The sequence below is a fragment of the Papaver somniferum genome, chromosome 6 (assembly GCF_003573695.1).
Source record: "Papaver somniferum cultivar HN1 chromosome 6, ASM357369v1, whole genome shotgun sequence".
NCBI lineage: Eukaryota > Viridiplantae > Streptophyta > Magnoliopsida > Ranunculales > Papaveraceae > Papaver > Papaver somniferum.
Window position 1 is genome coordinate 82,296,448 of NC_039363.1, and position 71,349 is coordinate 82,367,796.

The window sequence follows — 71,349 nt, forward strand, 5'->3', positions numbered from 1 at the left end:
CACATTTCATTGAGAGCCTCATACCTTTTAACGAATCCGTCAAAGAAGGTATCACTGATTTCCTTTACTCTGTTGACGTAGAAACACCATGTTCGTGAGTTATAACACTAACTTTACCATCAACACCCGAGAAATCTGTCTAGCCTTGACACAGACCATGCTGAGCTTCTTTTGATTCTGTATCAGAGTATTCTGATTAGCAAGGATTCTGGCCTGACCATCTAAGAGTTGGTTTATTTGCAGTTGAAGATTCGCAAACTCGACCTTTAAATTGTTCTGAAAACGAGTTAAATCCTTGACAGAATCATCAATCCAGGAGTTGTGATCCTTTCTTTCAAGCATCTTCTTTGGAACCAGCTCTTGAATTGACTCACATCCTTGAGTGTCTTCCTCCATATCAAGATGTACTATCTCTTGAGATTTTGCAGAGTTCTCCATATATATTTTTTTGATAGGGGTGGAATAACACAATAAAGAGTATATATGTGTTTGTAAACAGGAGAAGGAAACTCTTGTTTTTGGAAACCCTATTGTTGATGGTGGTTTTTCGAATAAGGCTAAAATTGTAAAACCCCGTATTGAAAGGGTATAAAACCATTTAAGAAGTTATGAGTGCAAAAAACCTCTTCACTCATTGAGCAATTCAATATGTATGGAATTCATTCAGAATGGTGCAACAATCCCGAATATTCTATGAATTTTCTTAGTAGCATTATCAATTTAATGCATTGTATGCCTTGTATTTTCCTACGCCATGTTCCGCAAGAGAACCCTCAATGTTGGCATGACATGACGATTAATTTTCACTCTCAGCAGAGTAGTATGAATCTCCCGAAGTGTCAGTATTGAAGTCTGCATGAAAGTACTCACACAGGCTGCATCACTCTCTGACAAAGAGAATCTCGTATCGACACACTTTTAAGTTGGATCGATCACGCTTGAATTCCTTAAGGAAAATATAGACTGTTAATATCAGTCTCAAAAACAATCACGGCCACACAATTTGACCGCATGTTTTAGCAAACCCAGACTACTCCTGGCAGAACTAGGTAATCACCGCATTGACCGCCGGTGGGACTACTAGTGTCCCAACCAATTGGACTTTATTTAAACACATTCCAGCATTGTCCAACGCCAACCCTAAACAGGGTGATCACGCTGTTAAAAGAAGCTCGAACGAGCTAGACTGTCCAAAACAGTCTCAGAAGCATCACAAACGTCCAACTTTGCCAGCCTGGTTGGACGGCTTGGATATTCCTACGAACGGTTAAGGAAGTGCTAACATGATCATTGGCGATCCCCCCTAGTCGATCGACTTGCATGCGGAAAACATATAGAGTGCTCAATCGCTTAGCCAAACATGGGCGTTCACGCTGCGTAAAATAACTCAAACGAATTGAGACCGGCAAAGACGGTCTCAAAATGCATCACGTCTATCCAACTTAGACGGCCTAGTTTGACGGCTTAGATCGCATCTTGAGCGATCAAAGAAGAGCGGGCGTGTCTACCGGTAGCCCAGCTTTTCCCTCACTCGATCGTTTTGCCCACGGCAAGACAATAGATCAGTACAACGTTTTCCCAAACTATGGCAGGCGTGATGCTTCTAAACCCTAAATTTGGGTCGAAGTACACTAGCGTCTTAAATCGATCACGACCATCCAACTTAGATAGCCTATTTGGATGGCTTAGATCACATTTAGGACCATCAGGAAGGTGCACATGCTTTCACCGTCAGCCCAACATGGTCCCCACTTGATCGATCTCCCAAGAGGAGGATCACGACGTGCCAAACCGCTTGGCCAAAGTCACGTGTGAATGACTAATTCAAACCCCTAATTAGGGTTTGCGACAATGCACATATGTCGTAGTTCGATCATGACCATCCATCTTCGCCAGCCTAAACGGAGGGTTTAGATATAGAGTCAAGAGGTCCCAAGGATGTCAATGTGATCACCATGGGCCCACCGTTGTATGTGATCGGGCGGCCTATGCAGAATAGGGCCCGGCGCCTCGAAACACACGCCCAAAGGTGGTATGCCACGCGACTTTTAAACCTTTGCGGCAATGTATTTCTGTCGCAAATCGATCACGACCGCTCATCTTTGCCGGTAAAATTGAGTGGCCTAGATCGAATCTTTGTGGGACCGAGAGGTGTAGACATGCACGCCGGCGGGCTGTCTCCACGCATGCCTGGTCGGTCCCTCCAAAATGAGTTCCCATGCTTGGATTCGATCAAGCCAAAGAGGGGATGTTGCGCACCTCTAGAAAACCCTAAAATCCATCAACGACATCAAATATGTGTCGTAAATCATCTCGTCCGTACAACTTTGCCAGCTAGGTCGGACGGCTTGGATTAAAGTTAGGTGATCAATGAAGCGTCTCAATGATTACCGTTAGCCACTCTGCCACAGGGAGTGATCGACCAGATGCCCGCCCATGCGGCCTCCAAACGATCACTCTAAGATGGTTGGACGTGCTGCCATTTTAAGACGCTTAATCCGCGACTTGTTCAATCAAGCTTTAAAACAACGATGCTTCATACATATTGATTGTTTGACCTGCTTGCTTAAAAGCGATGCATTACATGCATCGAGCATACACGATATTTCATAAATATCAATTCCTTAAATAACTTAGTTATTTAACCTAATAGCACCGTATGATATTTCTTGCGGAAGGTCCCACGACGTGACCCACTCATTCGAGACATCAAACATGTCACAAACTGGGGGATACTTAATGGGGTATTGGTCTGACGGTTTACAGCGTGCGGCGTGCAACGCGCCCATTACGAGAACGTGTCAGGAAGCATGGACGGTTAACGATGATGAGGGAAGTGGGCAAAGGCGTGATCGTGTGACAATCACCTACACGACCCCACTACTCCATCACTCAACTTCCTCCACTTCCTACGAGATGAGGATTGCGTTCAGATGACTTGTATAAATAGGTTCTCCAACCTATTTCCAAACAACACGAGAAACCAAGTTGTTATTAATACTGTATCCAGAAACACCCAGAACTGATAGCTTACATCATGCAAGCTAGTTCAACATTCTGATACAAGTCATAAACAGCCAACACCTTCACAATCTCAACACCTTATTCGCTTCCCTAAGATCAACCCCATCTCATTCACTTTGTGATCGAAGCAAGTCTGGAACGTCCATTTCGTGGTTTAGGCCAGAAGAATCTAAAGTACTCCCGTGCAGTGCATTTGTTTAGGGATTAGGTTCGTTTCTCATCCACACACACCCAAATTTACCAAAACCAGCAAAAACAGTTTTCACCCATAAACACCTATGAACTCACAGGAGTAGGACACGGACGTTCACAGACCGTTCACAAGAGAGGGATGGATTTGGAGTAAATACATTAAGAAGAAAACACAATGTTTGTCAAATTTATTAACAAAAGAAAATGACACACAAAGACGTACAACAAATCTTGAGATTCCTATAATCATCATCCTTGTACCTCTCAAGATAGATTCAAGGATGAGATTACCTAAAGTAAGGTAAAGGAGTGAGAAGTGATCTCACTACCAACCATGGGAAGAGGGTTGTACAGGTTCTTTGACCGTTTTACTTGTATATTCCCCTTTTCCCATTGATCATAACGTATTCCAGAGGAATTAGTCATAAACCCTTTCAAAAGTCCATCTGAAGGATTTTTCTGAGGACTGAGTCTAGGACCTCTAGAAATAGGTTCTAGAAAAGGAAATTTGGAGGATTTCCATTTTCTTGATCTAGACTTACCAGACTTGTACTTATGAACACAGGAAAAGTCTTCATTAGTGGCACAAGAGTTTATGACGTAATGAGAAACATGCAACCTGTGATGATTTCTTGAAGAGAGATCATAAGATTTCTGGTTTTCTGTCGGAAAGAGATTCACTGCAGATGTCCTCAGACGATTTACTCCATTGACAGTAGAAAGAAGCAAATTATGGAGATTAGAAAATTTTTTCCTCCAAACAAAACAGTGAATAGCATAGTGATTCTTTCTCCCACAGAATGAACAACATTGTGAAATTGAGACATGATTGCCTTGATCCAAACCTTCATCCTTCACATGTACATTTTGCAAGTGATTCTCAGTAGGTACTTCCTTTAGGAATTTTTCTTTACACGAGGTAAAACCTTGTGAGTATCAGGAGAAGGTGTATAGGATGACTTAGTCGTCAAAGAAGACTTTTCCTTTTTCAAGGCGTTACACTGCTCTTGGGCAAGGTGCAGAGCTGCAACAAGATTCTTTTTTTCAACACGATAGTTGTTTATTTCTGATGAATGCGTCTCGATCAAACGTTTTTCTCTAATTGAATCTTCCTTGGAAATATACTCAAGAATACTAATCTTTTCACGCTGTAGAGAAGTTTCTTGAAGAAGTTTTTCTTTATTGTTAGAGAAGGACACTATGATATTATAGAGTTCACGCACTCGACCAAGAGACTTTTCAAATTCATCAATGCGCTGAGCATGATTCTGAAAATCAATAGTCTCAGTCGAATTTTTTGAGATTCTGGTGAGCTCCTTTTCAGCTTTTGCGATAGTGTCAACTGTCTCTTTAGAGGAACAAATATCAACATTTGATAGATCCTTTTTTACACCTCGGGATTCGGGAGAATCAGCAAAGGAGTAATCCTTTGAGGTGACTCAAAGACATATGACATAGTTAAAAGCTTTGGAAGGAATTTTGGTATGCGTATATGCCAGAGATGAGATTTTGTCCACTGACTCAGATTGCTATAAACACAGACTGATAAGGTCTTTAAACGTGTTTGCCTGCTCTGATACCAATTGAAAAAGCGGGGGTCTAACAACCACACCCAATATTTCGATTAGCAATCTGTATGGACAAACTCCAATATACTTTTAAGAGAATCAATTAGACAGTCAGAATCAATCTTAATAAAAGTATACCAAAGAGTTACATCTCTCTTTCTCGATTCAACACTTACTCAAGCAAATAGAAATCTGCGAGTCTAATTGAATACAAGAGAAATCACTTAAACGGTACCAAATACCAATGTTCAAGTATCAATAAATTTCAATCAACAACCAAAGTTTGGATTTCCCAATTGATTGATTCAACGCACAACCTGTGATATTTCAATTATATAATTGTTTATGGGGTAAAAACTGTTTCTGCTGTTTTTGGTAAATTTGGGTGTGTGTGGATGAGAAACGAATCTAAACCCTAAACAAATGTACTGCACGGGAGTACTTTAGATTCGAGAGATCAATCTGTACAATTCTGGTCTAAACCAAGAAATGGTCGTTCCATACTTGCTTCGGTCACAAATTGAAGAATATGGGGTTGATCTTAGGGAGGGAAGCGAAGAAGGTGTTGAGATTGTGAAGGTGTTGGTTGTTTATGATTTGTATCAGAATGTCGAACTGGCTTGCACAATGTAAGCTATCCGTTATAGGTGTTTTCTAGATACTGTGACAACACTTGGTTTCTCTGTCTGTGTTGTTTGGAAATAGGTTGGAGAACCTATTTATACAAGTCATTGAGTGCAACCCTCATCCCGTAGGAAGTGGAGGAAGTGAAGTGATGGAGTAGTGGGGTCGTGTAAGTGATTATCACACGATCACGTATTTTCCCACTTTCCTCATCATCATTAACCGTCCATGCTTCCTGACACGTTCTCGTAATGGGCGCGTTGCACGCCGCACGCTGTAAACCGCCAGACCAATACCCCAGTAAGTATCCCCCAGTTTGTGACATGTTTGATGTCTCGAATGAGTGGGTCAAGTCGTGGGACCCGTCGCAAAAAATAGCATACGTTGCTATTAGGTTGAGTAACTAAGTTATTTAATGATTCGATATTCATGAAATATCGTGTATTCTCGATGCATGTAATGCATCGTTTAAAGAAAGCATCTCAAAATAATCGATGTGCATGAAGCATCGCTGTTTTAAAGCTTGATTGAGTAAGTCGCGGATTAAGCGTCTTAAAATGGCAGCATGCCCAACCATCTTTGAGTGATCATTTGGAGGCCGCATGGGCGTGCCACCATCTGGTCGATCACTCCCTGTGGCAGAGTAGCGGACGGTGATCATTGAGATGCTTCATTGATCGTCTAACTTTTAATCCAAACCGTCCGACCAAGCTGGAAAAATTGGACGGACGAGATGATTTACGACACATGCTTACTGTCGTTGGATTTTACGATTTTTAGAGGTGTGCAAACATCTCCTCTTTGGCTTGATCGAATTCAAGCTTGGGCATTAGTTTTGGTGGGACCGACCAGGCATACGTGGAGACGGCTCGTTGGTGTGCATGCCTACACCTCTTGGTCCCGTGAAGTGGTCGTGATCGATTTGCGACAGAAACCCATTGCCGCAAAGGATTTATAGGTCGTGTGGCATGCCACCTTTTGGCGCACGTTTCGAGGTGCCGAGCCATAGTCTTCCTAGGTCGATCGGTCACACGCAAAGGTGGGCCCACGACGATCACGTCGACATCCTTGGGACCTCTTGAGTCTATATCTGCACCCTCCGTTTAGGCTGGAGAAGATGGATGGACGCGATCGAACTACGACAGATGTGCATCGCCGCAAACCCTAATTAAGGTTTTGAAACAGTCACGCACACGTGACTTTGGCCAAACGGTTTGGCAAGCCACGCTTCTCCTTTGGGGATATCGATCATGTGGGGCCCACATTGGATTGACGATGAATGCATGTGCACCTTCCTGATGGTCCTAAATACGATCTAAGTCATCCAAATAGGTTGGATAAGTTGGATGGTTGTGATCGATTTAACACATTAGTGGAATTTCGCGACCCTTAGAAGAATCACTCCTGCCATGGTTTGAGCAATCGTTTCATTGCTCCATGGCCTTGCCGTGAGAAAACCGATCGGTGGAGGGAGAAGTGGGCCCGCCAACGTGTGCGTTAACGCTTTCCTGATCATTCATGGGATGATCTAATCCGTCCCACCAGGCTGGCGAAGTTGGACGGTTGTGATGGTTTTAAGACTGCCTTGAACAGTCTATGCTCGTTGAGCTTCTACTAAAACATCACGGACTCTCTATTTTAGGGTTGGCGTTTGACGCGCTGGGAAGTATGGTGTGGTGTTCGACCGGCTAGGGCATAAGTGGGCCCGCCGGTGGTCATCACAACTATTGCCTATTTTTTTCAGGGTTTGGCTAGGCTTGTTAAATTGCGTGGCCAACTTGCTTGGCCGTGATCATTTCTGAGACTGATATTAATAGTCTAGATTTTCCTTAAGGAATTCAAGCGTGATCGAGCCAACTTAAAGTGCGTCGATACGAGATTCTCTTTGTCAGAGAGTGATGCAGCTTGTGTGAGTACTTTCATGCAAACTTCAATACTAACACTTCGGGAGATTCATGCTACTCTGCCGAGAGTGAACATTAATCGTCATGTCATGCCAACATTGAGGGCTATCTTGCGGAACATAGCGTAGGAAAATACAAGGCACATAATGCATCAAATGGATAATGCTACTAGGAAAATTCATAGAATATTCAGGATTATTGCACCATTCTGAATGCATCAAATGGATAATGATACTAGGAAAATTCATAGAATATTCAGGATTATTGCACCATTCTGAATGAATTCCATACGTATTTAGTGGCAGAGCTTATTGCTATTCTACGGTTGGTAACAATATAAGTTCAACAAGAAATAAATTTGCATTTAATTAGGCTTCAGTTCAGTGACGGCGAATGATTCCCTAACCATCTTTCTCCTTATTAATTTAGACCAATATTTATTATTTTCGTTTTATAAGTTACTTTTATTAAAATCTAAAAAAAAAAACTTTCAGTTACTTTTTAACAGCTAGAAACTCCCTGCTCTTCGTGGGAACGAACTCCTTGCCATTATATTACGAGTTAATTGTGTGGAAAGAAGTAATTAATTTGTTGCGTAAACGACACGCAACCAGCACACAATGCATTAAATGGATAACGCTACTAGGAAAATTCATAGAATATTCGGGATTGTTGCACCACTCTGAATGAATTCCATAAATATTGAATTGCTCAATGAGTGAAGAGGTTTTTTGCACTCATCACTTCTGAAATGGATTTATACCCTTGCAGGGATCAACGCATTAAATACAAGGTTTTGCAATTTTATCCCTATTCAAAAAACCAGCATCACCAATCACAAAATATAATGCGAAAAAGAAATAACACAAACACCAAAAGTTTTGTTAACGAGGAAACCACAAATGCAGAATAAGCCCGAGACCTAGTCCAGATTGAACACACACTGTATTAAGCCGCTACAGACACTAGCCTACTACAAACTAACTTCGTCTTGGACTGTAGTTGAACCCCGATCAATCTCACACTGATCCAAGGTACAGTTGCGCTTCTACGTCTTTAATCCCAGCAGGATACTACGCACTTGATTCCCTTAGATGATCTCACCCACAACTAAGAGTTGCTACGACCCAAAATCGAAGACTTTAATAAACAAATCTGTATCACACATAAAAGTCTACGGCAATAGATAAATCCCTCTCCCACAAAAATAACTACGAGTTTTTGTTCTGTCTTTTGATAAATCAAGGTGAACAAGAACCAATTGATAAACCAGACTTATATTACTGAAGAACAGCTCAGTATTATCAATCACCTCATAATAATCTTAATCGACTAGCGAAAGAAGATATTGTGGAATCACAAACGATGAGACGAAGATGTTTGTGACTTATTTTATATCTTTCCTATCGGAGAAACCAATCTCAATCCAATCTTACGATTCTCCCTTATATAGTCTTTCAAATCAGGGTTTGCAATCATTGTTAGCTTAGTAACAAAGCATTCAATATTCACTGTTAGATGAAAACCTGATTAGATTCAAGCTAATATCTTTCAACCGTTAGATCGAAACTTAGCTTGTTACACACAAATGAAATGCACGTTTATTTAGGTTTGTGTAACCGTACCCAAACATGTACATCTAGTTGGTTCAACAGTAGTTAACCAAATGGTTAGCCATATGAGCACTTTCATATCAACCATATTCTTCTTTACCATAACTAGTTCAAATGATTCAAATGAACTAGTTAGAGAGTTGTTCAATTGCTTAGATCTTATAGAGGTATACAAGACACATTCGAAGCAAAAACGGTTTGATTCACTCGAATCGATTCATGAACTTTATGGCCACGGTTTGCAAACTTGCATTCCTTAGTTTATATAAGTTTAAATTCACGAATAATCGTTTTTAGAAAATAACCAACTTAAGTACGCGGACTAGTATACGGACTTAAGTACCCGGAATAAGTTTGTAAACATTTCACAAACTCCAGCAGATTTTACCGGGAAGAGAACCTCCGACAGTACGCGGACTGGGTACGCGTACTTTAGTTCTGGTTTTCCTGAGCAGCAAAGTACGCATACTTTGGTTCTAGGAATTAGGACTTATGCATGGATGATTTACCACACAATGCTTATATCCAACAACTGTTATGTAATCTAAAGTCTCATTTCAATCATTGAAACATTCTTAGAGGACGTTATATAGTTGTTGTTCACACACTATTTTTCGTCAAAGCAATTTTCAAGTAATTGAAACTTAACATGACTTTCGTCACTAGTAAAAATGAACTTGGCCAAAGCCAAAGCTTACCAACGCATATTTAGAGAAATAGATAAGCGAGATAAACTCGGCTCGAAATAGCAAATGTGTATAATCAAAGTCTATATAGCAAAACGACTTTTGTCTCAAGATAGGAGATGGAGTAGATAGACTTTTAAGTGATAGATAATTTCAAGTCTCCACATACCTTTTAGTCGAAGAAATTCCACCAATTCCTTGAGTAGTTCTTTGTCTTTGTATGATGATCTCCATGGAGTCTTGAGCTCAACTACACTTTCTATCCTAGTCCGAGACTTAGCTATAAGTAGACTAGAAATCAAGACTTATAGTTCTGATCACTAACATTGACAAACATGCTTGAGATAGCAACGCATGCGAGTTCGACCGAGCAGTGCTCTAACAGCTAATACTTGGAGCATATATTCCCTTATAGCCCAATCCTCGTGTATCACGATGATTTTTACTTGATCCTAGCATAGTGGTTAACTTGCTTGAACTAGTATTGAAATTTTTCAAGTCATGTTCCAACATCTTGATTTTATCAAGAGCAACAGCTAAATCAGCCTCAAGACGTTTTTCTCGAGCGAGAAAAGCGCTTTCTCTGTCATCAAAACTAACTTGTTGAGAGTTAATACTTGCTTCAGATTCTGCAAGTTTTTCTTCTAACAAAAGTACTTTGAATAAAGATTATCACATTCAAGCGACTTCATGCGCAGGTTTTCCTCAGAATCCTTGAGAATCGATTCGTTAGAACGATTCCAAATATAAACACTTGCATAACATCTTCTCAATTGCTTGTTTTTCTGACAGAAAGGAGTCAGAAGAGGTGTGACATTAAAAGTTGTCATCTTCTTATTTTCCAACGAATTCAAAACCTTAACATACTCTGAGACTTCCTCATCAACGTATATATCAATATTTGAATCACCTTTATCAGAAAGTTCATCCAACTGTTCTTCTAGGAGTGTTTCCCAGTTATCAACAGTTTTTACATTAAGAGAATGTTTAGATATTGACTCAGATGTGACAGTTCTCTCAGGTGAATCCAAGCTTTGAAAAACATCTGGTAATTTATGACCTGGTATGTTATTAGAGATATACTCATCCATAATAATCAGATTGCTACAAACACAGACTTATGAGGTCTTTAACGTGTTTTCCTGCTCTGATACTAATTGAAAATGCGGGGGTCTAACAACCACACCCAACAATTCGTTTGGCAATATGAGAGGACTTACTCCAATATACTTTCTAGAGAATCAACTAGACAGTCAGACTCAATCTAGATTAAAGCATATCAAAGAGTTTAATATATGTAACTCTTAATTCAATCTGCAATCAACAAACAGAAATCTGCGAGCCCGATTGAATATAAGAGGAGTAACTTGAACGGTACCAAAGACCAATGTTCAAGTGTCAATCAATTTAAATCAACAACCAAAGGTTGGATATTCTAATTGATTGATCTAAACGCACAACCTGTGATATTTCAATTATATAATAAAATATAACGCGGAAAATAAATAACACAGACATCAGAAATTTTGTTAACGAGGAAACCGCAAATGCAGAAAACCCCCGGGACCTAGTCCAGGTTGAACACCACACTGTATTAAGCTACTACAGACTCTAGCCTACTACCAATTAACTTCGGACTGGACCGTAGTTGAACCCTAATCAATCTCACACTGATTCAAGGTAAGTTGCGTTCCTTACATCTCTGATCCCAACAGGATACTATGCACTTGATTCCCTTAGTTGATCTTACCCACAACCAAGAGTTTCTAAGACCCAAAGTCGAAGACTTGATAAACAAATATGTCTCACACAGAAAAGTCTATAGATTGAATAAATCTGTCTCCCACAGAAATACCCAAGAGTTTTTGTTCCATCTTTTGATAAATTAAGGTTAACAAGAACCAATTGATAAACCGGTCTTATAATCCCGAAGAACAACCTAGTATTACCAATCACCTCACAATAATCTTAATCGACTAGCGAAACAAGATATCTTGGAATCACAAACGATGAGACGAAGATGTTTGTGATTAGTTTTATCTTTCCTATCGGAGAAATTAATCCCGAGTCAATTATTTCAATTGTTCTCAATACGATAGATCGGGCAAGATCATAACATGCAACTACAAAGAAAATAGTTGGGTATGGCTTCACAATCCCAATGAAGTCTTTAAAGTCGTTAACCTACAGGGTCTCGATAGAAACCTACGGTTAAAGGAGAATCGACTCTAGTTATGCAACTAGTAACACACATGAGGTGTGGGGATTAGTTTTCCCAGTTGCTAGAGTTCTCCTTTAACCTTCAAGTATGCAACGGGTACGCATACTTGAAATACCCAGACTAAGATTGGGTTTCGCCAATACGCAAACGAGTACGCAAACTTTTATTCCCAACAAAAATTCTCGGATATGAACCTGTACGCCAGTACGCAAACGGGTACGCATACTTAGGTTCCCTGATTTCTCAAACCAACCGGTACGCAAATGAGTGCGCATACTATGGTTCCCGGACATGGATTACATATGTGCAAGAGTGCACAACATGACATATCCAATAATGGTTAAGTGTTCTAAACTCTTATTTCAATCATTGAAACTTTCTTAGAGGATGACAATAGCCGTTTTCACACATTATTAGCATCAAAGCAATTTTCAAGTTATTGAAATAATCATAACGAAACATTCCAAGACAAACACCAAATGATTGTATCACACAAACCATGTAAGATGTTACTCGACAAATTTTCTCATGATATACGATGAACTTGGTCGAAGCGAAAGCTTTCCAACACATATTTCAAGAAATATGTAAGCGAGATAAACTCAGCTAGAAATCTCAAATGTGTATATAGAAAACTATATCGTAACACGACTTATATCTCAATATAGGAGATAAAGTAGAAATAGACTTTCCAAGTGATAGATGAGTTTAAGTATCCACATGCCTTTTGTCGATGAAGTTCCACAAGCTCCCCTTAGTAGTTCTTCGTCTTTAAATGATGAACACCGTGAAGTCTAAGCTCAACGACACAATCTATGTCCTAGTCCGAGACATCTATAAATAGGCTAGAAATCAAGACTTATAGTTTTGATCATTAACATTAACAAACATGCTTGAGATAGCAACGCATGCGAGTTCGACCGAGCAGTGCTCTAACATATACTTTGCTAATATAGCAATAAGAGATATACTATCCTCTAGGATATGGAAAATATATAATTTCTAATATCTAAAAGATACTAGAATATTTTGGTTTTGGGATCTCGCCTTGAGTGTCAAGAAAAATACCTGAACATTAAGTAATAAGAGTTTAACACATGTTCGAAAAACTTTGTCAACATTGTCAACTTTCCTTTTTAACCAAGCTATATTTCGGTGGCTATTAAACCCTAAAGTAATAACAAACTGAAAATACAATATTGGTTAACTAAGGGTGGGTCCTACTAGAGATCCATATGATCGGTCCTAGTAGAGATCTTTGGTAAGGGGTCGGTCCTATTATAGATCCTTATGATCGATCCTAGTAAATATCCTCTGACTCCTTTTCAACTACGAAACAAGTTTTACAAGTCTACTTCCTTAAACCATGTAATCAATCATAGGTTTTCAAGGTACGAAATCAACCCTCAAAAGTTCAACACACTAAATAATAACAAATTATTACTAAATAGCGTTATGTCGAATCTATGAAGTTCAATAGATAAACTATACTTAAATCTATATACAAAAAATTGTATGAAACAATTAGTATATCATTTCTTGACACTTTGATCATGGTAAAATGATCAAGTCACCAATACTAGAAACACGTAAACAAACTTTGTATGTTATGCTTTCAATATAATGACTTAAAAGAAACATTTATATAAATGAAACAAGTCAAGTGTGTGCTACTAACCTTGAACGAAAGGATGTTGTGTTTGTTGATGCTAGTACGTCTTCAAGTTCTTCAGATTAACACGAGTGAGTACCAACATTTCTTTTGTTACTAGTCTGACCTAACGAAGTTGATTCTAGTAATCGAATCAAGCAGATTTTGAGTTTTGGAACCTAAATATGACAACCAAACTTGGCATACCAATGTTTGGTGGGTCTAACCAACAAACATTTCATTTTATGTCGTTTAGCCTTCCTCGCTTGTCTCATAGACAAAGAAGTATAAATAATGTAGGCCGGGAGCTTTGAAAAAGTAAAAAAATTCTGCAGCGGAATACAAATCAAACAAAAATGAAATTGGTAAAAATTAGTTGATCTTCAGAAAGATATTATAAAATATATGGGTTATCTAAACATCGATGATTACGTATGAAATCCTCGGATACAAATAAGAGTTGCTTATTCAGATTGCAGACATTCCTAATGACAAAATTGTTTTACTAATTAGAAAAAGTTTATAGATTTCAGTTTTGGACATCCTTATATAGATAACTCCTTCCAAACATACCCTGAACTTATCAGAACCTTTAGAACTTGTCTTCCAAGGCACCTACCATTTGTGTTAAAACTCTTAAAATAAATTAGACTCTTGTAAAATTATCCTAACTAATAAGTTCAAAAATTAATTATTTTCTACTAAAATATCGTTAACATATCTCTCTTCATAATGCACCCCGAGTGGTAGACGTGCATCATACTGATAACAAATTTTGGGTTGCACCTGACAAAGCTTTGCAATAAATCTGATTAATAGGTTACGACCATACAAATCGACGCTTGAAATATTAACCAAGGTACATCCAGGAACGAAATAATCTCGGATCATCGCATGGTAAAATTCTCGCCATTAAAACATTGATTTTCTGGTGAATACTTCTCTAGACTTTAGATGTTTAGATACTTTCCTGCATATAATTGCAACATAGTGATAGTCTTGGTTCTGTCTTGTTCTGACGATTCATCTAATTGTCTCAATATCTGCATAAATGTTTCTTGCTTTCATTAAATCAAGTTATTCCATCTCAGGGTAAATTTAAACTAGATCCATTAACTGCAATTGAGAGAAACGAGTAATATATTACCAAAATAGACAAAAAGTGATAAAAATTTAATTGTACGTCAAAAAAGTATGAAAATATGTGCATTATAAAGTTTATATACAATAATGAACGAATATACGTGCACAATTATTATTTGAACTTTTTCATCAATTCTACCATAATAACTTGATATCCGTATCCACTTTTCTAGTTTGTGTTTTCGGCAAATGATATTAAAATTGCACATAAAAACATAAAATATCATAGGTTAAGCTGGAGATTTCTAGAAGTAAAAAGATTCACTTTTATGAAGCAATATGTACTTGCTTCAGAGTTTTGGGATCGATTTCTCCTTCTGGTAACAAAGCATGCACACTAATATCGCACCAGGTCATGGTTTAACAGAATTCAATATCTCCTTAGCTATGAGCCTTGAGTCCGCCTTCTCGTATATGAAGTAGCCCGGCTCTCGTGCACACGATGAGTCATGTGGAATTGGTACACCCTTTAACGGCTTCTGTCAACGCCTGTTGCCAAACACTCCAGCAAAAAACGGCTTCTGTGAAAGTAGTAATTATAGCATTATCCACTCGGTCATTCCAAATCTTCCCTGAGAGAATGGAAGGAACTATTTCCCGCTATTATTCTTCTTCTTGCTTCTCATCAACCTTGAATTTATCTCGTTATGAGAAAACCAATTTTCAGTTCAACTCCAATTCTACTTTGATGGTTGACATTTGTTCTCTTCGAGCATCCATTAGTTTTTCAGAAAGAGATAAAGCTTCAACCTTCAGAACTTCGAAGTTCACCAAAAGATCAAATTCAGGAAACCCACGTCAAAAAGAAGCTCCAAATCTTGTTAAAAATAAACCCATACTGAATTCGGAGATATCTCCTCACCGAGCCGGTAATAAAATGCTTCCTTCTATTTAATTTTTGTTCTCTCAGTTGGTAGTTCGCATATTGATGGAAAGGTTGAATTTTGTCTCGTATTGTATAGTGGCTGCAGTGAGATTGATGAGGATAGAATTCGGTGGTGCTTTTGCTGATCTTCTTAACGAGAAAGGAAAAGGTTCTGGGGCTAATGAGATGGGATATGTTGAAAGAACATTAGGGTTTCATACTCGAAAATTGGAGGATAGAGATCTCAGACTAGTAAGGGATTGTTAATTTCGAAATTTAATGGTTTATGATTCAAATGTGGTGGTATTTACCTTACATTTTGGTCATATGTTGTTACTTATAGGTGACTGACATTGTTGGTGGTGCCATTCGGTGGAGACGGTACCTTGATCATCTTATAGTGTCATTATGTGACGATGAACGAACGTTTAGAAATATGGAGCCTCTTCTCTTGCAGGTATAATTTCTCCGCACACCAGAACAGTCTAGATAGTACAAATAATGAATCTGAGTGTAGACGTTCTTACATCTTCTTATAGATGGAGTGTTCTCGTTTCTGCATATCATTTCTCCTTATTGGGCTATCAGGCCTTTAAGAGCTGGAGCACACTTATTGGTTGGATTATATGATACCTTTCAGGCTTCTTCAAGATTTGAAAATTTGATTCCAGAAACAGTACTTTTTAATCTCAGGATGCTTATGTTTCTTTGTCTAGATTCTCCGAATTGGTTTCTATGAGATTGTCAAACTGGAAATGCCACCATATGCTGTCGTAGATGAGGTAAATAATCTGTATGCCCAGAATTTTTATTTGTGATTAATCTTGCTTAATTAGGAATTTCACATGCTGCATAATGTCATGCTGGAACAGTAGACCCCAAATAGTATTCTGTAAACAGGGCCATGTTTATTCCCTAAGTGTTCATCTTGGTGAAGGCAATTTCGTGATCATGGCTGTGCTTCTTTTCAATGCCAATCATCTTGGATTTCTTTTGACACTAACATGTTCATAAACCCAGAATGTCAGGCTTGCAAAAACTGCTCTTAGGCCTGGTGCAGGCAATTTGGTGAATGGGATACTGCGGAAGTTGGTATTGCTTAAGGTTCGGTGACATTTTCCAACATGCATCATGTAATGCTCACGTATTTCATAAGATTTTGTTATTTATCTGACATTCTATATTTCTTGGTCAGGAGAACGACACCCTTCCTTTACCCAAATCGGAGGGTGATGATCGCTCGCGAGCACGTGCACTTGCCACACTTTATTCCCATCCAGTTGTAAGTTTGTAATCCCACTTACTTTCTTAATGTTTTGGTTCATAACATGTACATTTGCATTTTTACTGTTAGTGGATGGTTAGGCGATGGGTTAAACATCTTGGGCAAGATGAAGCTGTGAAACTGATGATGTGGAATAACAGCGCTCCAAGTTTCAGCATCAGGTTTAGTGATACTTTGCACTTTTCCAAAAAATACGTGTCAAGATTGACCTACTGATTTAATGGCTGATGTGCAGCCACTGCTTCTAATTCTATTGTCAGGGCAAACTCTGCGAAAGGTTTTACAAGAGCTGACCTTGTGAAGCGACTCGAAGAGCTTGAGGTCTTTTTCTTTTTTTCTTTGAAATTTCAAAACAGAATCATGTTAATTTGATTTTTTTTATTAATTCTTTTTGAACTTGGTTTTGCTCTTGAAAAAATCGCCAGGTTCTTTCAAAATACCATGGCACAGATTAGAGCACAGGGGTTGAAAATTTCCTAATTTTTTCTCTTTATCTTTCTTGAACTTCAGGTTCCTCATGAGCTTTCTCAGCATTTGGACGATTTTGTTCGTATTACAACTGGGATGCAGGTAATTTTTTGAATATTTGGTTCTAAACAGTAATAAGGTTCGATGAAAGGAGGCATAATGGTTAAAAACGATTACTAATGTCAAGTGACAAACTTTTATTGGATATTTGGTTGCTTTACATCCAATTCTGGTTACTAAACCAAAGGCCTATTGTTCTACATCACTCTGGTAGATTGTCCTCCAAGCTGGATTACTGAAAGAAGGTCTATGCTCAGTTCAAGATGAGAGTGCAGGTAAGTTTTTCTTCTTGATTTCAGTTTGGAATGCTGTAGATTAAGTTTCCTATAATTCGTGCGTAAGCTTTTGAAAGCATCGTGATCTACAAAATATGTTGGAAATCAATCAACTGTTTGTACACAGGTATGGTGGTTTCTATTATGGACCCCCAACCAGGGGAGAATGTTATTGACTGTTGTGCTGCACCTGGAGGGAAGAGCCTTTTCATGGCATCACGTCTGAGTGGTAAAGGTATTTTTCGAACAGAATTATACAAAGTGGTTTATTCGTACCAGATGCTGCATGGAACGAATATATCACACAATTTGGGTTCTTCCTTGAGTTGCAGGTATGGTATCTGCAATTGACATAAATGAAGGTCGATTGAGAATTCTTAAAGAGACTGCCAAGTTGCTCGAAGTTGCGGATGTCATCACAACTGTTCACTCTGATCTCCGTGTCTTTGCTGTAAGTAACTATTAATATGGATCATAGCATTTGATGCCTTACATTTATATGAGATATCTTTTAACTCTCTTTCCCTTTCTCTCACTCTCACTCCTTTTAATCTGCAGGAGCAAAATACAGTGATGTTTGACAAAGTTTTGCTGGACGCTCCATGTTCTGGGTTGGGAGTTCTCTCAAAGGTATACTTACTCTGTAGTATAGTTGAGGATTGAAGGCTATGGTAGTTGAGGTAAATTTGTAGAGCATATGAAAGAGGTCTTACTAAGTTTTTCATTTCTTGTTACCCATTGTTGAAGAGAGCTGACTTACGTTGGAATAGGAGGTCCGAGGACATGGAACAACTTAAAAACTTACAGGATGAACTTCTTGATTCAGCTTCAACGTAAAAGCCCATAGTTTCTCCACTTATTTGAGCTATTAATTTACAATTCAGTTCAGTATATTGTATAATTAATAGCTATGGATTTTTCCTGTATGACACAGATTGACTAAGCTAGGGGGAATACTAGTATACAGTACTTGTTCTATTGATCCTGAAGAAAATGAAGAACGAGTGGCTTCATTTCTTCAACGGCATCCTGTAAGTAGTTTTCTCTGGTCTGTTGTTTATATTCCAATAGATAGACACCATAACAATCATTCCTTTTTTTTCCCAGGAATTTCGCATATATTCTGTCGACAAATATGTTCCACAAGCTTTTGTAACAAGAACTGGTTTCTATTTTTCGGATCCGGTGAAGCATTCTCTTGATGGGTCCTTTGCAGCTCGCCTTATTCGATACACCTGAACCTGATTGCCATTGGAAAGGTAATACCAAAGTGATTGGTCTAAAACTTTTTTAGTTGCTAAAATGTGTCTTCTGGTGGTCACAAATTTCAGGTCCTGTCTTATCACACAAAATACCTATTGTTGAGACATCATACAATATGAATTCATAAACAACCTAATATTTCAGGTAATTCACTTAAGAGGGCAGAGAGTTGAAGACTTTGATAATTGAGGAATTCGAGGATGATGAATTTAGGACATCAATTTTGACCTGATAGAGTATAATATAACTGTATAAGGTTAATCTCTGCATTGGGTATCTATAACAATTTTGAAGATTTCTACAAGACTTCAATGGTGCGTTGCAGCATCAAATTGATCATACATAGATGAGGTATCTGCCTGAAAAAGGAGCTAGCGGGTGTTGATGATGATTCTTCAGTAGTTCTGCCACGTGGCCTGCCAGCTGCTGTGGTTATGTACTTCGACTCGTCAGTTACAGATCTTTCTTGTTCTTTTGAAGACTGATTTTCTGCATCTGTTGTATACTTCCAACCAACTTAATTGTGTCTACTGAATAACTTTAGCTGTAAGTATGTGGAATTGGTTTGTGGCATAAAACTTCTGCACACAAAAGTCCAAGTTTCAGAAAATGTAACTGAAAAGGTGCTATTTTATATAAAGAAGAGGTTTTGGTTTCACCTTCATTGCCTTGTTATTTTCACCTTCAAGCTCTCGTACTAACTTTATTGTCATTCATGGCATCTTCATCACAGCAGCAGGAAATTCTCCTAGCCAGCTCTCCAAACACCCCCATCACAGCCTATGATATCTCAACTGGTGCAACCTTAGGTCACTTCATCGGCAGTCGTTCACCACGTAAAGGCCTAGCTCTAGCTGGGAATACCCTAATAGCAGCTTCTCACATCTCCCCCGACACCACCACCTCTGCCTCTATACATCTGTACAATTGGTGGTCTTCCATTCCCATTCACCACCTTGCAGTTCCTGAACCGGTTGCTCCCCTAGCCAGCACACATGATGGCTCATACCTCTTTTCTGGTGGTGTATCAGGATATATTCATGCCCTAACGCTTCCATCTGGTAAACTTCTTCGTTCATTTCCTGCACATTGCAAACCTGTCTCTTGCCTAACCATGAACAATGACGGTTCTCTTCTCATCTCCGGAGGTGATGATGGAACTATATCCGTGTTTCCAATTATTCATGTACTAGACAGTTCATCTGTTGATAGTTCAACCGAGTTTGCATTGTACAGCTTCCATGGACACACTTCTCCTGTAACTTGTATCACAGTAGCAGGCATCGGCGGATGTAATTCAACTATTATCTCTTGTTCAGCAGATGGAACATGTAAATTTTGGAGCTTAGCAAATGGTCACCATCTGCGCTCTGTCCGGTGTCCTTGTGTGATTTGGAGCCTAGTGGTGGACTCAACTGAGTCAAATTTCTACGCTGGTGGATCGGACGGTCGGATATATGTTGGAATTTTGAAGGTGAAAAGGAGGAATGAACTGGTTAGCAGTAATATTAATGAAGTAGTGGCTTGGGGATCGGGTGATCACAGTGGCGGAGCAGTGACAGCAGTGGCGATGGCGAATGAGGGAAGGAATTTGGTTTCAGCTTCTGAGGATGGGAGTATAAGAGTTTGGGAGGTGGAGAATGGTAGGACTGTTAGGATTTTAGGGGATCACGAGAGTGGGGGAAGTGTTAGTGAACTTGTGGTGGCAACAGGGATCAGAAATGGGAGGAGATCAAAATATGGAGGAGCCAGTGGTATAAATGATGAAACAGGTGGAGACAGGGAGTTGATGAGTTTGGGTTACAGTGGTAGGGAGATAATGAAGTCAGTAAGAGAGACAATTGAAATGGAAGAAATATTGAATGTTGTTGTTGACGACAGAAGAAGATCAATTGATGGCCTCGAAAAGGCTATAGGGACGTATGAGAGACTGTTAGGACTCATCCTTAAGGAAGCTAAAGCAGCAGATAATACCAACGTCTGAACCCGTTTCTTCTACTTGCCCTATTCTGGCTGATAAAAACAATTTCACAGCACTCACAAAAACTTGTATGATTTCTTTTTATTGTCTTATATTTGAGACCATTGCATACAATAACAGTACTTGAGATTCCTAATTGAAGATCGGTCGTAAAAACAATGACATCAAAAATAAATATTGGTTGAACTTAATAGATTCGGATAACGTTACAAGTGAAAGATATAGAAGAAGAGAGAAAAATTGTAAATGTTACTCAAAAAATGTTAATGTTAGCCAGTGGTTCATTATGGTGCAGTCATGGTGCAGTCTTGTATTGGTCTGGTCTGTCTTGTAAGCGTGTGAACTGTTCATGTGTTGTAACTGACAGTCACAGGTTATATGAACGTTGTAACCTCCTGTAACAGGTCAACTGATTTTCAAATCAGTTTATAAACACACACAATGTGTGTTGTGTCTGTAATGAAAGATTATCAAATTCAATCGATGATTCATGTTGAGAGAGTGTCCAACGACATTATCTCTTTTAATATGGTATCAGATACCTGAATCTAAACCCTAATTTCTTTTCAATCCTGTTTTTCTTTCATCCTTCATCAATGGCAGAATCACCTAAACATATATCTCTCACCTTTAAACCTCCTTCCAAATTATCAATCTCAAACTACAATCTCTGGAAATCTCAGGTCGTTCCACTACTTCGAAGTTATGATCTATTCAAATTTGTTGATGGTTCATTTGTTTGTCCAACCAAATATTATCGTCGAACATCTGTTGAAGGAATCAAAATTGTACAATCTTCAAATTTTGTTGATTCAGATCCAGAAAATGATTTTGTTCACAATCGTGTGTATGCTTACTGGATAAATCAGGATCAGGCTATTCTATCTTGGCTGTTTACTGCTTGCACTGAAGAAATCCACTCACAAGTCATTGATTGTACCTTTTCTCATCAAGTTTGGTCTCGGTTGGAGCAAAATTACAATGCTAGCACTAGATCGCGATTGATGCAATTGAAATATGATCTCATCTCACTGAAGAAAAGCTCAGATTCAATGATGATCTACTTCAATAGAACACGATCTATTTCTCACCAATTAGCTCAGATAAATCGTCCAATTTCAGATGAAGATTTGGTTCTCCATATTCTACAGGGCCTGCCTCCAGAATACAACTCATTCAAGACCTCAGTCTGCACTCAACAGCTTAAACATGATGATCCTATTACTTCATCTGAGTTACTTGGCTTACTGCTTTCAGAAGAGTCAAGAATGAATGTTGAATCCACTGTTGATCTCACTGCTGCGTCTGCTAATATCACTCAACACAATCAGGATCATTTGCCTTCTCCCTTTGGCAATCAAAACTCAGGTTCTTCTTACTCTACTCATCTACATTATCAACAATCTTATAATCATTCTCAACACTATAACTCTGCACCAAATTACTGGAACTCAAACTCTTATAGAGGTGGTTACAATCGAAATAATAATGCTAGAGGAGGTCGTTTTCATAGATCAAACAATAGAGGTGGTTTTAGAGGAGGTAGAAATTCTTTTGGTGGTGGAAGAACTGGTAGAGATTTCAATAACAATTTTAACTCCAATTTTTACCCTCCTACTATGAAACCTTCTTATGTCATTGAATGTCAAATTTGCAAGCAAGCAAATCATGAAGCCCCTACCTGCAAATACAGACATGTTCCCTCTAATACCAAATACATGGCTCAGGATTACAATACTTACTATAATGATGGCTATGCTGAGATTATGAGGAATATTACTGTCCAGAACCTGAAGCCTTTGCTGTTTATAATGAGGATACACCTTCTACTTCTCACTCTGGATGGATTCCATATTCTGGTGCTACACATCATTTAACATCTGATTTGTCCAATTTAAATCTGCATTCTGAATACCAAGGGACAGATCAAGTGAGAGTTGGCAATGGCTCAGGTTTGCACATAACTCATGTTGGTAGTTCTAAATTTTCTTCTACAAATACAACCTTTGTTTTGTCCAATGTGCTTCATGTGCCTTCCATTACAAAGAATTTAATCTCTATGCATCAATTTACCAAAGAAAATAATTGTTTCTTTGAATTCTTTCCCAATGAATTCTTTGTGAAGGATATGGTTACCCACAATGTTCTTCTTCATGGTCCTGTTAAAGATGGTCTTTATCACTTGGAGTTCACTGCTGATCAACTTAAACAAGCATTCCAGTCTGATGTCACTACCTCTTCCAACTGGAATTTCAAGCTTGGTCACCCAGCTTATCACACTTTGAAGCATGTATTAGCATCTGTAGACAATGTCATTCATGACCATTTATCCACTACTGTCTGTCATGATTGTCAAGTAGCTAAGAGCCATAGTTTACCTTTTCCTTCAAGCATAACTAGTGTTGTATTTGGTCCTTTAGAACTCATTCACTCTGATGTATGGGTATCCCCATTATGTTCTATTAATGGATACAAATACTATATTTCATTTATTGACTCTTATAGCAGATTTACATGGTTATATCCATTGGCTTATAAATCTGAAGTCTTGTCCACTTTTATTAAGTTTAAAGCTCATGTGGAAAAGCTACTTGGTGCTCAGATTAAATACCTTCAATCAGACTGGGGTGGTGAATATAGAAATGTTTCCTCTTACTTAACTTCTTGTGGCATAGGTCATAGAGTGTCTTGTCCTCATGCTCATGCTCAAAATGGAAAAGCTGAGAGGAAACATAGACATGTTGTGGAGACAGGATTAGCACTTCCTTCTCATGCTGGTTTACCAATGTCCTTCTGGTCCTATGCTTTTGAGACTTCAAATTTTCTTATCAATAGACTGCTTACACCAACTCTACAGAATGCATCTCCTTTAGAGACTTTGTTTCATCTGGAACCTGAGTATACTTTCTTGAAGACATTTGGTTGCACTTGTTATCCTTGCTTAAGACCTTTCAATAGTCACAAGTTACAACCAAGGTCTGTCAAATGTATTTTTCTAGGATACAGTCATCTTCACAAAGGTTATAGATATTGTAATCCTGAGACCAACAAGATTATAATATCTAGAGATGTTAAGTTTCATGAAACTGAGTTTCCATATGCACATTTGTTCAAGCCATCTAGCACCACATCTGCAACCTTGACCAGTGCTTCTATTGAGTCCTCTACTTCAGCTACTTTTTCTACTGCTTCAGCCATTTCTAATGATGTCACTATTCCACTACATGATCTGCATCAATCTCCTGAGTTGTCTACTTCAGTTTCTCCTACCATTTCAGCGCCTGCATTTACAGTGAATAATCATTCAATGACAACAAGAGGACAAATGGGAATCACTAAACCCAAAGTATATGCTTCTGAGGTGCAGTCTGTATGTGAAGATATTTCAGTTCCTACTTGCTATACTGAAGCTTGCAAGGATCCAAGATGGAGAGCAGCCATGGATGAAGAAATTAATGCTTTACTTCAAAATGGTACATGGAAACTTGTCACTAGTCATTCTGCTTACAATGTAATTGGTTGCAAGTGGATTTTCAAGATTAAGAGGAATGTTGATGGTACAATTGCCAGATACAAGGCAAGATTGGTTGCTAGAGGATACAACCAAGTTGAAGGCTTAGATTATCAGGACACATTCAGTCCAGTAGTCAAACCAACCACTGTCAGAATTATTCTTTCTATTTCCTTGTACAAAGGTTGGAAGGTGAGGCAACTTGATGTCAAGAATGCATTTCTGCATGGTTATCTCTCTGAAGATGTTTTCATGGTTCAACCTCCTGGTTATGCTGACAAAGTTCTTCCTCATCATGTTTGCAAACTGCAGAAAGCTCTCTATGGCCTTAAACAGGCTCCAAGAGCTTGGTTTGACAGGCTAAGTAAATTTCTGCTCCAGTGTGGTTTTCATTCTTCCAATACTGATACATCTTTATTCTATAGAGTAACCTCCACTGACACCATTTATTTGCTGATCTATGTTGATGACATATTAATTACTGGAAAGCTCTTCATCAACAGTTGATCATCTTATTCATAAACTGAGTTGTGAGTTTGCAATTACAGATTTGGGAGAACTCCATTTTTTCTTAGGCATTCAGGCAAAATATACTTCAGATGGCATTTTACTTACTCAGGAGCAATACATTGCCAATTTTTTGTCTAAAACAAAGATGAGTGTATCCAAGCCATATGCTACTTCATTTGCAGGTAACTCTCACAATCTCAACTCTCCACCATATGAAGATCTTGTTCTGTATAGGAGCACTGTTGGAGCTCTGCAATATGCTACAATAACTAGGCCAGATATTGCTTTTGCTGTTAACAAAGCTTTTCAATTTATGAAAGCTCCTACAGAAGAAAATTGGACTGATGTTAAGAGGATTCTCAGATATCTTCATGGTACCATCGATTTTGGTCTGCAATTTAGGAAGTCCTCTACTTTACAGCGTCAAGATTACTCAGATGCATATTGGGCTGGTGATGCACTTGATAGATGATCTACTGGTGGTCTAGCCATATTTTTGGGTCCTAATTTAATTTCATGGTGTTCAAGAAAGCAGAAGTTTGTCTCCAGATCCAGCACTGAAGCTGAATACAGGGTATTAGCTGATACAACATCTGAGTTGATTTGGGTACAATCTTTGCTCACTGAATTGCACTTTCCCAGCTCAAGAACTCCAATTCTGTGGTGTGACAATATGGGAGCTACTTATCTTACTGCTAACCCCATATTTCACAACAGAATGAAACATATTGAAATTGCATTTCATTATGTGCGTGAATTGGTTGCAGCCAAGGCATTGGAGGTGCTTTTCTATCCACTAGAGAGCAGATTGCAGATATTTTTACTAAAGGCCTCTCCACTATCAGGTTTTCTCAATTGCGGTCCAAGTTCAATGTCTCTGCTCTTGCATAGACTCTGGTCTTGCGGGGGGTGTTAGCCAGTGGTTTATTATGGTGCAGTCATGGTGCAGTCTTGTATTAGTCTGGTATGTCCTGTAAGCGTGTGAACTGTTCATGTGTTGTAACTGACAGTCACAGGTTATATGAACGTTGTAACCGCCTGTAACAGGTCAACTGATTTTCAAATCAGTTTATAAACACACTCAATGTGTGTTGTGTCTGTAATGAAAGATTATCAAATTCAATCAATGATTCATGTTGAGAGAGTGTCCAACGACATTATCTCTTTCATAAGTTAAAAGCAATTACATCCTAAAATTGATGAACCCTGAATGTCTAGAGTTGTCCTAGTCCTACTACTACATAAGAACATAGAGAAATACAACAACCATTCCCCAAACGCTAGCAGTGGTCGTGAAGTAGGATCCAATTACTGAAGATGACAAACTGAAAGTAGAATTGGGTACAGTGGGATGTCCCCATGGATGCTCACTAGAAGGCGACCCGACACCACTGGCTGACAATGGAGATGGTGAAGGTGCATGTTCCCGTGGCTTATTAAATTCTTCTGATGGGTGCACCATGACCCTTACAACAATCCTCTGGCCCAATTTGCAATGTCCAAGTTTGCCGCTGATGAAGTAGAAGAAACCATGACGATCGAACTGGAATATAGTGTTTCCATCTTCAAATTTTGCAACCGGATTCGAGATATTACAGTATATGTAGTCATTTCTGTTTACTACAAGAACCGAATCATTGTTATACTTGAAGTCTGTTGATAAAAAAATGACATAAGAAAAATTAGTGAAATATGAAACTATAAAGTAATTAAAAGGTACTAATTAGAAGCATATATACTTACAGACAGTATCACCGATATGAAACCTAGTTCTTGAAGCCCATTCAATGTAAGATTGAGTGTCATTCTCTGGTGGTATGATCCAACCACTGGGACCTCCTACTTCAAACTGATTGCCTGATGATAGTGAGACCATCATCATCATCATCATCATCATCATCATTATTATTACAGCAAAGATATTGAATGCACTACATTGAGAAGCCATTTTCGATCACTATTTGGTGAAAGTTTCTAAACACAATTACTAGGATTATACGAATTACTGTGAGTGAGTGAGTGAGAAAGAGAGAGAGTCAAATAAATAGAGGAATGAAGAAAGGAACTGAGTTTTATAAAGAGAAACGAATGCACGAAGGGGCGCGAAGAATTCTGTTAAGTTGGGTAGTTATAACTTATAACCGTTGGTACTCTGATAGGAAGTGGCAATACGGGGAACGGTTATCATTGATGAGACACGTTCCTTCGCCAATAGCTTCCACTGTTCCACATTTTTTTCAATGTTGACCAAAGACTGGGCCTAATGTACATGTACGCAAGTTTATTTCACTTTAGGCCATTTCCTGTCCTACTATGAAGTTCGTTACTTAACTTAACTACACCCCTTCGCTCTAAATGAATTCTATCCACATTCACACTTGAAGAATGAAAAGAAAATCATTTAAGACGTACTCATTGATTCTGTAATATTATATCACTATATTAAGGACACAACAGTAATAATAGGACCCTCGAACTTAAGTTGGGGTTGGTGTTGCTGGTCAGATAGAATATGAAAAAACATCATGAACATCAACCCCCCCTGGGCAGCAGAAGTAGCACTCCTGAAATGAGAAACAATCATTGGCCTTGGGATATTTAACATCCTGCTGGGGTACTCAAAGACTCCAACCTAGTATTTCATTCTTTCCTATATTTATCAAGTCGTTCCCTAGCTAATAAATGTCCATCTTCAATCATACCTCTCTGTGCCTTGGATTTTAGCATGGAATAAAACATTGTAAAAGTGACTAGTAATCGAGTATTACATTAAAAAAAAAAAAAAAAACACAATGGGGGAAAGAGAAGAAAAAGAAAAACATCTCTTTGGATTTCTATATCATCTCCTTTTCACCTTTTTCTTCTAGTTCCAGTTCTTGTTATCATATCACAACCCCAAACAATGCCTACAATTTCAACCCATAGCAGTAATGAGGGACTAATGCTTTTTAAAAAAATCAATTTTTTCTTTACAAATTGACATTTACATCTGAAAAATGAAATAATGACCCAGAATTACCCACTACAGACTACTGAAACTTTTGTCAAAACAACAAAAAGAAAACGACTACTGAAACTTTGATGCATTTCTTTTCTTTTCTTTCTGACACAGGTGCCATTTTTACATTTTCACTTGCTCATTTCATATGCTCTGCTTACAACTGAAAGCTACTAAGAGTAAGCAGCAGAGTAGGTCAAAATTCATGCTTGTAAACCCCTCCTTGAAAACCTTCATCTTTCGGCGAATCTGCTCAGATGTTCTTGTTATCTGTACAGTGAGGAATAAAATAACCTAAGTTTCTTTGCATTGGTTATCTGTAAAGTAAAGCACACAAGAAAACACTACCAAACCAGATAAAATATAAGAATGTTGGCTTCTATCCAGCATTATTACTCAAGTTATCAGATACTTCAGTAGAAGTTCAAACTAAAAAATATGTTAAAATTAGTAGTAGAATTTGGAAATGAAAGCAGCGAGTGATGAACTTATTACCTTATGCGATACTGATTTCAATCAAAGGGCTTACTTTCTCACTCCCATTGCATTCAGATGCAACTTGGCCGACACTTGAAGGCAGGCTGGAAGTAGCTCCATCACACTCATCGTCAGAAACAATGTCATCAAGGCTTAAAGGCAAGATAGAGCAGAATGATAAACTCGGCTTCACCTTAGGTATTTTTATAACCTCAGCTTCATCATTTAGGATTTGAAGTACTCTTCTCATTGTAGGTCTCTCAATACTCGAAGGGTTTGCGCAGCTCAGACCAACAAGCAACAATTTCTTCATCTGCTCTTCATTAAACTCTCCATTAAATCTTTTATCTGCTGCCTCAATGATTTGTCCTATGGAATGTAAACTCCAAACCCAATCCACCAAATTAACTGGATGCTTGTCATTTCCTTGTCTCTCAATAGGCCTTCTCCCACAAGCCACTTCAAGTAACACCACACCAAAGCTGAAAACATCTGTTTTCTCGGTTGCCTTGCCATACTGAAGATACTCAGGAGCTAAATACCCCATTGTTCCAGCTGTAAGAGTTGATACTGGGCTTTTATCGTGTTCCGTAAGTCGAGCTAAACCGAAATCTCCCAACCTAGCACTGAAGTTCTGATCTAGCATTACATTACTAGTCTTAATGTCTCTGTGGATCACTTGCTGCTCACATTCCCGGTGTAGATACGTCAACACAGAAGCTATCCCCACAGCAATATTATATCGGCGAGACCAATTCAGCAAAATCTCATCTTTGGATTCTTGGTAAAGAACACTATCAAGACTACCATTTGACATAAACTCATAAACAAGAAGTAATTCACCCTTATCAGTACACCATCCTTGAAGCTGAACCAGGTTCTTATGTCTCAGACAAGCTATAATAGAAAGTTCTGCAAGGAACTCAGATTTTCCTTCATGGGTCTGTTTCGTTCTTTTCACTGCAAAAGTCATTCCTGATTCAGGAAAAACTGCTTTGTAAACAGTTCCAAATGCTCCATGACCAACGATTCGACTAGGATGAAACCCTTTAGTAGAATGCTTAAGTTCGCTGTAACGAAATTGTCTGGGACTTTTGAAAAGTTCCAGCTTGAAACTCTTATCTGGTCTCTTCTCTTTAAATTTCTTAACAAAGATAAAACCAAATACAACTAGTCCTATGCAAAACAAGCCTGGACCAGCAATTGCAAGACCTAATCCGAGTTTCTTTCGATTGTTTTTACTACTAGAATTCAAAACAGTAGGAGTTATGGGTATTACCGGAATGGTGTGGTCAGACACATTATGAGGAATGGATGATTTTGGCCTCCTCACAGGATAGAATCCAGAAGTCTCGAAATTCCAATCTTTAATCATATGAATTTCTGTACTGCCTTCTGTAGATGCTGAAAACCCTACAAACATAAACTCCTTGAAATAAATAGAAAGATCGATTTCCACCACCAGTATTGGTTGTTCCGGCTTGAAACTTTTGTAACTCATCCAAACATTCATAATCTTTTGATCATTCTTGTAATCAACCCAGACTGTAATCAAATTCCCACTTTTCAAATCAAACCCTTTTGAAACAACATCTTGTGTTCTTATCGAAATCAAACTATCGATATCTAATCCGATATGGTTATCAGTAGGATCATTGAATATTGAATCTAAACGAGTATCGAATTCAATGGCGATGAATTTATTTGGGGTTAATAATTGAGATGAATTAACAAGACCCAAATATCTACCAGGACTACCAAGAGTAAGATTATCAGTTGAGATAAAGAAAGTAATTCCATCACCGAAAGAACCCGGATTTATATTTGTAATCAAGAAAGAAAATCTAGTAGAAAATGAAGCTGAAATTTCTGATTTCGGATCGAAGAAATTAATTGGAGAATTGAATAGAACAGAACCAGAACTTGAAGAAGGAACACCAAGTTCTTGGGTTAATCCAAGAATTCCGTTCCTGAGATAGGAATCACCAAGAAGAGTAAGGTTTTGTAAAGAGAATGAAGAGAAATTGAAACTTACATTCTCTGCTACTGTTGATGAAAAGAGTGAAAACCCCAAGTAAGTGAAGGACAAAACGAAAAGAGAAAGAAGATTTCTTGAAGATGAACTCATAATGAATCTGAACAAAAAAAGCTAGGATTTTTCAAGAAATTCAAGGGTTTTTAGAAAATAGAAAGCGCTTCTGAAACAGAGGAAAAGCTAGTATTTCTGAAGGAGTCTAGAGAAGGAGAGGTTGAACGGTTAGAAATGGGCGCGTGGAGAAGTGGAAAACTAGGTTTTGTTAACAACGGTTATGAAGAATTTTTTTGGCGCACTTGGTTAAGTAGTGGCGCAATAACTCTCACTGACGGCGACATTCTGTGTGGATCATGTAGAGAAACTTTGACTTGGTCTCACCGGAAAAAGACAGAGAAAAGAAAATATTGTTTAAGCTGTCGGTTCCAGGGATTTGACACAGACAACAAATGTGTTTGTCTTTGCATAGAAACCTGAAACCAATTGGTTTGTGGCTGGATTAGTAAACAGGACTGAAATACCATCTGCAGTCAACTGGAAATTGGTTTCAAAAAAATCAAAAATGATTGATACACCGTGAAAAATGAACCGAGTGAGAGGGTGGTGGGGCCCACTCATGCCCCACCCCTATCCCAATGCAAAGAGGGTGACATTTAGACCGTCAGATTCCTTCTCGGTGCATATCACGGGACATTTTCACGGTGTGTGTATCATTACTGCAAAAAAAAAATTCATTCCATTCGATAGATAAAAACTACCCTCCTTTTGTTTGTAGAGGAGTAGGGCAACATACTTGGAAGAAAATTTGGATATTTACATTAAATCACATGTATATGTCAGTGACCTACAAACAGATGGGTAGGGGGAAAAGGATCACTTCTTCCCCATTCAATAATCTCAGTCAAGCTCCAAGTGTCGTCATCTCACTCTTTTGCGCCATAAGGGCTCATTTCGGGAGACTTTTTACCTACAGAGTTGTGGCAATCAGATTAGAAATATGGGAGTGAAACCAATAAATGCAGCACTGTAAGGAAGTATATAATGTTCAGAGGCGTGCTAAACCTAAAACTCAAACATTACCTCTATTTATACACGAAACTATCCAGTGGAATGTTATTTAGAGAACTAACATGCAGGAAACCGAAGTTCCCAAGCCAAACTCGTAATTACTTGAAGCTCTTTCGAGATTTAAGAACTGCAAAACCATAGGAGATCAGCTTTTTAGACTATGGTACGGAAATGATCATGTTTACAATAGACTACTTGAGAGACTTACCTTGATTTATATTGCAAAAGCTTGATAGCTTGAAAATGTCTTTTGGTTGTTGGGAGCAAGAGTGTGGAGCCGGACAATACTGCCTGTTGTACACAAGCGTTTAGAACATATTAAGTAGAGATGGGTAGCAATCTTTATCAAGTTACTCTATAGTCGAAAGAAACTCGTGTATTTTCTCTGACAAACAATTGAATATGGAGCAGATTGATGCAGGGCCTGAGTGGACTCCTTCCCGACAAAGACTTAAAACGAGATAAATGGACATATAATAACACCCACCGGGGTTCAATGTACCCCGACATCATCTGAGCATCAGCACACATTATAACACCCTAACGCCAAAATAATATAATGCTGCCCCACCTCAAAACACAGGCAACAAAATCAAATGCACCAATCCAGCACAGGCCATTATAATAGAGGGCAGAGTTTAACTGTTACCTGGACCAAGAAGGAATAACCTTCCTAGAAGGAAGATCATCGTCCTCTTCTCCATCCGAGCTCTGGTATGGAGATATGTCATATGACTGCTCCAGAGTTCCGCCAGTAGCCAATGAACCAACTTCATTTACTTGACCGAAACAATTAACCGCCTACAAGATAAATGGAGAACCATAAATACAAAAAAAATAGAGAACTCACACAGACTTAGAAGAAGATATAGCCACTATTATGTATAAGACTTATAGGTGTAATGTGCAGACTCACATTCTCATTACTGTGAGACTCTTCCAAAGCCACAGAATGTTCATGAACACCACTGGCTTTCTTTGTTTGAGTCTGCCTCCCTTTTGCACACTCCTCTCTTCCCTTCACCTTTTCTGGGTTCTGATCCTTCATTTCCTCATCTTGAAACCCTTTTTTCTTTGATGCTTTGTCATCCTATAAAGTAGTATAAATCAGCACAGTTAGGGATATCAATAGGGTGAACAAACTGAAGCCCAGACTTCTATGAATAACAAGGAAAATAACTTACGGCAGCTCTGTATTTCAGTTCTTTCTCTTCTTTCCCGGCATGTAATTTCTTCTGTGGCTCCCTGCACAACTTTTTTCTGTCCTTCTCCTTCTTTTCATCTTCTCTAAGCCTTTTCCTCTCCTGCATTTCAGCTTCTTTTCTCTTTGCCTCCACTTCTTTTCGTTTCTGAATCAATTCCTGTTGCCTCGCTTTTTCTTCCTTCAGTCTTTCTCGCTGGTGCTCTTTTTCTTCTTTTTGTCTCTGCATCAATTCCTCTTCCCTAGCTTTTTCTTCCTTCTGCCGTTCTCGCTCACGCTCCCGTTTTTCTTTCATCATCTCTCGCTGTTTCTTCTTTTCCTCTTCCTGTTTTTTTGTTTCCTTAGCGAGATCTAGGGCTTTCACTTTAGGCTCCTTTCTCTTTGCTATAGAACATTAGAAAAGAAAGAAAGAAAGAAACATATTAGATGATTAGCTTTTGTATATCAAGCCATCTTTTGTAATTCACCATCCTTAATAAAACTGTTCATAATGTTATGGCTTACTGCCAAAAAGAGCTAAGAATCATGATCGTGATGTAACAAACGCCACTACAACAAGACTATCTTGTAAGCAATATATGTTCTGAAAGTACCTGGAGGCACTGCAGTTGGAAGGTATTCAAAGAGGGATTTAACATCAGTCGCAATATTAGATCCTTTATGGGCCTTGTCTACAGTAGTATGATTACGTTTCTCCGCAGTTGCTTTCCTCTGTAAATTTGGCTTACTAACCGTATTCTGAAGACATCTAGTGGACTTACGTGTACCGGTTCCAAATGTAGAAGAACTTTTGCTCTCTCTATCCTTGTTCATGTACTTCATCTCAGTGCCATAGCCACATAAAGAAGAACTTTTGTTCTCTTTATCCTTGTTCTTGTACTTCCTCTCAGTGCCAAAGTCATCTTTAGACATCTTCGAAGGACCAATCTCAGACCCATGCAGGTTCGCATCTTCCTCCAAAGAATCTATTAGGCGTCCTCTCTCAAAGATCTTCTCATTTCCAGAGACAAAGTCAAGAGGGTTAATGTTACTTATGTCTACAAGGGGTCCTTTATATGTTGAGCTCTTCATTTCTATTGCACTGCTTTTTTCCTGGACTTGATAAATTACCTTGCATAGGTTTCGGTTCTCTTCACCACCACTACTACTATCTTCATGAATCGGAGTTAACTCTGAGTTTGTGCTTCGTTGCTTCTTAGAACGTTGACCACCAGATGATGAGAGAATAGTATGAGTAGCCTTCCCAACTTGAGGTGTGTAAGGACTCCAAGCATCACACTCGGACTGATCACTTGAGGATGGCATGAAATCAGAATAAGACCTTCCTGGTTCCAATGGATTATAACCCGACCAGGTGCTCAAGTCCATTTGAAATTTAGACTTTGAAGGAAGAGAATATGGGGTACCCATGCCAGAAGACGGACACAGCTCCTCCAGAATGCTCATTCCTTCAATTATTGTGTCCGGAAGATCTGTGAACTTCTCAAACTCAGGCATGCTTTGATCAGCACCAACAAGATCAAGATTATCATAATTTGATAATAATTGCTCTTCAAGATTAGATTTGATATCTTGTTCAGTAGAACACGCTTCCCCCATGCTTCGTGGAGTTTTTTCACTTTCAAAACAGAAAAACTTCTGCTCGTATTGAGGAAGACACTGCCTATCCACACTCATGGCAACGCTAAACGGATACTGCTCTTCAACTTCATTCAAGTGAATGCCTGTATCCTCTACCTTAATGCCACTAGAGCCAAGAGAAGACTCTAATAGCATTGGTATGAAACCCAGAGGAATGTTTGCATCTCCAAGGACAAACCCCTCATCAACTTCAGCCTGCCACACACAAAAAAAAAACACGAAAGAATAATTATGCATCTCACAATCTCAGTTGTTAGTAATAAAACAAAAAGAAAGATAATCTTTGATCTCTGTAATGTATTATTCATTCTTTGACAACCATATAAGTGTATGAGTATATGGTTCAATAGGGGACTTGTTAATTACTCCACATAAATACTGGATTTCCAGCAATCCTAGGTAGGTAGTAAATTGTAAAAGATCAGGTAGATAATATTCACATGGGTCTCCTTGAAAAGACAACTGAGGGTCCATTCAGAGTCCATGCACGAAGTCATGTGTGTGGTAACAGGTGGAAACTGATGGAGGGATTTACGAGGCAGGTTTTCAGGTTTTCAGATTAAATTTGTACCATAACTCAAAGTATAATCTATCGTAACTATTAACAAAGAGAATATTACCTCCTCTGCATGGATCTGAGGTGAGCATTGAACACCCTCCATTACGAGGTGCTTTGCACCATTGGACATCTCTCCGACAGCACTCTCGATGATGCTCGATTCCACAACACCAGACACGGGAAATTGCTGAAACTCCAGATCAGTCCCCGAACCAGTTTCGGCACTATTTAAGTTTAGGCAAACAATGTCTTCGTGATGGTTAGGTTTAGCACTCCAGATCCTTGGGCAAGTAGTAAACCCCTTATCAGATTGGCCTTCAATCTTCCTTCGCTTACACTGAGGCCATGAGTTTTCCCACCCATTATAACTAGTCATTGCCGATAGAACAGAATTTTCTTCTTTTGAAGAATCATTTGATTTACTACAACCAGCATCTTCTTCATGGATGGCGGAAGGGAATAGGTGGGGAACTTGACTTGCATCATGTACTAGAGAAATATCTTGTTTAACTGACTGCCTAGAACTTGACTTGCTACCTGCATCTCTATCAATTCTAGAATCTTCAGGCAATGATTCCAAATCAAACTCCCTTGTCAAATTCTTACCAGAAGTATCTTTGTTTGAATCAACCCCAACGTCGGGCAAATCAATGTCTAGTGCTCCTTCCAGTTTGCATCCAAATGAAATTCTACCATACTGTAAATCCTTTAGACAAAACGATGAATCTGATGCTCGTTTTCTATCGTCACATTCTGAAGATCTATCAGCTACTACATGCCGATCAATATCAGGTGACTCTTTCCTTAATGCAAGAGAAGAAATATCTGAAACTGCACCAGTACACATTGCTGATGAAGTACGGTCTCTTGTTTCTTCAGTATCGAGTAACTCGGGCCTCTCATCTTCATAAAAGGCATTAGACAACCTTATAGAGGCATTTTCTCCATCTCTTTCAAGACGGTCCATAGATGTGGCGGATGGTTCCTGTAAAAATTCATGACCAGTTACCTGCACCTTGTTCGACGACATTTTGCTTCCTTCCGAAGATCTATCAACATCGAAATCTGAAGTTTGGCGAAGTGACTGCCTAGGAAACAAAGCAGAAATGCTTGATGTTTTACTGATAGGTGATATAGGGTGCAAATCAAACTCAGCTTTCTCTGCCCCAACAAGTTCAGACCTTTCTACCTCAGTTGGGGTTCCAGATTTAGCCTTTAAATTGTTTTCTGCACCTACAACTTCCATATTTTGATCCATCTTCAGCATTGCATCATCAGGAATGGAGTTACATTTTTCGCGGATATCACTGGACATGTTTATATTCTTTTCGTTTCTCTCTGGAGATCTATCGGTTACAAAGCCTTCGTAACCCTCAGCTCGTTCGGCCTGTAATAAAGGAGAGCATAACTTCGAAGCGTCTGCAACAGATTCAAGGGACTGTTTTCTCCCAGCATTTTCAAACCTTTCTTCCACATGAGGAAGAGAACCCGTCATAGTTTCACTCTCGATCACCATTTCCATTCCGTGATCCTTCTTCAGCAATGACCCATCACTAGAAAGAACACCTTTCGCATGGAAAACACTAGATATAGGTAATTCATCAACTGATCCCTTCAATCCTAAAGGAGTTGATCCCACCTCTGGTGACTGGTTCAATATTTCCCTCCCTGGAGAAGGCCCAACAGTCTCAACATGCTCCAAATCTTCAGCATCGCCAAATACAAGTTGCTTTGGCTCAAAAAATTTCATATCATCTGATTGAGGCCTTGAAACTGAGAACTCCAAACTACCTCCCACACTAACATCTTCCTGAACTGAACAAATATACTTGCGGTCAACTGGCATATCTGCAACATGCTTAGCTTCTGAAATCCTAGCAGCAGAAATTTCCTCATGAATCAATACTTGAGGGTCAGATGCCTGCAATGTTTCCCGTCCGAAAGAAGGCCCAAAAGTTTCACCCAACCTGGAATCTTCAACATCATCAAAAATAAGTTGCTTTGGCTCAACAAAGTTAATCTCATCAGATCGAGACCTAGAAATCAAAAACTCCAAACTAGCTCCCATGCTAACACCTTCCTGCTTAGTTACAGTACAAGTAGAATTGCAGTCAACTGACACATTTACATGCTTATTTAGTGCAATTCCAGCAGCAGAAATTTCCTCATGATTCAATACCTGAAGGTCTGATGCCTTTGGAAGGTCATGTCTTTCGACCAAATCCAATGGATTCAGATGCTGGGGAGATCTATTAATTGAAGAAGATCTGGAGCACGTAATTCTGCCAGTTAGCTTATCCGAGTTATTATGTCTAGCTAAACCCAGTTCAGCAGAATTAATCTGCGGCACAGTAGTTTGGGATCTTATATTATCCTCATAGGTTGTTGCATTTTCCTTGGATAGATTGTTCTCAGTATTTTCCGCCGCAGAGTTACAAAGCTCCGGATCTTTTTGCACCGGGCTAGACCCTTCCATGGTCCCTTCAGCATCTAAAACATTATGAAGATCAATGCCTTCACTTTGGGTGGCTGATGTAGCTATACTACCGAGAACCTGATAAGGAATACTAGAGATTCTGGCATCTGTTTCTAGCAGCTCTTTAGCAGGAGGAGGCTGTTCGCAAGATGTTCTTGACCTTGTACTCCTACCAGCAGCCACATTACTTTCTTGTATAGCACGCTTTCTTGATTTTCCACTTGCACTATTACGAAGTTCTAGAGCTCTTTGCCTTGATCTGGACCTTTGGATCCTTGCCAATGATTGAGGTAATTCAAAGCTGGACTCGGACACCTTCAAATCCGTCTGGCATTGAGGAGTGCCAGTAGTTCCACCCTGATGTGTAATTGTGTTAAATGTACATTCTGACTTGAGACTGCTTCCATTCAGACTGCACTTCGGATCAACAGTTGATCTCTCTCCCACGGTTGTGACATCAAAGTGATTGGTCAAATCTGTTTGATTTTGGGGAGAAAAGATGGTATTATCCAGCTCAGGAACCGTGTTTAATGTACTTTCCAGCTCTATATTCTTACCATCCAACGGGCAGTTGGGTATATCTGCTGATCTCTCACCTACACTATAATATTTGTTGGAAGCACAAGTTTCTGAAAAAAAATCGCCTGAAAGCTGCTTTACAGTATTTGCAGCAAAAATTGACCGGCTATAGAAGGTTTTACTTCCAATGGAAGACGGATAATTGGCTCTGGAAGGTGGGAATAGAAGTCCTGAAATCAAGTCTTCATTCTTCAACTCTACAATGAGAAAATCCAATCAGAAGAAAGAAACCAAAAGTTTAACAACCTATAGAAAGTAGATTGCAGGTGATTTTCATAATTTTACAATTGACAAAGCAAAGGAAGTAGCTAATAATTGCATATAACAAGCCACTTCATATCAACACTAGCATTTGATGGGGATCGTGCAACATTTATTTTTTTTGTAAGCAATGGGGATTTTGCAACTACCACGCTCACATCATGGAAGAAACCATGCAAATCGTCTATCCCTACCAGCATTGTCTTAGAGTCAAAATGCTTGTTTTCCGTGAACTTTTTTAACCTAATTCTCATAGCTCATTACTGCTTTACTATGTATTCTAACACTGACAAAATGCGGTTATCCAAATGAAGCTCCAGTTTTAGGGAGTAAAACCAAAAAATTAGAGAAAACATATAATTCCCGAAGTACATCACATCTACAATAATAACAAAACCCTAAAACCCCAAAATTTTACACATAAATTCGAAGGAACAAAAAATTAAAACGCTAAAACCCTAAATTGAAGAGATAATGGAATAATACCTTTGATTTCGGAACTACCAGTCTCAAATCCATCTTTCAAAAGCCAAGAAGGAGGTCGAATTCCATTAATCAAACATGTTGAAGCCAAATACTGATCATACAAATCTTTCTGTTGATTGAGCTGTTCAATTACCGAATTCTTTCTCTCGAAGAACTTGCCGAATAATATCTCTACTGTTGACATCTTCAGAAATTAAAACCCATTCAGATCTTTCGAAACCCTAGTGAGAAGAAGAAAAAGGGGGGGGAGATAGAGAGAGAAATGGAGATTTTTAGATTTGGAATTTGAATTTCATAAGTTTATTATAAACGTCTACGTTGAAAAGAAAAGGGATTGCTGCTAAAGTGAGCCTGTGGTGATTTAAGTCTCTGGGTATAATTGGAACCGAAGATCCATATGATCGACGGTGCATATTTGCCTTCTATAGATTAGCGGTTGAGGTCTCGTAAGCTGTAAGCGCGGACTTCGATTTCGAATTTCGAGATCAAAGATACACGTGTTGTATGTTGGTTAAGAGCAAGTCTTATGGTGTAATTCAAACTATTCCAAGTGTGGAAAAGCCATGAAATGTCAAGTTTAGTGGCTTCCAAGTTGGGATCTTTCACAGAAAATCTAAGCAAGGTTCCACGGTTTCGTGGAAGGGTTCGTGGAATCCATCTGAACGCCAATAAGAATAGCGTTAAACGCAATTAAGAATGGAGCTAAAAAAACGCAATTAAGAATTGCGTGTTTTTTTTTATCCTTAGATTTAAAATGAGTTGTTGAAATCTAACGGCTGGAAAAAAGCTCAATTCTTAATTGCGTTTTTTAGCTCCATTCTTAATTGCGTTTTTTTTTATCCGTAGATTTAAATGAGTTGTTGAAATCTAACGGCTGGAAAAAAAGCTCCATTCTAAATTGTGTTTTTTTAGCTCCATTCTTAATTGTGTTTTTTTAGCTCCATTCTTAATTGCGTTTTTTTAGCTCCATTAAGAATAGCGTTTCTACTATTCCACCATTACACTTGCGCTTCCATCCACAGTTCCAAATGCTGAGGTGGCATGGAAGATGGAAGATGGATGCATTCCACCATAAGACTTGCTCTAATAATCGAGTGGTCGATCACCCGATTCCCCACCCAGAGCTTTTTTTTTCTTCTTTATGCCCCATAACTTGTTTATAAAATGAGACTTACTATTTACAAGCTCATATGGTTATGCAGCAAAAGAAAGAAAATTACTGCACCCTAACACTGATGAGTTTCAAACGTTAGTATCATTATCCAACGATTTATAATTCTACAACTGTGATACTTATCGTGTTAATTTAATCAAAATTCTGGAGAAAAATGCCACGTTAATAGGCTTGTATAGTTGTATTGATAGGTTTTGACATGCTTATGCAGTCATGGGACGTCGAGATATTGGCGGCTAAGATTGTCCCAATTTAATTCAAATAACTAGGTAAACATAGATCCGTAATTTCATATGCAATTTATTGTTGTCTTTTTCTCTTTCATTCGATCTTTTATTTTCCTTTTGTACAGAAAAAGGATCATAATAATGAAATGTGAAATTTGATATCTAACTCAACATTAATCTAGTTATTTAAATTTTATTATCAAATTTTTTTTCTTTCCTAATTAGATCATATAAACATATATTGATTTAGATTGCACAGTTAGACTCTTTTTTCTCGGTTCTTATTAATTTATTTCCTTTCATCACACTTGATTTCTCAATTACGCAAAATAAGTTCCATATGAAATCACATCAATATCGAGAATAGAATAATCGCCAGAAACAGAGATTGTATTTGGCATCATCCACAACCTAGGATAGACTTGTATGAGATCCATATGTGATTAATCGATAAAAAATAAACTCATATTGTTATTATTGTACGAGTCATTATACCAATTTTTAAGTAGTTTGAAACCTTAGTGTAAAACCTTGGTTAAATGAATATAGTTAAACCGTTGATTTGTTCGATTATACTGTATATAAATTCGATTAAGGAAAAACCCTTGCAAAGTTCACTATATAAATGTAAGAAATATATGATATTCAAATTATATCAATCTTACTTTACAAATAACGTGATATGGGAAAGAAATTATGTTGGCAAATAATGATCAAGGAAAAATTTTCCCTTCCACGATCTGCAGAGAGAAAGGAAGAAGCCAGAAAAAAAGATAGAGATGTCAGATTTTAATGACGAGACATGGATTAATCTATGTTATCCATATCAAATGAGATAATTCCATCCATAAATATCTCAACATCAAATGTCCATAGGAGCGTGTCAAAACTTGTCAAGGATCCCTTCCCAATTTTGAATTGAAATCACAAACTAAACATATGGCAGCAAGCAACGCATGCAATATATGAAAGCTTTAATATATCATGTGTTTAAAATAAAATCACTCATATCATTTAAATTGCATAATTTCCTAGTTCACTTGTCTTTATCGTCATTAAAGTTTGGATATGTTGCTTATTTAAATAACGTGTTTACAGTTTTACTAGTAGACTCCAATAAAATTTCACTTTAAATGTCATTTAGGATTGATGTGTTTTCTCCTTGTATTAATTTTTCTCTTACTGAGTTTGATTTAATTTTCAGAGTTCGGAAATATAAAATTGTTTCTTCACCAATGACGGTGACTATTTCTCAGTACATTAGGACTTCTCGTTCCTATGTACTTCCAAATAAACAATGGTTTTTAATTGGTGACGCATTATCACTAGAGAAAAAAAATTTGGAGTCGCTAAATTATTGAACAAATTTAATGTGAGAAAAAAGGAACATTCATCAGAAACTTTTAAATTTGAGAACGAGATTTTTTTTTCTTATATACAGATATAAGTTTTCGAACCATTTTAGGAAACCTCTGGTAATCATATTGCATCTTTTCATTTCCTAGTACAACTAAGACAATAAAATCAAAGATTCATACTCTCAAATTATCTACATATTGATCATGCAATCAAAAATAAAAAAGGCAACAACCAAACTTCACAATTATTTTTGTTTAATTTAGTATTGGATCACTTAAGAGATGGAGAAAATAAATTGTGCATTATAACCAGAGTTACACAATTGTATAAGCTTTGTATGTTTTTAACGAGTACCTTCAAGGGTGATGTGTGCCTATTAAACATTCAAAAAATGTATACCACACGATCAAAGGTAAACTTTGTAATTCCTGCCTCTATTTTTCCGTATCTGCGAATTCTGGATATGATTTTAATGAACATAACGGTTTGAGTTCACTTTTTAATTTTGTACCCATTAGAGTGTGATAATCCTTAGATCATCATCTTTGTTTTATCTGATGAAGATCATCATCATTTGCTTGCAATTTATAATTTCTTTATTTTTTTCTTCATATTTTTTGTTTTCTTAGCAATTAACAACATAGTTATTTCTTGTTTGTTGTATAGTTTATGTTTTTCTTCGCCTCCATATTTTCTTTATGATTAGAAAACATATGGAATTTGTCTTTGTACCACAAGTAATATATGTGCCCCATTTTTCAATGTTGTCATCGTGCTTCTTTAGTTTTTTCATGAGCTTTGCCGATATTATATTCTGTTTATTTGCGTGGATCTAACATTTTATGTGAATGTGTAAGCAGGATCATCGAGATATTATCCAATGGTTGGTAAAGGAACGCCAAAATTACTGCTCATAATTTTTGCTTACAACAAGAGAAAAAATAAATCTACTAGACCACATGGATCATGGTCATATGCATCAATGTAGTATGTGCATGAATGTAGCGTTGATAAGTTTAGAACATGAATATCGCCTTTCCTAGTGCCTTTTCACCCGATGAAGTACCCCAATAGAAAATTCCTTGTCATAATACTATTTTAACGAATGAACCTTTACTATTTGTACCCAAGGAATCCTTTTTCTTCGTAATACTTTATTTCACACGATGATGGCGTTTTGGGACGTTATACAATAATGTAGACGTTTTATGGGGAAATAGTATTTATTTACCATCAACGTCATGAAGAAGCATGCGTCCTAAAATGTCGGCATCATGGGAAATCAAGTATTGCAAGGAAATATGTTTGGTCCCTCGGGAACAAATAATAAAGTTTCATTCTTCAAAAGAGTGTTATGACAAATATTTTCGATTGGGATGCTTTATCGGGTGAAGAAGCACTAAAAAGGGTGAGAAAATTAAACGCGATGAATGATGGACGAATAAACCCATAGTCAAACGATCTTACCAAACTCTCAATGATGAACCTGTGGATGACAAGAGATATCAATACTCTTCTAAGAAAGACTCATCATAATACTTCATTTATATTATAGAGCCTATTCCATGCATGTACACTTCTGGGATCACACTCTTATGTTCATATAAGATTGGTCGGGTTATTCTCAACGGGTTCTCCCAACTGTTTATATAGCGTAAAGCTTATAATATTGCATAATCCCTTATTGAATTTTGAGCACGAACAGAATCCTCTCAACTACTCCAATATTTCGAAGATTTTCCATAAAACAATCATTAATGCCAATTTAAAAACTTTATTGCATAACCAAATATGATATTTTTCTGAATTTAAAAGAAAATAATGTCTTCACTATTAGTATTGTACTTTATCTGGTCATGTAAGATACATTCGTTACATCGAGTATAAATGGTGTTCTAAAACCATGACATGCAGGTCCCAGTTAAATTTTCTTGATTACAAAGAATTTAATTTCTTTAACTTTAGATTAATATTTAGGACCAAACTAGCCTTCAACCAATAGGATTCATGATGTTAAGCTTCACGCCAATTTGAGAAAAATTAGAGAAATTCATATCTTCACATGCATTGACGTCTTCACATGAATGAGTCTTCTCATGAAAATTGAGTGAGATAATTATATTTTGTGTGTTGAAAAATTGAGATAAACACACTATTTTGTATGCTTGCACCAAATGGGCAAAGAATTAATTTTTGCGTGTTGTAACAAAATTAGGCGAAAAAAACAAAATTAAAAAAATAAGTATATTTTGTGTGTTCACACAAAATCGTTAAATTTTGTTATTCTTGTGTATAACAAGGCAACTAATTGGTTTCCGCTGGCATAGCTGTGATGCTCTTGATCAGGTACCCCCATGCATAACTTAATTAAACACTTTAGTGAATCCATGTTATTCAACTGAGAATAAACACGGACGTCAGGTCGGTATTAGGAGTTTAGCTGAGGAACATAACATTAAATAAATACACATAGGCTCTACACTAGTGAGAAATTCATCTAGGATCTTAAGATTTACTTTGGTAAATTATAGGACACATGAGAGTATTGCAGCATGCACCAATACTATTCTGATAATTTTTTATATATGTAAATATCGAATCACACAACAAATACAATTGTATATATATACGTGTATATTTTCTAAATTCAGCCGGGAGAAGTTCATGAACATATCTATATACATACAGGAAGAGAGGCATAAATACTCATCAGGTCCTAATGTATTGATTAAATTCTTTGCAGAATGAAGACATGTCAGTAAACTACCTCCGTCACCACTCAAAAACTGTTATGGTTTATTGTAGATTTTTCACCAAATCTTATATGAGAATGTAATGTTTGGTACATATAAGGACCGACTTAGATTAGTCTGGTCTTTGATTATTTAAAATTATTTAAAAGACTGATTGTGGATAGTAGGTCATTTTAAGAAATGAACTGTAGGACTCTAGTTACTTTCTTAAGTTGAATTGCAGTTTGAGCATATCATTTCACAAACTAAACCGTGGATAATGATTTATTTTCAATAAGATGCAGTTTAGTAAGTTATTTCACGAAATGAGCTGCAATTTTAGCAGGTCGTTTCAGAAAATGAATTGTGGATAACAGTTTGTTATGGGGTATAATAATTCGCTTCTAATAACTAAGTTTTGTATATTTGCACCTATCAAGAAATTTTCTTCTTGTAATGAAGCTGAAAGAATACTACCATAACAACTGAAAATAAAGTCAAAAACTGAGAGCTAAATATACTAAAGATATTATGAGATTTATGCTTAAACACGAGAGAGATGGTGATTTACAAAGTGCTCAAAACTGTTTGGTTTGTCTAAGAAACTACGATGGAACATGATTGTTTAAGCAACAATAAATAGAATCATCGTAGTTCTATCTAGTTAATCACTACAAGAAAACCTGGAATAGCCGACTGGGCCAAAATTGTCGGCTAAAGTCCATTTTGGCTACGACTGGGATTTTCCAAGTGAATTTGGTAGTCAGAGTTAGTATCAGGCAAGCTAGTCGTGCGATAAGGTTGTCCAACTCTGTAATCGCCTAAAATTTGACCCACTACAAATTTGTGAGCAAAACTGGATGTGGCATAAATTTGGTACTTCGAAATAAGCAGTGGCCATGTAGTTGTTATGGCCGACTTCGTTTGATATTTGGAAAACTTTTCGATCAGTGACATAAACTTGGTAATTCGAAAATAAGCAGTGGCCATATCGTTGCTTAGGTTATGCCCGACTCTATTTGAGAGTTGGAATGCTATTATTGATTGGTTAGATAAAAAGTCAGCTACTCGATTTAGTAGAGGGTAGGCAGTCGACTATATTTTAAACAACCAAATGTGAGACTTGCAAAGTAACTTGTAATGAGTTGGAATATTGATAAACAACTTAGATTGGTAATTACTAAGTAGTGAGGCCATTTTAGGCTAAGTGAATGTGGTTGCTGGTAGAATATATTTAACCAGTCGGGACGTCTGATTTGTTATTGAAATTTGTAGTTACCAAGTAGTGGAATTACATTTGTCCCGACTCCATTTGGCTGTTGGTAGAGTTTGTTTAAGCAATCAAGATGTCTAATTGGATTCTCTTGCGCATAGGTCATGTGTAAACGGGAATTAATAAAACCAATAATAGGATGTGCTTGCTATGATATCGCTTTACACTTGAGCCGACCACATTTGGGAGTCGGTATGCAATAGCCTTAATTTAGGACCAACTTAAATGAGCAATTGCAACATCGTCGGCCAATGCGCAGAACCACTAGATCGGTGAGTTGGGTGGGATATTCATTTCACATAATCCTCAAATATGTTGACCAACCATATTTTGCACTTGTTACTGTATCGGTTTATGCTTAAGCCACCGCATTTGAGGATAAGTAAGAGATTTCTGGATAGGCGGAAAATTGAACCAGACACCAGAACTAGTAATTGATATGTTGTTGCTCTGTACTTAGGTCCACCAAATTTGGAACTTGCTGATTGTTAATTATGGAGCACTAAGTCAACAGAAAAATTGTAAATTTGAAATTTATGCTAGGTAATCCAAAATTAACACAAACATCCATATAATAAAGCATAATGTAATCATTACAATTAGTTTAAATTGTGCATATTATATGTAAAACACTACATGCTTTAATTTGTAGAATACTGCCACCCGCTTAAATTTGTAGAACTTCTTGATTTCAGTCCATGCTTTGAGAGGTGTTATATCCCATACGAATTTTTATAACACTGCATGCTTCCATACTATGCTTTGAAAGGTGATCACTTACATCTTTTGTAGGCTTAGATTGGAAAACAATCGGTTTAGGTCTATTCAAGAGACATTAAATCTCATCTTAAAAAGAGTTACTGACATTCGAAATACAAATCCACTTGTTTTGAAAAAGATGGATATTGGTTCACACCAAGGCACCTTTCAAGAATGTTAGCACAACTTGCTCATCTAATAGGATTAAAAACAAACATTCTGGCATAATTAAGAAGAACATGAAAGATTTCTCAAAGACATGGGTTCCAATAAGAACTCACTTTGGAGAATGTAAGGATTTACCAGTTAAGGAGACAATACAAACTACAAACATGAACTTGATGATAGCAAGTTACAACGATCTCATAGACAAGTTATCTTGCACCTTTAGAAAGCATAAAAACTCAGGCAAATGTTCCAATTTCATCTCCCTTCATGATGACAATGAGTTTTATAATAATTTCTCTAAACCAAAAGGTAAAGACTTAAGTAGAGTAAAATTGAAACATGGAAGAGTCTCTCATAGTGAGTATGAAAATACTCATCATGATGCTTTGTAAGCAATGAGACAGTAATCACATGACAAGTCGTATTTGTGATCAGGGTGTTCAATTATGACTCGATATAAATAGATTCTAAATCTATTCTTTAAAATAAAATAACAAGTATCCAGAAAATATAGAGAACACGTCGCTTATAGTCTACAAGCAAGTTCTATCTTCTGATACACAATCATAAACAACCACACGTTACAGAGTATATTACTTTAATCTCAGTACTTTCTATGTTTTCCCCTCTAAGATCAACCCCTCTCCTTCCTTTGTGACTGAAGCAAGACTAGAAAGACAATTTCTTGGTTTATGCCAGAATTATACAGATTGAACTCTCCAATCTAAACTACTCTTGTGTAGTGCATTTTTTTAAGGTTTAGACTCGTTTCTCATCAACCTACACTACACCATTTTAAGGGATTAGCAACAACATAATGGCGTTGCTAATTTTCTTTTGCTAATTTCCGCTGCTAAGTTTTCGCAACGGTAAGACATTGCTAAATTTGCAACCGCAAAACCTAGGTTGCGGGTACCAACCGTTGTGTGGTCAAGCATGCGAAGAGCGCGTGTGGTCGGGAACACTAGAACTAGTCTTTACGCCCAATTCAAAAGCTGGTCATGTGTTCTGGTTTTTGTTTCCGCCCTTCAGAGTCGAGCAGTGGTCGGGCTTATCTTTCTTTTTCCATTTTTCTTCTCATTTCTCAACCACAAAATTTTTCCTCTCTTTCATTCTGGATCTGCAGCTCTGAAGAACTTCTGTTCTGCTGAAATCATTTAATCTTGTTATTTGTTTTTATATTTTCGTTTTGGGTTTATACTTCTTAATCGATTTCACCTGACCTGTAATTAATACTACAATTGGAAGCATCGATCTGAGATTTTAGGTCATTTGTTAGTTATTTTGCTTCAGCTGCTATTGGTAATCATAATAAGCCAGGTAAGTCATCTTTTTGTTGTAGTTTTGGAAGAGAATTTTTCTGAATATCATCTTAAGATCTCAAAACTCACAAATTTTAACACCTCTCTTTCGATTCGGAAATGGTGTTTTGACAAGTGACCTTGTGACAATTCTCATCAGCGTTAGTTAAAAATCATGAAGAGATTTCGAAGATTTTTTTGTTGTTGCTGTTGTTAGGGTTCCCAATTGGGTTTTCATATATCTCTCGGTATTAATTTTAAAATAAAATCGAATTTCAGATTCAACAATAGTGTAGCTAGGTTTCTGTCAAGTCCTGCTTGCATGCTTAATCAAGTGCATCTGGACTTAATTTGTTCTTATTCGTTATTATTAATGTCGATTGAGAATTGTTTTGGCTAGTTAGACATAGCAATAGTTTAATCAAGCTTCCGACCTTTGAATTATGATAACTAATCGAATTATTTTTCTTTCCATTTCGGAGAAGCCGATGTATTGGATGAGCTCAACGGTTGACAACAGTTTTGAAGACAGGGAGGTGCATATACCCTTGATGCGGCTTAGTTCGAGCACATCTTGTACCCAATCTCACTGTCTGCAATAAGGATTTTTTCAATTTACGTTGTCTAATGTAATTTGCTTGGATTAGTTATGTCTATATTAGAATGGTTTAGCAGTTTATTGTGATTTTTGCTTGATTCAAGTCGTAGCTACAGGTTAGAATTAAAGTAGATATTTGCGAAGGAGAATCAGAGTAGTACTGCTAAGTTATTAGAGCAAGTAAAAGTGAAAGATACAGAAGATGTGACACTGGAAGCAGTAACTACGTCGTTGAGAAAAGCACATTGCGGGCATTGGGCAGGAGATTATGGAGGTCTTATGTTTTTTATGCCTGGAATGGTAATTATGAAACATAATTCTATGTTCTAAATTTTTTTAGTTGTTATGGAAATTCCCTTTGTCTTTATTCAGATTTCGTTGAGATTCATGAATTACGCATCTATTAATGCCTATTTTAGTGGTCTTGTGGGACGTATTATTGCTCTACATATTACTGCAGCACTGAATGCTGTGTTGAGCATAAAAAAGAGATGTGTCCACATCTTTACAATCATCAGGTAAGTGAAACGTTTTCCGATTACCTGTTGTCTTTGTCTCTGGCTTAACTTGTTTAGAATCATCGAAGACTATTTAGTTTTCCACTGTGTTCATATCTTGTGAATTGATAAATGTGGAGTGTAGAATGAGGATGGGATTTATCCAAAATTCTGTACCACACTGAGTAGGTCTACATTAAATATAGGTATTGTTTTCTTCTTACTATTTGGTATCCTTTATTCTTCTGGTTTTATTTGTTGGACTATAGATATTGAAAGCTTTGATAACATGTGTTGAAAGTTATATAGAAACTTAAAAACACTCGATACTACTTCGAAGATATACGAGCTTAGTATCGCATTAACGTTGCTTGTATAAAGCGCTCCCAGAATTATAGTAGTATTGGTTATGAAGCAAGACTTAAGTCCCTCAAACTCTCTTCCCTTTATGCAATTTTTTAATGGTAAGAAAAATCATTCCTTTATTATAGTGTATCTCTTACTTTGTTCATGTTCACATTTCATTTGTCTCTCGATGATGGTTTTGTATATGGCTTACCGCAGGGATAGGGGTTACCTCGTAGAATGCACCAAAGTCCAATAAGCATCCTGCTGCAGACCTAACAACCGAGGCAGTCATAGAGTAAACAAAGACTACCAGCAAGCAGTAGATACTCTTTTAACAATATCCAGTAGCCAAAGACAGCATATGTTAAGTCCAGCACAACATTATTTAATGTTGGGTGATGCAGTAGCTGTAAGTTGTGGAGTGTACATCTGTTTCAATTCAAGCACTAACAACGTCTAAGAAGTTATATCCTGGACATCGGAGCGACGAGATAAAACATCACCAAAGCTGTTAAATTCATTGAAAGTATTCAACAACCAGATGGTTCATGGTTAGTGATTATTTTACGTTTAATATATAATGTGACAGAAACTAAAACTTGTCACTTTGGCATTCTCAAAAAATAAATAAAAAGAATTTGTGGCTAATATTTGGATGACTGTTGAAACAGGTCTACACGAACCTTGAGGTCAACCAATCTCACATGGTAAAGGATGAGCTGTGTTGGCTCTCATTGATGCTGGGAAGGTGTGCGTGGTGTTTTGCTGATTACTATGTCTTTTTCGTTAGTTGTGTTTTGAAACTAGAACTGCATGCTTGAGTTACTTGTGCAGTAACAAATCTCTTGACGCAACTCCACTCCGAACTCTTAAGTGGGTCAGAGGTAAATTAGATATAATTATCTTCCTCTCTCACCCTAGAACAGTAGAGCCATATAAGTTATTATGAATGGAAATGTCTGATATACGAGCTCACCAAATGGGTTCTCTGATGCAAATAAATGCAGTTGTTCGGTAGTCAAATATCTACACTGAATTTATATAGTCGCTAAGTGTCAGTAGTCAAATATCGTTTCAGCATATATATGTAATGTGCATCGCTTGAGTCGGTAGTTTCTTTTACAACATATTTTGACTCAGCAAATGCGGATTTACTTTAAATTTGACAGCATAAGGCGGTGACTGATGACAAAGACATGCATATGTTTACGAGGCTTAGAGGAATAGAAAAAAAACTTCTATTGGCAGTTGTCGGACTTGGTCACATAGACGGAATTGAACTATTATGGAAATGTGTAGAGGATGCCGATGATGATAAGTTTCTACAGGCAACATCAGAAAAGGGAGATCCACCAACAGGGTAATTTCATCTTTGGGAACACTTTGTTTCAGTTGACACAAACTAGGTCACCCATCCATTTATGAACGTCAACATACAACATTGTATGTCAGTCACAAAAATTTTGGTCTTCATGATCATCTCAGTAAGTTTGCTATGATACTTGTATACATTTGTATCTCCTACTCATACTTTAAGTTTGAGTTCACTTCAATTGAAGGATCCTTTTTTTATACTAGTGATTCTCAACAATAGAATTATGTATGTCCATTGAATGAGATTGTAGTTTGTATATCTTTGGGTATGTTGAATATGGGTACTAGGAAATGGCAGGGGGTGCATTTTGACCAGGTCAATGAAGACCTGACCTTTTTTTTTATTGTTGCAAAATATTAGCAACATTGGAAATTTGTTGCTAAATTAGATACAGAACCAGTAAATTAGAACCAGAACCAATAATATCTAGTTCTGGCTAGGGGTATTACTGTAGTTAACAACGGGTTAGCAACAACGGATTTTTTTTGCGAGTCGTTGATTTAGCAACGGCAGCGGCTGTTACGATTCTCCGTTGCTGACCGGGATTCGCAACAGAGCTTATGTCGTTACTAAAAATTGCGACACAGTGTTTAGCAACGACAAAAGCTTGTTGCCACCCCGTTTAGCAGCAGCTATAGTAGGTTGCTAATACCTTAAAATGGTGTAGTGATACCCCATTTTTACCATTTTACCAGAATCAGTTTTTACCCTACTATACTAGTGAGTATTTTCATACTATATTTTTTTCTTCTTCATATGATTAAAGTCATACTAACTTAATTATCATTCATTTGATTTCAGGAAACTTATGCTCTGTTGTAATACTTGGATCTCGAAGAAGGACAATTCATATACGATTTTTGTTACGAGCTCTTAAAATAAAATGCTAAAGGATTTAATCTCCGTTTTTATTAATGAAATTGAAATTGAAATTAATAAAGAAACATGGGCATACTTTTAGTTAGTGTGTATTTTCTAAATTTATTCTTAAAGCATCTAATATGGTAAGAAACACTCTATTTATATATATTTATGTGGGTGGGTATTAATGTTCTCATCTTTCTTAATGAATGAAAATTGGTTTATTTCTTTATTTTATTTTCTGAAGAAAATATCTTGATGTGCATTTCTTTGTCTTTACTAAATTATTCTTAAAAATTGCTTAAAATAATAAAAACCAAATTTGAATATCAACAAGTAAGATTCCTATAATTTTGTGTACAATCTATTATGTTACCATTTTTTTAATTATCGGTAAATGAAAAGAAATATACCTATAAATATGATACGTGTCTACTGGTCAAAAATGTAAGCGTTGTTGGCTAAAAAAATATCTTTGCCAAACAGAGATCATGGCTAAAAGCTAGCCGTTTATTTAGGGGTACTAGTGCATGTAAGAGTTAAACAAATAGTATAATATTCTTGAACTTGATAGGTTGGGGTTTCAGTATTATATAAGAAAGCCTCCTTCTAAAGCATAAATTACTCCAAATAATAAGTGTTTACGTTGGTTTTTTCTTCTTATTATCCATGCAACTATATAGTCTGTTAGAACATTGCTCGGTCGAACTCGCAAGCGTTGCTATCTTAAGCTTGTTGTCAAGTTTAGTTGCCAAAACTATAAGTCTTTATTTCTAGTCTACTTATAGTTATGTCTCGGACTAGGATAGAATGTGCAGTTGAGCATTAGACTTTATGGCGTTCATCGATTGAAGATGAATAACTACTAAGGGGAGCTTGTGGAACTTCATCAACAAAAGGTATATGGAGACTTGAACTCATCTATCACTCAGAAGTTTATTTCTATTCTATCTCATATTGATACAAAAGTCGTATAGATATATAGACTTTATAGTATACACATTTGATATTTCTAGCTGAGTTTAACTCGCTTACATATTTCTCGAAATACGTGTTGGTAAGATTTTGCTTTAACCAAGTTCATCTTTATTCTTGACGAAAGTCAAAAGATGATCATGTGAAAATCTCCTGGTAAAATCTTACATGATTTGTGTGAGACGGTCATTTGATGTAGACTCAGAATGTTTCGTATTGATCACTTGAAAATTGCTTTGAAGCTAATAGTTTGTGTGAGACAGTTATTCCCGTATTCCAAGAATGTTTCAATGATTAAGATGGAGTTTAGAACTATTAATATAGCACAATATGCATACTTGTATGCTAACTGTTGCAAGTTCTTCAAAGTCCGGGAACCATAATATGCATACCAGTATGAGTACTGGTTGATTAGTTGAAAGTCGGGGAACTTAGTATGCATACCCGTATGCGTATCGATGTAAAGTTCAAGTCCGGGAATTCAACTGAGTTTGGAGGCATGCATACCCGTTTACATAATGGCGAACCCGAATTATGTCCGACAACTTAGGTATGCGTACGCGTTTGCTTACTTGAGTGGGTTTGAAAAAGCGGGAGTCTAACAACCACACTCAATATTTCGCTTAGCAATCTGTATGGACAAACTCCAATATACTTTCTAGAGAATCAACTAGATAGTTAGACTCAATCAATAGAAAAGTATATCAAAGAGTTTATATCTCAATCTCTCGATTTGATCTATACTCAAGAAAATAGAAATCTGCGAGTCTTTATCAAAGAGAGATAACTTGGATGGTACCAAAGACCAAGTGTCAATCAATTTAAATCAACAACCAAAAGGTCGGATATTCTAATTGATTGAACAATGCACAACCTGTATTATTTCAATTATATAAAAAATATAATACGGAAAAAAAATAACACAGACACCAGAATTTTGTTAACGAGGAAACCGCAAATGCAGAAAAACCCCGGGACCTAGTCCAGATTGAACACACACTGTATTAAGCCGCTACAGACACTAGCCTACTCCAAACTAACTTCGGTCTGGACTGTAGTTGAACCCAACCAATCTCACACTGATCCAAGGTACAGTTATGCTCCTACGTCTCTGATCCCAGCAGGATGCTACGTACTTGATTCCCTTAGCTGATCTCACCCACAACTAAGAGTTGCTACGACCCAAAGTCGAAGACTTTAATAAACAAATCTGCATCACATAGAAAGTTCTATGATAATAGATAAATACGTCTCCCACGAATATACCTATGAGTTTTGTTCCATCTTTTGATAAATCAAGGTGAACAGGAACTAATTGATAAACCGGTCTTATATTCCCGGAGAACAGCCTAGTATTAGTATTATCAATCACCTCATAATAGTCTTAATCGACGCAGCGAAAAAACATATCGTGGAATCACAAACGATGAGACGAAGATGTTTGTGATTACTTTTTGATCTTTCCTATCGGAGATAGAAATCTCAAGCCAATTATTACAATTGTACTCGTACGATAGAAACAATAAGATCATATCACACAACTACAAGAAAAGTAGTATCGGTCTGGCTTCACAATCCCAATAAAGTCTTTAAGTCGTTAACCTGGTTTAGAAGAAGAAACCAAAGGTTAAAGGAGAATCGACTCTAGATTAGTGTAACTAGTATCACACATAATGTGTGGGGATTAGGTTTCCCAATTGCTAGAGTTCTCCCTTATATAGTCTTTCAAATCAGGGTTTGCAATCAACGTTAGCTTAGTAACAAAGCATTCAATATTCACCGTTAGATGAAAACCTGATTAGATTCAAGCTAATATTTATCAACCATTAGATCGAAAACATAGCTTGTTATACACAAATGAAATGCACATTCCTGGGCTTGTGTAACCATACCCAAACTTGTACATTAGTTGGTTCAACAATAGTTAACTAAATGGTTAGCCATATGATCACTTTCATATCAACCATGTTCTTCTTCACCATAACTAGTTCAAATGACTCAAATTAACTAGTTAGAGAGTTTTTCAATTGCAAGGAAATCTTATGTACTACACAAGACACAATTGAAGCAAAAACGATTTGATTCACTTGAATCGGTTCATGAACTATATAGCCACGGTTTGCAATTGCATTCCTTAGTTTATAAAGATAAGTTCACTAAACATCGTTTTTAGACATAACCTACTCAATTTCGCAGACTGGGTTCGCGGATTTAAGTCCCCGTGTGGAGTTCACAAACTCCAGCAGAAATTCTCGGGTTTGAGAACTTCGCCAATTCGCGGACTGGGTTCGCGGACTTAGATCACGCACTACTCCGGTTCACGTGATTAACAAAGTTCGCAAACTTCGGTTCAAGCAATAAGAACTTATACATATATGTGTTTCCACAACAATGCTTATATCCTCCAAATGGTTATATAGTCTAAACTCTCATTTCAATCATTGAAACATTCTCAGAGGACGTTATATAGTTTTTATTCACAAACCATTTCCCGTCAGAGCAATTTTCAAAGTGATTGAAACATAACATGACTTTCGTCACTAGGTAAAGATGAACTTGGCTAAAGCGAAAGCTTTACCAACATATATTTCGATAAATAAATATGCGAGGTAAACTCGACTCGAAATACCAAATGTGTATAATCTAAGTCTATATAGCAAAACGACTTTTGTCTCAAGATAGGAGATAAATAGACTTTTGAGTGATAGATAAGTTCAAGTCTCCACATACCTTTTAGTCGATGAAGATCCACCAGTTCCTTGAGTAGTCCTTCGTCTTGTATGATGATTTCCATGGAGTTCTTGAGCCCAACTGCACTTTCTATCCTAGTCCGAGACCTTAGCTATAGTAGACTAGAAATCAAGACTTATAGTTTTGATCACTAACATTGACAAACATGATTGAGATAGCAACGCACGCGAGTTCGACCGAGCAATGCTCTAACAGGGTTAAGTTTTAAAATCGGTTTGTTCATGAACTAATACATTTATATATTAAGGAATGCAATCTTTTGCAAACCGTGGCTATAGTGTTCATGAATTGTTTCAAGTGAATCAAAATCAATTTTGCTTCAATTATGTCTTGTATACTTCTACGAGAATATAAACAATTTAAAAACTCCATAACTAGTTTCATTTGAGTCATTTGAACTAGTTGTGATTAAAATGAACAAGGTTGATATGAAATTGTTCATATGGCTAACTTAGGTTACTATTGTTGAGCCAACTATGTGCACACGTTTGGGTACGGTTACTCATAACTAAATGAAGTCACATTTCATTTGTGTATAACAAACTAAGTTCGATATAACAGGTGAAAGATATTAGCTTGACTCTAATCAGGTTTTCATCTAACGGTGAATATTGAATGCTTTGTTACCAAGATAACATTGATTTCAAACCCTGATTTGAAGACTATATAAGGGGGAACTCTAGCAAATAGGAAACATAATCCCCATACCTCCTGTGTGATACTAGTTGCGACTAGAGTCGATTCTCCTTTAACCTAAGTTTTTCCTAAAACCATTATAGATTAACTACTTGAAGACTTCAATGGGATATTGAAGCCAGACCCAACTATTTTCTTTGTAGTTGCGCGTTCTGATCTTACTTTGCTCTATCGTGTTGAGTACTATCTTTTCTAAGATTCGCTCGAGATTTAATCTCCGATAGGTAAGATAAAAAGTAGTCACAAACATCTTCATCTCATCGTTTGTGATTCCACAATATCTTGTTTCGCTTCCATACGATTAAGATTATTGTGAGGTGATTGATGTTACTAGGATGTTCTTCGAGAGTATAAGTCCGGTATACCAATTGGTTCATGTTCACCTTTATTTATCAAAAGATGGAACAAAACTCATAGGTATTTCTGTGGGAGACATATTTATATATTCAATAGACTTTTCTGCGTGAGACATATTTGTTTATCAAATCTTCGACTTTGGGTCGTAGAAAATCTTAGTTGTGGGTGAGATCATCTAAGGGACTCGAGTGCACAGAATCCGGCATGGTTCAAGAGGCGTAAGGAACGCGACTGTACCTTAATCAGTGTGAGATTGGTTATGGCTCTATTACATTCCAATCCGAAGATAATTGGTAGCCATACGATTAAGATTATTGTGAGGTGATTGATGTTACTAGGATGTTCTTCGATAATATAAGTCCGATATACCAATTGGTTCATGTTCACCTTGATTTATCAAAAGATGGTACAAAACTCGTAGGTATTTATGTGGGAGACATATTTATCTATTCAATAGACTTTTTTGCGTGAGACAAATTTTTTTATCAAGTCTTCGACTTTGGGTTGTAACAAATCTTAGTTGTGGGTGATATCAGCTAATGGACTCAAGTGCACAGAATCCGACGTGGTTCAAGAGGCGTAAGGAACGCGACTGTACCTTAATCAGTGTGAGATTGGTTAGGGCTCTATTACATTCCAATCCGAAGATAATTGGTAGTAGGCTAGAGTTTGTAGCAGCTTAATACAGTGTGGTGTTCAAATTTGTACTAGGTCCCGGGGTTTTTCTGCATTTGAGGTTTCCTCGTTAACAAAATTTCTGGTGTTTGTGTTATTTCTTTTCCTCATTATATTTTCATACAATTGAAATATCACAGGTTGTGCATAGTTCAATCAATTAGATAATCCAACCTTTGGTTGTTGATATAAATTGATTGACACTTGGATATTGGTCTTTGGTACCATCCAAGTTATATTTCATATTAATACGGCTCACAAATTTCTATATGTTCGATTGCAGATTGATTTGAGAAATTGAGATATAACTCTTAAATGTATTTTCCTTGATTGAGTTTGACTGTCTAGTTGATTCTCTTGGAAATATATTGGAGTTAATCCATACAGATTTCCTAAACGAAATATTGGGTGTGGTTGTTAGATCCCGGTTTTTCATAATCGATCAAAAAATCGTTATGTACGGGTTTTTTATTTGCAACAGAAAAGTGGCAGCTTACAGTTTGGATGAGGATGAATAGATTGTTCGAGCGTACGTAACGTCTCGACCATGAAATTGAAATACCAAAAGACAAAATCTTTTCAAATGCAATATCAAAACAAAAGAATGATGAAGATGAAATATCGAAAGAAAATAAGGATGATCATCGTGAGGAGATATGAAAAGAAAATAATGGTATTAAAGACAAATCTCTAGACGACATTCAAGATGGAAGCAGTTGCGCCACGTCATATATGTATACCACATGTGCCAAGATTAGTATTTGTTGGAACTCAAGATGCATATAGGTTATCACAAATATTTGCATCAAAAAAAAGAAAATTAGCTAGGATCATCACTAATCTGCTTCCAAAAAAAATGGTCATCACCAGTCCTCATCAATGTAGTCTGAATCACTTTATTCACTTGATCCAGGCGAACCTTTGCTAATTCCATGAGAAGCCAATTTCACCGTACTAGCAGACGGAAAATCTTCACAACTTACGTCCGTCGAACTCTCATCTTCAAGATCAGGCGGTGTAACCATTGGTAGCTTCGAAAGATCCCTCTTCCCCGTGAAATGCCTAATTTCCCTTCTTTCTTGCTTGTGATCTCATGTTCCTCCTCGTCATAATCCGAGTTGCACGAGTCGGTACTAGTAGTAATTGGAGATTCCATTTCTTCTTCATACCTTTTCTTAGCGCAGTATTCTTTATGCTTTAACTTGTTGGCCAAACATTGGTTCTTAAATTGATCAAGCAACCTCTGTCTCCTTTTTCTTGGCATTCTTTCTTTGGATTGGATGTTTTTTGCTCGACGGATCTAACCACCTCCATCTGATTCTTTCTTCCCCTGGATTAATAATCTTTCTCTTTTTTGACATTGGCGGATTGTTGTACTTAATTCTGCAACTCTTTTTTCTTTCCTACTTGTTGTTACTAATAAAGTAATTCTTGGTTTATAACGTTTATAACTGTCGACGGTCTTTTTATATAGGGATCCATGCATATATTGAAAAGGTATGATTAATTCTTGCAGTTGTATGCATCCTTTGTCCGAAGACTCAACCAATAAATGCATTGGTTAACGAAATAAGGCGTGCCTCTTCATTTTTCTTGTGAAAGAGGTGTCTCTTCGTTAATAATTATTACCAATATTTCTCTCATAATAATTTATTTCCCCCCACAAATTTAATATTTAAAAAATCTTTATCTTTTTGGTCTTCAATCTATCTGATTTTGAGACCCTAGTTCAAGCGCATTATATTTTCCAAATCAATATTGATTCATAGATTATCTTCGATTTATGTAATAATGGATCATTGTGCCACTTGTTTCCATTATATTCATATGAAAACAGGGATGTCCGTCAACATATTAATTATCTAGCTAGCTGGAGTATAAAAGGATAATTACATACATCAACATGATATTATGTGCACAGGTTTTCCAGTAAAATTGATCTATCCTTTCTCTCTTATATTTCAAAGTTATCTCACTGCATGCGAGCATTCAAGATATGATTTGATTTGAAGACGCATTTCGTTTACATATAATTAAGTCTCCAAAGTCATGCATAACTCTAAAACAGAAGATAATATTAAACTGCAAAAATGTAAATTTATTCTGGTCCATGGATTGTCTTCGATTTACGTAATTAGTGAATCCCTGCACCACTTGTTGCCATGCATATGTAAGTAGGATTTCCTTGCTACGGTACCGAGTAGGTAACTAGTGGTGTATTGATTGTAGTTGGAAGGGCCTAATATCTCGAGTGTATAACCACTGATTTGATTTCTTGCTTGGGATGTTGGTGTTGCTCAGGTCCTTACCTTACTATTCCGTATGTGTTGTTGACATACACATCTTGGCTAATATACATACCGACTAATATATGTTTGTGGTTTCAAAATCAGCAGTGCGTCTGTATTCATCGCGTCAAAGGTATTTCGATTGTGGTCAATTAAGTGTGGTTTGAAATACCTTGTGTCCATAGTAACATTGTGGTGACCAAGGATTTGTGGCTTGATGTACATCACGTCCATGGTACTCATGTGGTTGCAAAACCAAACATGGTTTCATATACATCGTGTCCATGGTACTATGATGGTGTCCAGAAAAGTGTGGGTTACACTACATCGCGACCAAGGTGTTTTTGGGGTGGCCATAAAATGTGGCTTTATGTACATTGCATCGATGGTATTTTTGTGGTTGCAAAATCAAATGTGGGTTCATTTACATCGCGTCTAGCTTACTTTTGTAGTTCCAAAAATAATATGGGTTCACGTATATTCCGTCTTGCATATTTCTGTACTTGCTATGTCGCCATGGGAAAGAAATTGCGTGACCAAATATTTTTCTAGTTTCGAAAAATTAGTGTATAAAAATTCTCCGTGACTAAATTTCGTATATGTTGGATACCTATGTTTCCTTAAGCTTGGCCGACCACTTTTTTGTGTAGTCGGATGATATTGGTCTGCTATTTAAGGTTTTCTTGTAGTAGATATTTTGTTTTTATTATGTTTAAATAGTTATCGCCGGACGACCAATCAAAAAGGTATGTCGTGTGGATTTCTTAGGCTCTTTAATGAAACCAAAAAAGTTTTTTTTATGAATCAATTAAAATGGTTTAGTAGATAGAGCAAACAAGCAATCCCTCACTTGTTACAAAATTCGTTCTTTGCACGTAACTAGATGTTATAAGACTTTGGATTTAGGGGGAATGTTAAATTTTGGTGCAAATATGATTAGAAATAAGTGTTTAAATAAATTAAGCTAATTTCGTTATTTCGCAATCATCTAGCTAACTAAGTCAGGGAGTCTCATATATAGTAACTAAGTCTGCAGAATCTACACTTTCTACCCATTTAGTGACGAGATTCTACTTTCTTCGGATCATGTCTAATCATAAGCACAATATTTTTTTTGTCTGGACTTAAACTACCTGCACTTGCGATAAGTTCGTACTTCATGTTTTCTTTTATTCTACCCGATTTCACGACAAGTTATTGGTACCTCATATTTTCTTCATGTCACATGTGTGCATGTTTTTAGTTGTGTGCATCTGCTTCTATAATCATTTGATATTTGCCACCTTATCTTTTGTGGGATTGTACAAGACTACCCGGAAGCCCATTTGCAGTTCTAATACCTTACGGGTCATGGGTCTCCAAGTATATGTGTAGTTTTGTGAATAATTAGCACAATCTAATTTCACTTCAAACTTGTGTTATTTCTTATTTATTTTACACTTAATCATCTATTAAAATATTAATAAAACATTTGCAAAATATATTCATATTAAAATTATTAGAGCATCGCTCGGTCAAATTCACAAGTTTTAGTGTGCTAAGCTTGCTGTCAATTTTAGTTGATTGAAACTATATCTTGATTTATTGTCTACTAAAGACAATCTCGGACTAAGAATAAAGCATGATAGTTGAGTATCAGAATTCAACAATCAACCTTGAATACGGAAGACTGAAGAACAACGGAGACATCTGTGAGAACTTCATCAACAAAAGTATGTGAAGAGTGATATAATATTTACTCATATTTTTTTACCATTCCGTTTACTAAGATAATGTCGCATGACTTTAGTAAGAAGATGGATATTGTGAAGAAGAAATTTCTAGTTCAAGTTTTTTTTTCATTTTTTGATAAGAAGACAAGAATTATAATTATAAAGAAGAATACTTAAAAATACATACTACTAAAGGTAGAACTCAGAAGAAGCTAAAAAAACAACATCCCAATTAGATACAGTACTAGTGAAATTGACATGAATCTTGTTACTACTAGCTGCAGACCAAGATAAGATCAAATACTTAGCTTCAGTGCTAAGACCATTGTCCGTTTTGAAGCTATAATTCTCTTTAAAAGTTCGATTATTCCTCTCGGACTAAAGGACCCAAGAGACTGCTGCTGCTGGAATAAGATTCCATATATATATATATTTTCTGACAGTTTCCGGAAAGCTATCCTTCTAACAATTATCTAGAGCAAGCATAGAATTAGAAAGGACCAGGCCTATTTAGACGGAAAAAGCGTTACCCACACTCTGAGTCTGTATGCAACCTTGCAACGAAGAAGCAAATGATCAGTTGTCTCATTAGCTCAACATAAAGGACACAACTATCCTCAATAGTAATACCTTTTTTAGAAGAAGATGAACATTTTTCCGCATTTTATTGTTTATTTTTATAATAAAAATATTATAGGTAATATGTTAAACAACTTAGATAGTTTTTAAGCTCAAGCTGTATAAAGCCTACAAGACTTGCTCTAGCGAATTCGTGTCATGAAATACAGATTAAAAGTCTTGGTCTTGTTGCAACTCGACTCGTATATAGTTCGGGTACATGTTAGGTTGTTCTTGGATGGATATTGATTTTTGAGATCGCCCAAGGAACTTGATTTTTTGTTGATCTGTATTTAACAATTGTAACAAGTTTGTGCATACATATTCCAAAAGAAAATTTTGGTGGTGTACTTGGTACCCCTCCTTTTTGAAAAATAAATTAATAAGATTAAGATTTTAAAATAAAATAAAAAAACTGATTGACTTATAAAGAACCTATGGTTACTCTGATCCAACAAGTATCCCGATATTTTATTGCTTTCGATCCCGATATCCGACCAGAAACTATCTCGTTTTTATTTATTTATAAAAACCAACACGTTGATATCCCTAATTTAAATCAGCTGAGTTATTAGTCGATCTCTTAGTTTGTTTTGAAGTTCCTAGTTCTCATTAGATGTCTCGCAATCATTTGTGAAGGTGGCTACAAAATAAGAATTGTTTAGCTAGGTAATGTTTGTCTCATGAAGTGGCAGTATTCACTAACAGGTTGTTTGTTTTTTCTGGCTCAACTTATTATCAGGATCTAACTTATATGGACATGACTCATTATATCTGACTCAAAAATTATTGAATAGTAGAGTTATAGAAAAAAAAAATTTATATATATTTTTTGATTGAAAATAGTACTTTATTTAGATTAAGAAAAGCGTTACATGATTGTATCCTTTTCCGGATTTCTTAATAAGAATTCTGGTGGATAATCATAACATAAAGAAATATTGTTTGTTCTTGACTTTTTCGCTAGAGTATCAGCTGCCTGATTAGCTTCTCTCTTAACATAACAACACGTCCAACTAGAAAAGGGTCTGAGGATATAAATGCAATCTTGAACCACACTATTTGTGGTCCAATTTATTGAACCAACAACACCATTAATATCATTTACTACATTAAGGATGTCTCATTTCCTTTAGCCCATGTCAGTGCCTCTAGAACTGCAACAGCCTCCGCCTGCTCTTCATCTATGGCTTTGCTGATCCTTCCCTTGGCTTCAATGAAGGCACCTGTGGCATCACGGATGATTAGACCAAAACCCATTGGTTGTTCAACAGAAGTGAAAGATGCATCAAAGTTTAGTTTTAAAAAGGACTCTGCCGATGGTTGCCACTTGACAGGTTCTTGTTCTACACCATCCCTTGTTACCGATAAAATAGCATTTTCACAATCATTAACGAATTCTTTAACAGTATGAATGGAATTGGTTGGATTAAGATGTATTTTGTCAAATACAATTGCACATCTATGTTTCCAAATCCACCAAAGAACACAGCAAATATGCCTTATTCTTACCTGCATTGCATTGTCCCAAAAATTATTAGCATTGAATAAGTCAGATAGCCAGGCAGTAAGATTAGTATTTGCACTTATACCTACTAAATAGTGATCAAGAGAAAACCATAACCTTTGGGATATAAGACAATCCAATAACAAATGCTGACACGTTTCATCATTAGATTTACACAGGGGACAGTGAGGATCAATGTTATCAACTACTTTATGAAGTTTATCTCGAGTTGCAACATAATTATGCAAAATTCTCCAGATAAAGTGAAGAAATTTAAGAGGCAAATGAACTTTCCATAGTTTATTCCAAGGAAATAAAGGGATACCTGAATTTTGAATATTATGAATATATTGAGATTCATGCAATAAAATATTGTAAGCATATTTGACAGTAAAACTACCATTTCTAGTGCCTAACCATCTGATTTGATCTATGCCTTGCATGGGTAATTTAATCTTCAAAATCTGTTCCACAATATCATTAGTGAACAAAGCTCTTAACATGTTAATATCCCAATTTCTAGTGTCAATATCTATAAGTTGAGAAACTTTAGAAACTAAACTAGAATACATAGTACTGGGAACATGCGTTGCTAAACTAGGAACCCACACATCCTTCCAGATATTGATATCCTTATCATCTGCTACTTCCCAACAAGAATGTTTTTTTAACTATTTCTAATCCCTCACAGATTCCCCTCCAAATCCAAGAGCCATTAGTACTCATAGAATCAGACAATGGATTGAAGTCAGGAAAGTATTTATGTGCCATAATTTTAACCCACAAGGCATCCTGTTCATTGACTAATCTCCAGGCAAGCTTAGTAAGAAGAGCCCTGTTAAATTCACAAGTTTTCCTAGTGTTCAAACCACCTAAATATTTAGGGCTAGCCACAACATCCCAGGATTTAAGAAACCATTTTCTATCATTATTGTATTTGTTCCAGAAAAATATTCTTTGAATACCATCTATTTTATCAGTGATTTTTTTAGGCATTGGAAACACTGCCATCTGATGAGTGGCTATGGAACCTAAAACAGTTTGGGAAAGAACAGTTATACCTGGTTGATTAAAGTGCTTAGATTTCCACATGGATAATCTACTATCAAACTTAGATAACATACCTGAGAAGGATTGACTCTTATCATGCTGCAGCAAAGGAGGAACTCCTAGATACTTATCTTGCAGAGCCATGTTCTTAATGTTTAGGATCTGGGAAATAGTCTTCTTTTCATGATTGTCTGTTTTTTTTGCTAAAAGCCATTGAAGATTTGTCAAAATTAATAGCTTGGCCAGAGGCCTTACTAAAGTTATTTAGAATATTGTTCAGAAATGTCTTACCTCTTTGGAATTGGCTTTCATAGAAACTAGGCAGTCATCTGCAAAAAAGAGGTGAGTAATTGCAGGAGTAGAAGGAGTCACTTTTATACCTTTGATATGATTTTTAATTTCAGCATCTAAAAGATTTTTAGAAAGAACATCCATACACAATATAAAAAGGTATGGAGACAGAGGATCTCCCTGTCTCAGTCCTCTGGTAGACCAATATTGTTCACCTGGGACACCATTAAGAAAGACTGAAGAGGAAGCAGTGGAGACACATTGGTTAATTAAATGGCACCAATCATCACAGAATCCTAAAGTTTTAAGACAATCATATAAGAAATTCCATTTTATCCTATCAAATTCTTTTGACATGTCTAGTTTCAAAGCCATTAAACCTTTTTTGGATTTGTGTTTTTTCATAGTATCAACCAATTCATGAGCAATAATGATGTTATCAGTCATGAGTCTTCCTTGAACGAATGCAGCTTGGTAAGGAGTAATAATCTTATCTAGCAAAGTTTTCAACCTATTTTCTAATAATTTAGAAATTATTTTATAAGATGTATTACACAAACTAATAGGTCTGAACTCACTAGCAGTATTAGGACAATCAACCTTAGGGACCAAGGAGATAAAGTTATGGTTATTTTCTTTAAGGAGATATTTACCCTGAAAAAAACCAATGACCATTTTCACAGTATCTTCACCTACAATGTCCCACATATTTTGATAGAAACCTGGTGGAAACCCATCATGACCTGGAGAAGTCCAGGGTTTCATATCAAATACTACCTTTTTTAATTTCCTCACTAGTAGGAAGTCTCATAAGACAAGCATTATCAGCCTTCGTAACACAAGTACTCACACAATCAAAGATATTGTTGATATGACTAGGATTACTAGTTCTATTAATAGTAGAAAAATGATTTATTAGATGGTTAGCTATATCATTCTTATTAGTTAACCAGATCCCAGAATTATCCCTAAGAGACTCAATATTAGTTTTTTTTCCTCCTAAAATTGGCTCTAGAATGAAAATAATTAGTATTTTTATCATCAAATTTGATTAAGTCATCTTTACCTCTTTGATTCCAGTAATCATGTTCCACCTGTTGCCAATAATTCAGTTGCTTATTAAGGTCTGCTAGTCTTGGGTTACTAGTATAAGCTATTCCCTGAAAATACAAAGTTTCTATTTGGGCTTTGATATCCTTTAAGTTATATTGGATATTCCCAAAACTATTAAGATTCCAGTCCCTAAGAGAAAATCTTACTTGTTTAAGAGAACTTTTGTGTTTGAAGGCAGCAAAACCATTATTTAGAGATTTCCAGTTTTCAGCAACAACAGATTTACAAGATGAATCTCTAAGCCAGCATTTGTTAAATCTATTAGGTCTCTTAACAGAACTTGAGTTTCTGGAACTAGTGAGGACAATTGGACTATGGTCACTAGCTATGGGAGCAAGATGATAAACATGAGAATCAGGGAAGAGACTAAACCAAGCTTCATCTCCTAGAAATCTGTCTAACCTCTCTTGGATTAAATCAGGCCCATGTCTCCTATTTGTCCAGGTGAAAATATTTTCTGAAAAAATCATATCGTGGACACCTAAGGCATTAACAAAGTCTCTAGCAGTATCCAAAGAAGATTGAGAATGAGGATTCCCACCAATTTTTTCTCTATTGCTCAAAATGAAGTTCATGTCTCCTAGAAGGATCCAAGGAAGAGAGGTTGATAATATGAATTGCATAATAAAATCCCATTGAACAACTCTATTTCCATTAGCTAAGGCACCATACATACAAGAAAAAGCAACTTTAGTTCTACCATAAAACTGAAACAAACAGTTTATCATATTTAATTGGAACTAATAATCTCTAGACCTAGACCATCTTTCCACAGAAGACAAAGTCCACCGGATAGACCAATGGAATCAACAACAAAGAAATTTGGGTACTTTAGAGGTTTGATAAAATATGACATCTTTTTGAAACAAGTTTTTGTTTCAGCTAAAAAAATGACATCAGGATCATTAATGTTCACTAAGTCTCTTAAGTGGTTTATAGTGTATTTATTCCAAAGCCTTGCACGTTCCAGGAAATAAATTTGGTATACAAAATCAAATCAAATACTAGTTTATCACATGGCAAGTGAAAAGGCTTAACAATGCAAGAAATAACACCTAAAGTAAGACCAAAACCAAATAGCAACAGTAAATCTCTAGATACAGAAAGACCTAAATTCAGGTATATAGTAAAAGACCTAAAAAAGAAATTGGGGAAAAAATTAGGGTTATGGAAAAAACTTGATAATTGGAAGATCCCCCCTGATGATTTTGTGCAACCAAACCTCCATTCTGAAAATCTGTGTAATCCATTGTTCTCAAACCTTCATCATTGTGTTGATATTCCATGTTTAGATCCATCATAGATCTATTTTCATCAGATGTCGTATTCTTGCTCATAGTTTCATCACTCTAGAAAATTGGATTGGTATGTGTGGTACTATTAGATTAATGGATGATTTCAGATAAAGGATTTTCCTCATCTCTAACTCTCTTGTTCTTCCTTGAATCTCCATCTCCATTATCATCTATTTCTGAGTGTGTATTAGACATGATTGTACATGACCCCGCTATAGAGTTCACGAGACTAGCTGCTTCTGTGTCTAGGATATATGCACCCAAAAATCGTCTTCCCTCTTCTATTTGACTATATTCAGCAAGTTCTGGCTCAGTCATCGCTTCAACCATATGTTCTTGCTGTAAACGCTTGCAGTTTTCTTCAACATGCTCTACTACCCAGCATTTAGTACATATTTTGTATAGTTGCATATCAAAGTGGTAAATTACCCAGACTTTTCACCATTAGGAGCTTCCAGCCAACCACCTCTTCTTAATGTTTCTTTCAGATTGACTTCAATGTATACCGTATTGGTAAAACATGGTCAACAGTCAGTTTATATCTTGTAGGAGTCTTTCATTTAAGATTATCTGCTTAAGATTTCGAAGCTTTACACACCATACTTGACTAATAAATTTATAGTCTTCTAATGGCATATTAGAGTCATATTTTTGAAGACTCAGAAGAAATCCTAGCATTGACCATGGAGCATTGGCAACCACACTATCATAAGTTGTCTTTCTCTCGAATATGAAAACGAAGAGATTAGTTCCCTTAGAGATAATCTCAAAACGGCGATAACACTTCCATATCATATTAACTTCCTCCTTGACCTTTTCATGATTTTGAGCATCTTTAGAAATAAGTTTACCAAGTAAACTATACATCCATTCATCTGCTGCATCTTTCACCACCTTTGCTGAGGTGATAGCTCTACGGATTCTTCTTGAAGGACCCACACCAATATCAGCTGCTTGCATACTCTGAGATAACCCCTCCATATTATTGTTTGCAATTTTTCTCTGAGAGTAATATGTTTTCCTAGACCTAATATGTTGATGAATATAAGGTTTGGGGGAAATAGGGTTTTGAGTAAATGTAGGATATCTTATTGGGTTATAGAAGGACGGGGAATAAACAGAATATTTTTGTTCCTTAAGATATTGACCTAGACAACTGTCTTGCTTGATTAGAGGGATTAAAGGCTTGACTATTTTTTGGATATCACAAGGGGGGAAATAATTCTAATTATGGTAACTGAAACTAAACTGACTGTTGACCATCTTTTTGAATATACCAACCCATGGAAAACGATAGAGTTGATGATGATTAATCTTGATGAACAGAGAAGCATACAATGATGAAAACTTTGATGTTGAAACCAAAAACTACTTTTTTGTAACACAGTGATGAATAGGAACAATACGACTATCGGAGAGCAAGCACTACTGCGATAAACGAGAGATAGAATCAATGAAGATTTCACCACTACTAGTGTTCACGACTGAAGATTACACAAAATCAACCAGGAGATCTGCCAAAAAAGTTAACACCCCATTAGCAAATAAATCAACAAAGATATTTTGAAAAACTTTCAGGGAAATAGAAAGTACTAAAAGAAAAACTCAGATTCCTTCTACAAGTTAATCTAAGATAAAAAAAACAAGCAGCATTAAACTTAAAACAGATTTACTGATAATTAAATCGAAAAGACAACATCAAATGGTTCTAAGTAACGGTGTAACTAGACTCCTCCGGACATCTTATTAATTGGCCTCTGTACATGAAAAAGATGATATTGACATTAGAACGAAAAAGATTATAGAAAACTATTGAATACTGTCTGATATGTGCTCAAATAATTTCGAGTCAGATGTATGAGTTGAGTCAGACCTCGAGTCAAACATCACAAAAATAAAAAAAACAAATGATCTGACATCAAAGACCGAATAAGATTCAGATCACGAATCAAGCTCAAACGAATAAGCGTCTATCTTACATACCTTACCATTTATCAGTAACTAGTTGTAAGTTATAGAAATTAAAATTCAGATCAATGATAATGTGGATTTTTATTTGTTAATTTATTTTTTACGATCCATAAACTCCAACAAGTTTGTGACTAGAACAGTATATTCCATTATATTATCATTGCCATCATACAATTACAACTGTTGTATCGATTCTTTTACAATGTGTAACACTTTGTATATTATGAGGAGATTATACGATGAAATACTCGTCTCCTTCTTTTCCAAGTACAAATTTTTAACCTATAAGCAAAAAACTGCAATCTACAAAATGAGAATAAATTTCTTTTCAAATTCTTGTAATTAATTTAATACGGAGTATAACATTTCTATATAGACTTCTCAAATTTTTCAATCTTCTTCACCCTTTGCATAGACCTTAATAACAATATGAAAAAAATACCTGCAATATAATGTTAGGGACATATCATTAAACAGAACGTCCATATAGATTCGAACGAACTTAAAGAAGCATTTCTCGATCATTAACGAAATGAATGGACGACTTACTTGCACCAACGAAAGACCCATTTGCAATCATGTTATTTCCCTGGCTGCTAAAAGATACTCCAATGTTTAGTAATGAGCCTCCGATAACTGTGTACATTGTAGCCATTTGAAGTATCGTTGCCTTTCGAGCTGACCTTTCCGACTGGTTTATTGGGAAAATTTCTTTAGCATATGCTTAAAAGAATTTTTTCTAAAAGGTAAAGGGGTCTCGAAAACTAGATAGATTTTAAATTACCTCAAGTACCCTGACTCTGAGTTTTAATTCCCCTGATTCAAGCTCTTTCACGAACTCCTCTATGCGTTGAACTCGGGATGGCATGGAAATGGTGGAGGTTCTGGCCTGCAAATTTTAACATAATCCAGATTTTACAAATGGCAAACTAAAAATAATGAAAACTAAGCTGATGCCGGATATATTTTGATAACAGAACTAACACAAGACAAACAATTACTTCATTAGCCTGTCTTCTTATACCCTCCACGAGTTGGGCTCCACCTTGTTGCTTCTGTCTTACATCTAGGAGTTCCTGGAAATTTTATTTGAATTCTAGAGATTAGCTCATATATATGGATTATGGAAGAAACCAAATAATATACTAGTAGTATTGAAGTAAGAAATACATACTTGTGCATAAGGGGAAGCAATTTTCACAAATGAAAAGTCTGGATCTAGTATATATCCTATACCTGTAAGAAAGAAGAGTTACCATCAGGGTAAATCCAAACAACGCATTGTAGCCAGAAAGGTGAAGCCAAGTTAAGCATTCTTATTCCTTATCTACAGAAGTTAGGGGGTGAACCTTCCAAGGTTGAAAATGCCCGAATGACAAAGGTAAAAGTAGATGGGAAGCGGAATGGCTGATCTGTTGCTATTGCAAATAAGTCCTATGAAAACATAAAAATACCCAATATTACAATCAGGACAGTTAAGTCGATTTCACATATGAATATGCTCTGAAAGTACCTCCATAATGAAGTCAGTATACATGTATAATATCCAAATTATAACATACCTCACCAATTGCAGCTAAAGTCTGCTGCTGGTCAGGACTTTGGCTTAGTAAATTATCCAAAAAGAACTGCACAGATCTCTTAACCTAGACATGATAACAAAACTTTGCAAAATTTATCAAAGATTCCTATTAATCAAAAACAACCAAATTATTACTACATTAAGGTCTTAAACGGAAACAGTGGGCATACACACCGATGACAAGTCTCCAGTGGGCTGGAGTGCTTCGAGCTCTATTAAACATTTTATAACCTGAAATGCACAGTTCATAGAGTTGTCTTAATCTGAAGAAGTTTGAAATTTTAAATTCCATAACTTACAACCGTAGGTAAGCTTAAGAAAGGTGCAAACCTTTTTTGCATCCTTCTCATAAACTGCATAGAAGAGTTCAAGCAATCTCTCTCGAGTGAAAGTTTTTATCTCTCCCATCATACCAAAATCATAGTAGATGAGGGTTTCATCCACGTCAATGGCAAGATTCCCAGGATGAGGATCAGCATGAAAGAAGCCAGTTCTCAGTATCTAAGAAAATCAGCGCCAAAGAACTTTAGTGTCAATGGATGAGAATATGTGACTCATTTGAGTGATATGAAAGGCCCGAAAGCTTCTTCACCTGAATCAAGTATGCTTCAATAGAACGTGAAGAGATGCGAGAACGATCAAACCCTCGAGCATCTACCATGTCCAAGTTATTTATCTTAACACCTGCAGTATAGAAACCAAATTTAAACAATCAAGTAAGTATCAATAATACTTATACGACCAAGCATGTGTATGGTTCAGATGGAAACCTGGAACATATTCCAATGTTAACACCTTTGTCGCAGTATAGTCCCAAAACACCAGCTATAAGAAAACCAAAATGCAGCTTGTTAGAATAAAAGTTCTGTGCATATTTAACGGAACTATATATGGTGTGTGTGGTTGTCTTGAGCAAGAAACATACAGGTACTCGAACCCACTTTATGTTTCGGAAATCACGACGGAATCTATCAGCATTTTTCGCTTCATTTATATAATCAACTTCCTGATACAGAATCCTGAAAACATTACAAAATGTTGGAATTAGTGATAGATATATCATGCTAAGTTAAAATGAATAAGTGGATGCTCGTAGTCTTACGTAGCACATTCTTCATATATACCCATCCAGTCCCTTTTAGGACCTCCCAGAGTTTCACTTCTTTGAAAATAT

General features: G+C 36.7%; 6 protein-coding genes and 1 long non-coding RNA gene across 10 annotated transcripts in view; 3 read left to right on the forward strand and 4 right to left on the reverse strand.

Moving 5' to 3' along the window:
* The first annotated feature begins 15,144 nt into the window (after positions 1–15,144).
* On the forward strand, positions 15,145–19,500 carry LOC113288171 (probable ribosomal RNA small subunit methyltransferase B). The gene is made up of 17 exons (XM_026537128.1): positions 15,145–15,495; positions 15,589–15,743; positions 15,835–15,948; positions 16,208–16,273; positions 16,512–16,595; positions 16,687–16,773; positions 16,846–16,937; positions 17,037–17,097; positions 17,287–17,346; positions 17,519–17,579; positions 17,707–17,814; positions 17,912–18,030; positions 18,138–18,209; positions 18,327–18,412; positions 18,514–18,610; positions 18,687–18,838; positions 18,987–19,500. The coding sequence occupies exons 1-16, from the start codon at positions 15,207–15,209 to the stop codon at positions 18,816–18,818; spliced, it is 1,683 nt and encodes a 560-aa protein (XP_026392913.1). The 5' UTR covers positions 15,145–15,206; the 3' UTR covers positions 18,819–18,838; positions 18,987–19,500.
* Positions 19,501–19,505: 5 nt separating this feature from the next.
* On the forward strand, positions 19,506–21,222 carry LOC113288172 (protein ROOT INITIATION DEFECTIVE 3-like). Its single transcript, XM_026537129.1, has one exon. The coding sequence runs from the start codon at positions 19,558–19,560 to the stop codon at positions 20,824–20,826; it is 1,269 nt and encodes a 422-aa protein (XP_026392914.1). The 5' UTR covers positions 19,506–19,557; the 3' UTR covers positions 20,827–21,222.
* Positions 21,223–26,011: 4,789 nt separating this feature from the next.
* LOC113285810 (early nodulin-like protein 1) lies at positions 26,012–26,860 on the reverse strand. The gene is made up of 2 exons (XM_026534563.1): positions 26,588–26,860; positions 26,012–26,497 (listed from the first exon to the last, which is right to left on the reverse strand). The coding sequence occupies exons 1-2, from the start codon at positions 26,790–26,792 to the stop codon at positions 26,082–26,084; spliced, it is 621 nt and encodes a 206-aa protein (XP_026390348.1). The 5' UTR covers positions 26,793–26,860; the 3' UTR covers positions 26,012–26,081.
* Positions 26,861–27,746: 886 nt separating this feature from the next.
* Positions 27,747–30,538, reverse strand: LOC113285811 (probable L-type lectin-domain containing receptor kinase S.7). The gene is made up of 2 exons (XM_026534564.1): positions 28,338–30,538; positions 27,747–28,112 (listed from the first exon to the last, which is right to left on the reverse strand). The coding sequence occupies exon 1, from the start codon at positions 30,445–30,447 to the stop codon at positions 28,339–28,341; it is 2,109 nt and encodes a 702-aa protein (XP_026390349.1). The 5' UTR covers positions 30,448–30,538; the 3' UTR covers positions 27,747–28,112; position 28,338.
* A 530-nt stretch (positions 30,539–31,068) lies between these two features.
* On the reverse strand, positions 31,069–38,879 carry LOC113288173. The gene is made up of 9 exons (XM_026537130.1): positions 38,623–38,879; positions 34,882–38,072; positions 33,214–34,456; positions 32,604–33,004; positions 32,336–32,509; positions 32,069–32,220; positions 31,628–31,710; positions 31,432–31,546; positions 31,069–31,318 (listed from the first exon to the last, which is right to left on the reverse strand). Exons 1-8 carry the CDS (start codon positions 38,804–38,806, stop codon positions 31,518–31,520), a joined length of 5,457 nt encoding a protein of 1,818 aa, XP_026392915.1. The 5' UTR covers positions 38,807–38,879; the 3' UTR covers positions 31,069–31,318; positions 31,432–31,517.
* An 8,476-nt stretch (positions 38,880–47,355) lies between these two features.
* LOC113288174 lies at positions 47,356–51,318 on the forward strand. 3 transcript variants are annotated; one of them, XR_003330509.1, is made up of 5 exons: positions 47,356–49,174; positions 49,275–49,609; positions 49,730–49,942; positions 50,228–50,418; positions 51,235–51,318. It is a non-coding gene; the product is annotated as an uncharacterized LOC113288174 (long non-coding RNA). The 3 variants fall into 3 exon arrangements; XR_003330508.1 differs by lacking the exon at positions 51,235–51,318 and having other exon boundaries at positions 47,356–47,634; positions 48,101–49,174; positions 50,228–50,731; XR_003330507.1 differs by lacking the exon at positions 51,235–51,318 and having other exon boundaries at positions 50,228–50,731.
* Positions 51,319–68,717: 17,399 nt separating this feature from the next.
* LOC113288175 (protein ACTIVITY OF BC1 COMPLEX KINASE 7, chloroplastic-like) overlaps positions 68,718–71,349 on the reverse strand; it is a 4,514-nt gene continuing 1,882 nt past the window's right edge. For both annotated transcript variants that reach the window (XM_026537132.1, XM_026537131.1), the window contains exons 6-18: positions 71,278–71,349; positions 71,101–71,194; positions 70,946–71,000; positions 70,768–70,859; positions 70,506–70,676; positions 70,350–70,406; positions 70,156–70,239; positions 69,943–70,027; positions 69,768–69,829; positions 69,595–69,669; positions 69,378–69,482; positions 69,143–69,284; positions 68,718–69,035 (exon numbers count right to left, since the gene is read on the reverse strand). The exon at positions 71,278–71,349 is cut by the window's right edge and continues 22 nt beyond it. In XM_026537132.1, coding sequence (XP_026392917.1) covers positions 68,962–69,035; positions 69,143–69,284; positions 69,378–69,482; positions 69,595–69,669; positions 69,768–69,829; positions 69,943–70,027; positions 70,156–70,239; positions 70,350–70,406; positions 70,506–70,676; positions 70,768–70,859; positions 70,946–71,000; positions 71,101–71,194; positions 71,278–71,349 — 1,168 coding nt within the window. In that variant the 3' untranslated portion in view covers positions 68,718–68,961. The remainder of the gene's footprint in view (positions 69,036–69,142; positions 69,285–69,377; positions 69,483–69,594; positions 69,670–69,767; positions 69,830–69,942; positions 70,028–70,155; positions 70,240–70,349; positions 70,407–70,505; positions 70,677–70,767; positions 70,860–70,945; positions 71,001–71,100; positions 71,195–71,277) is intronic.

What these genes read in the sequence shown, in the direction of transcription:
- LOC113288173 (XM_026537130.1), bottom strand. Translation starts at nt 38,806, where the DNA reads ATGTCAACAGTAGAGATATTATTCGGCAAGTTCTTCGAGAGAAAGAAT. An exon ending in CTCAGATCCATGCAGAGGAG is followed by an intron (nt 34,457 to 34,881) that starts GTAATATTCTCT and finishes TGTGTGTGGCAG; the next exon opens with GCTGAAGTTGATGAGGGGTT. An exon ending in AACTGAAATACAGAGCTGCC is followed by an intron (nt 32,510 to 32,603) that starts GTAAGTTATTTT and finishes ACTACTTTATAG; the next exon opens with GATGACAAAGCATCAAAGAA.
- LOC113285811 (XM_026534564.1), bottom strand. Translation starts at nt 30,447, where the DNA reads ATGAGTTCATCTTCAAGAAATCTTCTTTCTCTTTTCGTTTTGTCCTTC.
- LOC113288172 (XM_026537129.1), top strand. Translation starts at nt 19,558, where the DNA reads ATGGCATCTTCATCACAGCAGCAGGAAATTCTCCTAGCCAGCTCTCCA.
- LOC113285810 (XM_026534563.1), bottom strand. Translation starts at nt 26,792, where the DNA reads ATGGCTTCTCAATGTAGTGCATTCAATATCTTTGCTGTAATAATAATG. An exon ending in TCATATCGGTGATACTGTCT is followed by an intron (nt 26,498 to 26,587) that starts GTAAGTATATAT and finishes TTTTATCAACAG; the next exon opens with ACTTCAAGTATAACAATGAT.
- LOC113288171 (XM_026537128.1), top strand. Translation starts at nt 15,207, where the DNA reads ATGGAAGGAACTATTTCCCGCTATTATTCTTCTTCTTGCTTCTCATCA. An exon ending in ATCACGTCTGAGTGGTAAAG is followed by an intron (nt 17,815 to 17,911) that starts GTATTTTTCGAA and finishes CTTGAGTTGCAG; the next exon opens with GTATGGTATCTGCAATTGAC. An exon ending in CATTTCTTCAACGGCATCCT is followed by an intron (nt 18,611 to 18,686) that starts GTAAGTAGTTTT and finishes TTTTTTTCCCAG; the next exon opens with GAATTTCGCATATATTCTGT.